Source organism: Aegilops tauschii, chromosome 6 (assembly GCF_002575655.3).
Source record: "Aegilops tauschii subsp. strangulata cultivar AL8/78 chromosome 6, Aet v6.0, whole genome shotgun sequence".
In the NCBI taxonomy this organism is placed as follows: Eukaryota; Viridiplantae; Streptophyta; class Magnoliopsida; order Poales; family Poaceae; genus Aegilops; species Aegilops tauschii.
Genome location: NC_053040.3, coordinates 464794747 through 464865579, shown reverse-complemented (window position 1 = coordinate 464865579; position 70833 = coordinate 464794747). Strand labels below are relative to the sequence as shown.

The window sequence follows — 70833 nt, the reverse complement described above, 5'->3', positions numbered from 1 at the left end:
CGTGATCACTTAGAGGATTAGAGGGATGTCTATCTAAGTGGGAGTTCTTAAGTAATATGATTAATTGAACTTGAATTTATCATGAACTTAGTACCTGATAGTATTTTGCTTGTCTATGTTAATTGTAGATAGATGGCCCGTGCTGTTGTTCCGTTGAATTTTAATGCGTTTCTTGAGAAAGCAAAGTTAAAAGATGATGGTAGCAATTACACGGACTGGGTCCGTAACTTGAGGATTATCCTCATTGCCGCACAGAAGAATTACGTCCTGGAAGCACCGCTGGGTGCCAGGCCTGCTGCAGGAGCAACACCAGATGTTATGAACATCTGGCAGAGCAAAGCTGATGACTACTCGATAGTTCAGTGTGCCATGCTTTACGGCTTAGAACCGGGTCTTCAACGACGTTTTGAACGTCATGGAGCATATGAGATGTTCCAGGAGTTGAAGTTAATATTTCAAGCAAATGCCCGAATTGAGAGATATGAAGTCTCCAATAAGTTCTTCAGCTGCAAGATGGAAGAGAATAGTTCTGTCAGTGAGCATATACTCAAAATGTCTGGGTATAACAATCACTTGATTCAACTGGGAGTTAATCTTCCGGATGATAGCGTTATTGACAGAATTCTTCAATCACTGCCACCAAGCTACAAGAGCTTCGTGATGAACTATAATATGCAAGGGATGAGTAAGACAATTCCCGAGCTCTTCGCAATGCTAAAGGCTGCGGAGGTAGAAATCAAAAAGGAGCATCAAGTGTTGATGGTCAATAAGACCACCAGTTTCAAGAAAAAGGGTAAAGGGAAGAAGAAAGGGAACTTCAAGAAAAACAGCAAACAAGTTGCTGCTCAGGAGAAGAAACCCAAGTCTGGACCTAAGCCTGAAACTGAGTGCTTCTACTGCAAGCAAACTGGTCACTGGAAGCGGAACTGCCCAAAGTATTTGGCGGATAAGAAGGATGGCAAGGTGAACAAAGGTATATGTGATATACATGTTATTGATGTGTACCTTACTAATGCTCGCATTAGCACCTGGGTATTTGCTACTGGTTCTGTTGCTAATATTTGCAACTCGAAACAGGGGCTACGGATTAAGCGAAGATTGGCTAAGGACGAGGTGACGATGCGCGTGGGAAATGGTTCCAAAGTCGATGTGATCGCGGTCGGCACGCTACCTCTACATCTACCTTCGGGATTAGTTTTAGACCTAAATAATTGTTATTTGGTGCCAGCATTGAGCATGAACATTATATCTGGATCTTGTTTGATGCGAGACGGTTATTCATTTAAATCAGAGAATAATGGTTGTTCTATTTATATGAGTAATATCTTTTATGGTCATGCACCCTTGAAGAGTGGTCTATTTTTGTTGAATCTCGATAGTAGTGATACACATATTCATAATATTGAAACCAAAAGATGCAGAGTTGATAATGATAGTGCAACTTATTTGTGGCACTGCCGTTTAGGTCATATCGGTGTAAAGCGCATGAAGAAACTCCATACTGATGGACTTTTGGAACCACTTGATTATGAATCACTTGGTACTTGCGAACCGTGCCTCATGGGCAAGATGACTAAAACACCGTTCTCCGGAACTATGGAGAGAGCAACAGATTTGTTGGAAATCATACATACAGATGTATGTGGTCCGATGAATGTTGAGGCTCGTGGCGGATATCGTTATTTTCTCACCTTCACAGATGATTTAAGCAGATATGGGTATATCTACTTAATGAAACATAAGTCTGAAATATTTGAAAAGTTCAAAGAATTTCAGAGTGAAGTTGAAAATCATCGTAACAAGAAAATAAAGTTTCTACGATCAGATCGTGGAGGAGAATATTTGAGTTGCGAGTTTGGTCTACATTTGAAACAATGCGGAATAGTTTCGCAACTCACGCCACCCGGAACACCACAGCATAATGGTGTGTCCGAACGTCATAATCGCACTTTACTAGATATGGTGCGAGTCTCTTACTGATTTACCGCTATCGTTTTGGGGTTATGCTTTAGAGACGGCTGCATTCACGTTAAATAGGGCACCATCAAAATCCGTTGAGACGACGCCTTATGAACTGTGGTTTGGCAAGAAACCAAAGTTGTCGTTTCTTAAAGTTTGGGGCTGCGATGCTTATGTGAAGAAACTTCAACCTGATAAGCTCGAACCCAAATCGGAGAAATGTGTCTTCATAGGATACCCAAAGGAGACTGTTGGGTATACCTTCTATCATAGATCCGAAGGCAAAACTTTTGTTGCTAAATTCGGAAATTTTCTAGAGAAGGAGTTTCTCTCGAAAGAAGTGAGTGGGAGGAAAGTAGAACTTGATGAGGTAACTATACCTGCTCCCTTATTGGAAAGTAGTTCATCACAGAAACCAGTTTCTGAGACACCTACACCAATTAGTGAGGAAGTTAATGATGATGATCATGAAACTTCAGATCAAGTTATTACTGAACCTCGTAGATCAACTAGAGTAAGATCCGCACCAGAGTGGTACGGTAATCCTGTTCTGGAAGTTATGTTACTAGACCATGACGAACCTACGAACTATGAAGAAGCGATGGTGAGCCCAGATTCCGCAAAATGGCTTGAGGCCATGAAATCTGAGATGGGATCCATGTATGAGAACAAAGTATGGACTTTGGTTGACTTGCCCAATGATCGGCAAGCCATTGAGAATAAATGGATCTTCAAGAAGAAGACTGACGCTGATGGTAATGTTACTGTCTATAAAGCTCGACTTGTTGCGAAAGGTTTTCGACAAGTTCAAGGGATTGACTACGATGAGACCTTCTCACCCGTAGCGATGCTTAAGTCTGTCTGAATCATGTTAGCAATTGCCGCATTTTATGATTATGAAATTTGGCAAATGGATGTCAAAACTGCATTCCTGAATGGATTTTTGGAAGAAGAGTTGTATATGATGCAACCAGAAGGTTTTGTCGATCCAAAGGGAGCTAACAAAGTGTGCAAGCTCCAGCGATCCATTTATGGACTGGTGCAAGCCTCTCGGAGTTGGAATAAACGCTTTGATAGTGTGATCAAAGCATTTGGTTTTATACAGACTTTTGGAGAAGCCTGTATTTACAAGAAAGTGAGTGGGAGCTCTGTAGCATTTCTGATATTATATGTGGATGACATATTACTGATTGGAAATGATATAGAATTTCTGGATAGCATAAAGGGATACTTGAATAAGAGTTTTTCAATGAAAGACCTCGGTGAAGCTGCGTATATATTGGGCATCAAGATCTATAGAGATAGATCAAGACGCTTAATTGGACTTTCACAAAGCACATACCTTGACAAAGTTTTGAAGAAGTTCAAAATGGATCAAGCAAAGAAAGGATTCTTGCCTGTGTTGCAAGGTGTGAAGTTGAGTAAGACTCAATGTCCGACCACTGCAGAAGATAGAGAGAAGATGAAAGATGTCCCCTATGCTTCAGCCATAGGCTCTATCATGTATGCAATGCTGTGTACCAGACCTGATGTATGCCTTGCTATAAGTCTAGCAGGAAGGTACCAAAGTAATCCAAGAGTGGATCACTAGACAGCGGTCAAGAACATCCTGAAATACCTGAAAAGGACTAAGGATATGTTTCTCGTATATGGAGGTGACAAAGAGCTCATCGTAAATGGTTACGTTGATGCAAGCTTTGACACTGATCCGGACGATTCTAAATCGCAAACCGGATACGTATTTACATTGAACGGTGGAGCTGTCAGTTGGTGCAGTTCTAAACAAAGCGTCGTGGCGGGATCTACATGTGAAGCGGAGTACATAGCTGCTTCGGAAGCAGCAAATGAAGGAGTCTGGATGAAGGAGTTCATATCCGATCTAGGTGTCATACCTAGTGCATCGGGTCCTATGAAAATCTTTTGTGACAATACTGGTGCAATTGCCTTGGCAAAGGAATCCAGATTTCACAAGAGAACCAAGCACATCAAAAGATGCTTCAATTCCATCCGGGATTTAGTCCAGGTGGGAGACATAGAAATTTGCAAGATACATACGGATCTGAATGTTGCAGACCCGTTGACTAAGCCTCTTCCACGAGCAAAACATGATCAGCACCAAGGCTCCATGGGTGTAAGAATCATTACTGTGTAATCTAGATTATTGACTCTAGTGCAACTGGGAGACTGAAGGAAATATGCCCTAGAGGAAATAATAAAGTATTATTTATTTCCTTGTATCATGATAAATGTTTATTATTCATGCTAGAATTGTATTAACCGGAAACATAATACATGTGTGAATATATAGACAAACAGAGTGTCACTAGTATGCCTCTACTTGACTAGCTCATTAATCAAAGATGGTTATGTTTCCTAGCCATAGACATAAGTTGTCATTTGATTAACGAGATCACCTCATTAGGAGAATAACGTGATTGACTTGACCCATTCCGTTAGCTTAGCACTCGATCGTTTAGTATGTTGCTATTGCTTTCTTCATGACTTATACATGTTCCTATGACTATGAGATTATGCAACTCCCGTTTACCGGAGGAACACTTTGTGTGCTACCAAACGTCACAACGTAAATGGGTGATTATAAAGGTGCTCTACAGGTGTCTCCAAAGGTACTTGTTGGGTTGGCGTATTTCGAGATTAGGATTTGTCACTCCAATTGTCGGAGAGGTATCTCTGGGCCCACTCGGTAATGCACATCACTATAAGCCTTGCAAGCATTGTGACTAATGAGTTAGTTGCGGGATGATGTGTTACGGAACGAGTAAAGAGACTTGCTGGTAACGAGATTGAACTAGGTATCGAGATACCGACGATCAAATCTCGGGCAAGTAACATACCGGTGACAAAGGGAACAACGTATGTTGTTATGCGGTCTGACCGATAAAGATCTTCGTAGAATATGTGGGAGCCAATATGGGCATCCAGGTCCCGCTATTGGTTATTGACCGGAGACGTGTCTCGGTCATGTCTACATAGTTCTCGAACCCGTAGGGTCCGCACGCTTAACGTTACGATGACAGTTTTATTGAGTTTTGATGTACCGAAGGAGTTTGGAGTCCCGGATGAGATCGGGGATATGACGAGGAGTCTCGAAATGGTCGAGACGTAAAAATCGATATATTGGATGACTATATTCGGACTTCGGAAAGGTTCCGAGTGATTCGGGTATTTTTCGGAGTACCGGAGAGTTACGGGAATTCGTATTGGGCCTTAATGGGCCATACGGGAAAGGAGAGAAAGGCCTCAAAAGGTGGCCGCACCCCTCCCCATGGTCTGGTCCGAATTGGACTAGGGAAGGGGGGCGCACCCTTCCTTCTTTCTCCTTCCCCCTTCCCTGGAGTAGGACTCCCCCCTATGGCGCGCCTCTCCCCTTGGTCGGCTGCCTCCCCCTTGCTCCTTTATATACGGGGGCAGGGGGCACCCCAGAGACACAACAATTGATCCTTGAGATCTCTTAGCCGTGTGCGGTGCCCCCCTCCATCATATTACACCTCGATAATACCGTTGCGGAGCTTAGGCGAAGCCCTGCGTCGGTGGAACATCATCATCGTCACCCACGCCGTCGTGCTGACGAAACTCTCCCTCAACACTCGGCTGGATCGGAGTTCGAGGGACGTCATCGAGCTAAACGTGTGTAGAACTCGGAGGTGCCGTGCGTTCGGTACTTGATCGGTCGGATCGTGAAGACGTACGACTACATCATCCGTATTGTGATAACGCTTCTGCTGTCGGTCTACGAGGGTACGTGGACAACACTCTCCCCTCTCGTTGCTATGCATCACCATGATCTTGCGTGTGCGTAGGAAAAATTTTGAAATTACTACGTTCCCCAACAATCACATCACAACATGCCCTGCAAAAACAAGTTAGACGTCCTCTACTTTGTTGTTGCAAGTTTTATGTGGCTGCTATGGGCTGAGCAAGAACCGTTCTTACCTACGCATCAAAACCACAACGATTTTTCGTCAAGTGTGCTGTTTTAAACTTCAACAAGGACCGGGCATAGTCACACTCAATTCAAGTAAAGTTGGAGAAACAGACACCCGCGAGCCACCTGTGTGCGAAACACGTCGGTAGAACCAGTCTCGCGTAAGCGTACGCGTGATGTCGGTTCGGGCCGCTTCATCCAACAATACCGCCGAATCAAAGTATGACATGCTGGTAAGCAGTATGACTATTATCGCCCACAACTCTTTGTGTTCTACTCGTGCATATAACATCTACGCATAGACCTGGCACACACAAGATCCATCTAGGTGAACGCAGTAATTTAAAAATATTCCTACGCACACACAAGATTCATCTAGGTGATGCATAGCAACGAGACGGGAGAGTGTTGTCCACGTACCCTCGTAGACCGTAAGCGGAAGCGTTATGACAACGCGGTTGATGGAGTCGTACGTCTTCACGATCCAACCGATCCTAGCACCGAAGATGCGGCACCTCCGCGATCTGCACACGTTCAGCTCGGTGACGTCCCATGAACTCTAGATCCAGCTGAGGTCGAGGGAGAGTTGCGTCAGCACGACGGCGTGGTGACAGTAATGATGAAGCTACCGACGCAGGGCTTCGCCTAAGCACTGCAACGATATGACCGAGGTGGAAATCTGTGGAGGGGGGCACCGCACACGGCTAAACAATCAACTTGTGTGCCTATGGGGTGCCCCCCTCCCCCGTATATAAAGGAGTGGAGGAGGGGGAGGGCCGGCCCTCTCATGGCGCGCCCAAGGGGGGAGTCTTACTCCCGGTGGGAGTAGGATTCCCCCTTCCCTAGTTGGAGTAGGAGAGGAAGGAAGGAGGAGAGAGGGAGAAGGAAAGGGGGCCGGGCCCCCACCCCAATTCGGATTGGGCTTTGGGGGGCGCGCCCCCACCTTGGACGCCTCCTCCTCTCCCCCACTAAGGCCCAATATGTTGGAAATATGCCCTAGAGGCAATAATAAAATGGTTATTATTGTATTTCCTTGTTCATGATAATTGTCTATTGTTCATGCTATAATTGTATTAACTGGAAACCATAATACATGTGTGAATACATAGACCACAACATATCCCTAGTAAGCCTCTAGATGACTAGCTCGTTGATCAATAGATGGTTATGGTTTCCTGACCATGGACATTGGATGTCATTGATAACGGGATCACATCATTAGGAGAATGATGTGATGGACAAGACCCAATCCTAAGCATAGCACAAGATCGTGTAGTTCGTTTGCTAAGAGCTTTTCTAATGTCAAGTATCATTTCCTTAGACCATGAGATTGTGCAACTCCCGGATACCGTAGGAATGCTTTGGGTGTACCAAACGTCACAACGTAACTGGGTGGCTATAAAGGTGCACTACAGGTATCTCCGAAAGTGTCTGTTGGGTTGGCACGAATCGAGACTGGGATTTGTCACTCCGTATGACGGAGAGGTATCTCTGGGCCCACTCGGTAATGCATCATCATAATGAGCTCAATGTGACTAAGGAGTTAGCCACGGGATCATGCGTTACGGAACGAGTAAAGAGACTTGCCAGTAACGAGATTGAACGAGGTATTGGGATACCGACGATCGAATCTCGGGCAAGTAACATATCGATAGACAAAGGGAATTGTATACGGGATTGATTGAATCCCCGACATCGTGGTTCATCCGATGAGATCATCGTGGAACATGTGGGAGCCAATATGGGTATCCAGATCCCGCTATTGGTTATTGGCCGGAGAGGTGTCTCGGTCATGTCTGCATGGTTCCCGAACCCGTAGGGTCTACACACTTAAGGTTCGGTGACGCTAGAGTTGTTATGGGAAATAGTATGTGGTTACCGAAGGTTGTTCGGAGTCCCGGATGAGATCCCGGACATCACGAGGAGTTCTGGAATGGTCCGGCGGTGAAGATCGATATATTGGACAAAGGGTATTGGAGTCCGGAAGTGTTCCGGGGGTACCAGGCTATGGCCAGCATGACCGAAAGGTGTTTCGGGAGCCCCGGCAAGTGTTGGAGGGCCTCATGGGCCAAAGGGGAAGGGGCAAACCAGCACACTAAGGGGTGGTGCGCCCCCACACCCTTTCCCACGTTACTTGGGGAGGTGGGGCGCCTCCACCTGGCTTGGGAGGCAAGCCTCCACCTGCTTGGCTTGGGGGGCAAGTCTCCCTAGGATTTTCCCTAGGGAGATCCAATCTGCTTGGCCGCCGCCCCCTAGGGGAAACCCTAGGGCGCCTCCCCTCTCCCCTTGCCACTATATATAGTGGAGGGGTGGGAGGGCAGTTGCACCTCTTCCCTGGCGCAGCCCTCCCTCCTCATACACCTCCTCCTCCTCCGTAGTGCTTAGCAAAGCTCTGCCGGAGAACCACGAGCTCCATTGCCACCACGCCGTCGTGCTGCTGGAGTTCTCCCTCAACTTTTCCTTTCCCCTTGCTGGATCAAGAAGGAGGAGATGTCCCCGGGCTGTACGTGTGTTGAACGCGGAGGCGCCGTCCGTTCGGCGCTAGATCGGATCTTCCGCGATTTGAATCGCTGCGAGTACGACTCCATCAACCGCGTTCTTGTAACGCTTCCGCTTAGCGATCTTCAAGGGTATGAAGATGCACTCCCTCTCTCTCGTTGCTAGCATCTCCTAGATTGATCTTGGTAACACATAGGAAAATTTTGAATTATTGCTACGTTCCCCAACACAATAAGGCCCATAGACTCCCCGGGGGTTCCGGTAACCCCCCCCCCCCTCCCGGTACTCCGGTAAATGCCCGAACTCACCCGGAACCATTCCGATGTCCAAACATAGGCTTCCAATATATCGAGCTTTATGTCTCGACCATTTCCAGACTCCTCGTCATGTCCGTGATCACATCCGGGACTCCGAACAACCTTCGGTACATCAAAACACATAAACTCAGAATACCAATCGTCATCGAACGTTAAGCGTGCGGACCCTACGGGTTCGAGAATTATGTAGACATGACCGAGACTCATCTTCGGTCAATAACCAATAGCGGAACCTGGATGCTCATATTGGTTCCTACATATTCTACGAAGATCTTTATCGGTCAAACCGTATAAAAACATACGTTGTTCCCTTTGTCATCGGTATGTTACTTGCCCGAGATTCGATCGTCGGTACCTCAATACCTAGTTCAATCTCGTTACCGACAAGTCTCTTTACTCGTTCTGTAATGCATCATCCCGTAACTAACTCATTAGTCACATTGCTTGCAAGGCTTATAGTGATGTGCATTACCGAGAGGGCCCAGAGATACCTCTCCGACAATCAGAGTGACAAATCCTAATCTCGATCTATGCCAACTCAACAAACACCATCGGAGACACCTGTAGAGCATCTTTATAATCACCTAGTTATGTTGTGACGTTTGATAGCACACTAAGTGTTCCTCCGGTATTCGGGAGTTGCATAATCTCATAGTCATAGGAACATGTATAAGTTATGAAGAAAGCAATAGCAATAAACTAAACGATCATAGTGCTAAGCTAACGGATGGGTCAAGTCAATCACATCATTCTCTAATGATGTGATCCCGTTCATCAAATGAAAACTCTTTGTCCATAACTAGGAAACTTAACCATCTTTGATTAACGAGGTAGGCAAGTAGAGGCATACTGGTAATACTCTGTTTGTCTATGTATTCATACATGTACTAAGTTTCCGGTTAATACAATTCTAGCATGAATAATAAACATTTATCATGATATAAGGAAATATAAATAACAACTTTATTATTGCCTCTAGGGCGTATTTCCTTCACCGTCCTCCCACCTTGGTCCATAGCGGTGCCCAGCCATCAATCGTGATGCGCTTGGCGTCTAATGGCAGACCAAGGTAAGTAAACGAAAGCTTGCCAACTTTGCAGTTGAGCAAGTCTGCGATACACCTGCCATCTTCCTCTTCTAAGCCCATGGGCAGCACTTCACATTTGTGGAAGTTAATTTTGAGCCCTGTCATGAGCTCGAAGCTAAGAAGAAGGGTTTTGACCGTGGCCACGCTGTGGAGATCTGGCTGGAACAGCAGTAGCGTGTCGTCCGCGTACTGCAGGTGGGATATCCCCCCTGGGATAGTGTCGTTCCGCTCGCTGGTCATGTGACTTGTTTTGACGTAGGCCCTAAACTTGGGGACCTCCTGTTTGACGCATTTTGCGTCGAACAGGAGCTTGACGCACAAGCGCGAAGAAAACTGGGCCGCCCCGCTCTGGCACCGCATCCAGTATTAGTGTGGACGAAAAAATCACCCAAAAAAATATGTGTGCTCAACTGGACTCTATCTCGAGACCCGGTCCCCAAGGCCGTTGAGCGTACCTTCATAGCCACCGTACTAGATGAGTTCTGATTGCACATTTGCAGCGCAAACATATAACAACTAATAGTAGCAGCAGAGCTAAAGACATTGTCTACGAATAGCAAATAATATTTCAAGATTTGATTTTTTTTTTAAGATTACGTACAATTTTTGTCAAACACGAACAATTTTAAACTTTTGAACAAATTGTGAAATTCTCAACAAAATTTGAAGTTCGCGAACTATTATCAAAAACCAGACTTTTTTCTGATTTGTAAATAAAAATGGGAAATATGTTTTTTTATTGCAAAATATAAATGTTTTTTGAAAGTTGGAACATTTTTAGAAATGCGAAATATATTTTTGAAAATGGGAACATTTTTGTAATGCCAAGCATATTTTTAAAGGAAAAACATTTTTTGAAAAAATCACGAACATTTTTTGAATTTGTGAACAAGTTTTGAAAAACAGGAACATTTTTTGGAATTCCAAAAAAATAAAAAGTCACTTTCGGAATTTGTGATTTTTTTTAAAAAATGTAACATTTTGAAACATGAAATAATTTATTTATTTTATAATTTTGAACTAATATTCGAAATTGCCAAAGAATTTTTTTAAAGAAAAAGCAAAAAAGAAAAAGTAAACAGAGACGAAAAGACAAGAAAAGAAAGAAAACCCGAAACCTTTAAATAATATGAAAACAGTAAAGCAGAAAAACAACAACAAAAAAACAACTAAGAAGCACCAAGAACCAGAAAAAAAACAGGCAAAAACCTTCCCAAAACCAATAATTCTTGTACACTCGAAACTACATGCGAAACAACGACAACTTGCCGCAACGCGCGGCAAATACGGAATTCCCCAAACTTGTCGTGCACCTTCCGATTGTTTCCGCCAGAGCACGCATAGCTCAAGATACATTATGGGCGTGTTTGGTTATATCGCCAATCGAGCCTCACCCGACGAGCCTGGCTTTAGTGAGTCGGTTTGAGAGGATACAGGCAAAAAGACCCAGATGCACATAGTTTGGTTGCCTGCATGTACCTTGGTTGCATGAGACAACCATTTTTGACCCGGCGTTTGGTTGTCCGCATTGCATTAGGCGCACATATGACATGGTGTTTGGTTGCAACCTGCATAAGGTGTTGTCACCACTTCTAACTAGTGGTGAGCTTACCATACATAATCTAAACATGTAGTGCCAGCTAGTTAAACAAATGACAGTTCATCCTAAGTATTATCAAATGACGGTTCAAATTATTAAGAGTCATTGGCTAAATAGGTGATAGTTCATCGGTGTTGCTGCTACCAGATCTTCCTCTTCCTCTTCTTCTGCTTCTGCTTCTGCTTCTGCGGCTGCGGCTGCTTCTTCTTCTTCCTCCTCCTCTTCTTCAAATCCTGCACTGACCTCTGTTAAGCCACATTGCCTCTGCCCGCTCCAACCTTTTGTTCTTCCAAGCGTCATTGTCAAATGCCTTCACACCATGGCCGGAGCTAACAACATCGTCAGGCTCGACCTCTTCCTCCTCAGGCACGTGTTCATCAAAGCCCCACTGGAGGATCCAGTTATGCAGAATGCAACAAGTAAGAACAAGCTTAACCTGAGTGGAGTATGAGTGGAATGGCTTCTGATCCAGGATCTTAAACCTATTCTTCAGAGCTCCAAATGCCCTCTCAACAATTACTCTAAGGCTGGAGTGTCTGAGATTAAACAACTCCTATGCAGTCCTAGGATAGTTCCTACCAGAGAACTCGTTGAAATGGTACCTGGTTTTTCTGAAGGGTGGAAAAATACCCGCCGACATGCATAGCCAGCATCTTCAAGGTAGAACTTGCCGTCGGGGATGTTGATCACATCAGGTCGACTCATGCTGTCACTGAGAATGTTAGCATCATGCGCTAACCCCTCCCAGCCAGCCAGCACATATGTGAACTTCAGATCAAACTCAACAGCAGCAAGCACATTCTGGCTTGTGTAGTGCTTCCTCCCCCTGTATGCTACAGACTGTGACCTAGGAACTCTGACAGTGACATGAGTACCATCTATTGCCCCAATGCAATCCTGAAAATGGCATCACAAGCCTGTCTTAGTGCTAAACTTGAACAATACAAGCATATCAAGTCATGAAAAGTGTATATTGTCAATGCTCACCTTGAAGTATGGATACCATGTTGGGCTTCCGCGAATCTTGGGTGGAGTCTGGCCAGATGGTCTCCTGATCATCTCTCCTCTAAGCTCCCCAACAGCAAAAAGCACCCGCTTGAAGTACCTAGAGATGGTCTCCATTGATCTACTGAACGTGTTGTGAATGACCCTGAACCTCTGGTTATGGCCAACAACATGGAGAAACATGGCCACTTGCTCTTCCACACTGGTGTTTGATGTTATCTTGTAGCAATCTCCTGCTCCTGAAGGTCTCGACAAGCCCAGCAAATCGTGCTCTTTTCATTCGAAGAATCCACAGAGCCTCGACGTCATTGCAGTTGTAGATGTAGTTCAGATTTTGGATCCTCTCCTGTTCCCGAATAAACAATGGACCATAGCGGATCAAAGGTCTCCCAGCACCACGAACAGCTCTCTGGTGCATGAACATGACCCATGCCTGATTCACACTAATCAGTGCTGCTGCCTGAATTATCAGCCCCATCCGTGCGTCCATAACCTAGTCGACATCGACGGTTCGTTCAGTGAGAAATCGATCCTACACCTTACCTAACGGCCTAACCACCGACCTAACAAAGGGGGGAGGAGGGTGCTGCTTACCGGCATCGGAGACGAGGACAGCGTAGGGGGAGCCATGGCATAGACAAGGTCGACCAGACGGTGGCCAACGGCAAGGGGAGCACTCGCAGATCTGAAATCACAGCCGCTGCCGATGGTGAGGCAGTAGGGAAGAAAGGGAGTAGTAGCTATGGGTGAGCGAGTGAAAGGGGGGTGAGGCTAGATTTGGCGCCGGGACGGCGCCGCCGGATTTCCATCTCCCGCCATCCCCCTCGCCCTCGCGTCGCACCTTTTCCCGTGCGACCTCACGCCGCACTCAGCCTGCCTCGTGAGAAACTGTCGATCCGAGCGTTTTGAGAAGTGTGTGATGCAGGCCCAACAGTGAAACCAGGCAACCAAACATGCCTCTTCCTTCCCGCGCGGGCCTGGGGGATAGATTCCATCCGGCCAAAACGCACACGCATACGTACACCTGATGGACAATGCTAGCTCCTGATCAATTCGTTCCGGGCATAAGGCACGCATATATAGCGCAACAGCAGCCAGTGCAAAACCAACTCGGCAACTGATTCATGTCCAAGCCGATATCAGGTGACGCGATCTCCACCACAAGCAGATCGAGCGAGGAGCGACGCTCCCTCCGTCCCCAAGTGTCTCAAATTTTATACTAACTCGTAAAAAAAGCAGCGCTGGACAAAGGCCAGGAGCGACTTACAAAATGTTGGATTTGTTGCTCGATCTGATCACTGATCACTCAGAAAACGAACAATATGCTTCGAATATCTGTCACGGATCTTACATAACACACGAAGGATGGAGGGAAAGCACTGGAGCGAAATCAGAGAACAACTAGTGTAACGTACACCGAGGAGGGAAGCAAAACAAAAATAAATGAAAAACGATCACTGCAAAACTGGGTGATAGATACAACAACATCGTCTGCTGCTCCGATTTGTCATATCCTGCGAGGCTGGTTTCCCCATCTGGGCTGGTCAGATCTCGGTCTCTTCCTCGGCCGTGCTCTGACATCGGCCGCCTCTTGGAACGGGTTCGGTCCATTCGACTCCTCCCGTGGCTTCCTCGCCTTCTTCCTTTTCCCGCGGTCATAGTCCTCGTCCCTGGGAACAAACATGAGATGAGTGACCCTCTAAGGTAAAGAACCTGGCATCACAAAGAAATCAACAGTTGTTTGCAAACTTACCATTCATCTAGCACATAACCAATATTCTCGGTCCTTCTCGGATATTGAAACTCTGACTTTCTACCTGACATGTCAATGTCATCCCACAGTGGAACTGTGAAACGAAATCAATGAGGCTGTAAATATTTAGTGCTGATGGCAGCGAACAAAAATGAGAAACACATTTCTGCGAGGTTGCGCATATGCTAGCAACGGAGGAGAGTTATATGTGCTTACCGGTAATTTCACTCAAACCCCTCGTGAGCAGATCGAAATGCGAGGGGACTCTCTCGTTTGCATCTGCGCTTCTTGAATCAGTCTGGTCCACAACAGAGCTTACGCATGCACCTGGTAGCTCGGCACTAGCAAGTGTTGCATACTTGTCGTCTTTCTTGTCCACGGGAAGGTCAGCAGCATTGCTGGGGCAATCAACGAGATGTGGTTTCTTAGTGGATATCTCAACACCATTATCAGAACTTGCAGAGGCGCGGGAGCGTTTGCGTCTTCTGTGGGATTTACATGATATCTCCTTGGTAAAAACAGTTTCTGATGTTGATGTCTGCTGATCATCAGCGATGACTCCATTGTCAATGGACTGCCTTTTAGCTCTTTTGTGTTTCCTTTTCTTGCGCAGTTTTAGTGCAGCAAGTAAAGGTTGCTTGGACACAAAAAGCAAGTGCACAGTTGAATAATCCTTATGCTTCTTGGACTTCAAATCCTTCATTGTATGTAAATTACCATGGCATGGATCCTTGTCCAACACTTGTGCAGGGTCTTCAGGGCAGATCACCTGGGCAGAAGCTTCAGGGCAGACCGCCTGTGCGGACACTTCAGGGCAGACCGCCTGTGCAGACACTTCAGGGCAGACCGCCTGTGCGGACACCTCAGGGCAGACCGCCTGTGGAGAAACTTCAGGGCAGACCGCCTGTGCAGAAACTTCAGGGCAGACCGCCTGTGAAGAAACTTCAGGGCAGATCACCTGTGAAGAAACTTCAGGGCAGATCACCTGTACAGAAACTTCAGGGCAGATCATCTGTGCAGAAACTTCAGGGCAGATCGCATGTGCAGAAACTTCAGGGCAGGTCGCCCGTGGAGAAACTTCAGCGCAAATCGCCTGTGGACAAACTTCAGGACAGATCGCCTGTGCGGAAACTTCAGAATAGAAGTGTGTCTCAGGGTGAGCCTGCCCAGCTACCAGATCATTGTTCTGCATAGAAGCCTGCATTTGGAAAATCAAGTTACATCCAAATAGAGCCAAGACACGCTATGGCCAGTGTTATATTAATGGGCCATGATCTGCATCATCATAATGTAATCCAAACGGAGAGGGGGGGGGGGGGGGGGGGTACCTGCTCCTGTGCATTTGCAATACAGTCGGCGTCCTTCACAGAAAGCTCCTCCACCGTAGCCTGGCCAACCTCTGCTGTGTTAGTCTGGACTGAAGCCTGCAGAAACAATGTTTCACAAATTAAATCTACATGCATAGGTATGATTGTTACTTCTATTCATGCATGCAGGAGGGGGGGGGGGGGTGTGAGGGAATGGACAGGTGATTGATTGGATACCTGCTCCACTGCATTTGTTATAGCACCTGTGTTCTCCACAGAAAACTCCTCCATAGCTATTTCATCAGCTTGCTTCCCAGACTCTGCTGACTCTTTAGCTTCATTACAGCAGGTTAAACCTTCACTACTGGGCATTGTTCCATTAGAATCAGAAAGCATCATATCCTGCCATGTTGGGAACAGAAAGCAATAGTGTTAACACTGAGTATTAAATTATAGTAATGCAAAGACCAACGGCAAGCATCATATGATTACCTTGGTTTTCTTTATTTCTGCACTTTCCGTTGGCTTAATAGTACTGAGAGTTTGTTCACCACATGGATCTGTTCGAGGTTCAGAAGCCTGGTGATTTTCTTCCAACATCATATCACCACCATTGCATATGGGCAAGGCAGCAGTACTGCCTTTACCTGAATCAATAAATGCACCATCAGACTCAGGTTGCTGTTCTTGCAATGGCTTCTCATACGCCTTCGGGTCACAGCTTGAATTATGAGGAACAATAACATCAGGCTGTGCTGACGAAGCTATCTCTCTTTCACTATCTGAAGTTGTCTTGGTTGTGTTGATAGACAAGTTAGCAGCAGCTGTCGGTACTGAAACCATACCATTGTTTTGGACAGCTGCGGCTTCAATAACTTCAGTACTGCTAGAATATTTTGAACACTGGCCTCGTGAGCTGCTGCCAAAAATGCTAGGACGATCATCATTTGGGTTCTGCTTCTGCGACTTAACATCTCCATTGGTAAATGAGGGAACATTCAATTTTGCTTCCATGAAACCGTTTCGAATTGTGCCATTCATATAAGCGGCCTTCTCAGAAATAGCATTCTTAACTAACGAGCCAGCGGCATCATTATTTTTAAACATCACTGAGCTCCTCACCCTGTCACGCACATAGAATAACATATAGGCTTTCTGCCTCAATACATCTGCCTCACGAACTTGGCAAACCTGGAAGTATCCACAAATAATGAACATCAGAATAATAAAGACAGTACAAGACATGGTAAGTGCAGGTATACAAAGACAGTACGAAAAGCTTGCACCAAAGTTTAGCAGAAGTTTACATGAGTGCAAATTCATTGCAAAACAAAAATTCTACCTCGTTATCATCAAGATTGTGCCAAATCCCACTAGAAGTCCGAACAAAGCAATAATAGTGACCTGATTGTGTATTCCAGCCAGCATGAACCAACACACCATAAAGACTGTATCTGAAATCCATGCCCTTCAGATATGAACATAACCACAGTAAGTTGTAAGGAGAGGTTCACTAGAAACAAATACAAAACTAGAATCGAAAGATTAACACTTTCGTCAACTAGTTACTCACTTCTGAATTACTGACAAATGGCTTCAAGTTCAAAGTTGGATGAAAATCCACTTTTTTGTTGATCTTTTGACCAGGGTTGAAAGGACTAAAACGCTTCAGATGAATTGTCAATACATCAGGAGCCTTATCAATTGTAAATCTTTTCTTGGCCACAACTTTTTTCTTGCAGCTCTGGCAGTTGTACTGCTTCTCCCCACCATCTAAAGCCTCTTCTTCAGTAAAATTTTGAAGTGCTTTCACCAACGTAGCAGCATTACCAATTTCCAGACTGAGATCCAGGAAAGGATCGAGTTTGCTGGAACAGTGGGAGCAACTTGCACATCTCACCTGTAATGCCCATAAATATAGCCACACAGTGAAGAAAATCAGGAATATATTTGCCGTCGATATTACTCATATAATGGTAATTGACCAATTAACAGAACTTACCTGACTTCTTAAGCGGCCACCAAATATTCTGTGAACTAGACTCTTCTCATAAGCACTCGGAGACTGACTTGGTATACCCGAAGGTAAACAGCATTTGTGCATGGACTCAAGTAAGTTAACCATTAGCTCGTGTGCATCTTCCTGCCTATAGTACCGAAAACTACGAGAAATGCCTGTCTAGCAGTTAAAGATAGCATAATTCAATGATGAATTTGGAAAAATGTAGATAGTTATCGTGTTTCAATATTTAAATTCAAAAGAAAGATATACTGTCAAGTTAAGCTATAGCACATGAAAGGATACATTTTAAGTTCTTCACAAACTGCACCGGTGTCAATATCTTCCCAGTTGACTGTAGGGCACATCTAACATGGTTCTGGAGAGCACATAGTGCACAGAATCCAGCTGCTCGGCCTTAACAAATAATATTTAAATTAGTATTGGTACTGTCAGAAAAGCAGCAACTGCCAATGAGAAAGAATATTTTTCCATACTTCTTTGATAAATGATAACAGATGCTCTGCTACTATAGAACTGGTGATGAGATATACCACATATAATTACTCCCTTCGTCACCAAATAGATGGTGTACAAATCAGTCAAAACATCAACCATTTATAAGTTTGACTAAATATATAGAAGAAAATATCAACACCTGCAATATTGAATAAATACATTATGAAAACATAGCTAATGGTGGATATTGATATTGAGTTGGTTTTGTTTATCTTCATATTTTCCACATATAACTGGTCAAACTTGAAAGCATTGACTTTTTTACTCAGTTTATACTCCATCTATTTGGGGCAGGAGGGAGTAAATGAAATTGGAATATTCTGCCAAAGAGGTTAAACTAAAATTCTTTTCAATCAAGTGAAATGTCTCAAGAAGCAATAATTGCCGTGCAACCGCAACATACTAACAGGCAGTGGTGTATCAACCAATGTACACCTAAAGATCCCACCAGGGGGCTGAAAACTGCTGCCCCAATCATGTTGCAGACAAACCATTTTACTGGCAAATGCGTCATCCGCAACCAGCAACAAAATGCTGTTTCGCTGCTAGGAACACTGTCTCAAAAAGCAATAATTGGGATGCAACTGCAAGGCACTGACAGGCAGTTTTGTACATCAACCAATGCGCTTTTTTGGTCGTAGACTAAACATTTTACTAGAAAATGTGTGAGTGTTCAAATACAGCAATAAAGGCTGTTTCACTGGCTGGGACTTACACGGTCAACACCATCATACTACCCCATGCGGGGAATTGATATGTTTGGTTGTCAAGTGGCATCAAACTTACATGACGACGACGTGTGCTTGCCGCTCTGCAAGTAAGCCACGAAGGGCTCCGTGTACGTCAGGCATTGCAGGACCGAGTTGAGGTAGCACGTATTGCCGAGATTCCGCAAGCCAGCCCCCTGCGTTACACACAAGAGGGCGCCTCAGTGAATTGAATTCAGTTAACACACAAGAGGGCGCCTCGGTGAATTCAGTTAACAAACAAGAGGGCGCCTCAGTGAATTCAGTTAACTTGTATGACAAGTATAGCATCATGTTTCAGACTTTCAGGCGCATCGGCAAATTCCCTAGGTAAAAGTCAGATACCAGGGCACCTCAGTGGATTCACTTCACTGGTATTACCGTATAACATCATGTTTCAGTCGCATCGGTCAGACACCAGGGCACCTCAGCGAATTCACTTCGCTGGTATTATTTTGCAGCCTCATGTTTCAGGCGCACCGGCATAACCCTCAGGTAAAATCACGCCAGGCACCTCAGTGAATTCACTTCGTTGGTATCATCGTGCAGCCTCATGTTTTTTAGGTGCATCCGCAAGTTCCCGAGATAAAAATCAAATGGTGATGATAACACAACTAGCCAAATTCCGAAGAAAACAGAGTGGGTTCAACAATTTTTCATCAGAACCGACCCCAAAAACAGAGCCATCATTTCCAACCCCAAAATCCCGTCAGTGAACCCCCAGAAAAACACTCGCCAAAGTGCAGAACTGCGAAATTCAGCCCACCACGAGCGAACATCAGGAATTCGTGCGAGTACTAAAAACCCAACAGACTGCGGTTCCAGTGCCGCACCGCACTTGACCAATTTGAAAACTCCCAAATCCAAACAAAAAAAAATCCCGAAAAAAATCTGCGGGCATGCGCGCACTCACGATTCTGCGCAGGTAGACCCTGGCGGCGGCGAGCTCCCGATCGAGCCCGCCCGCGCCCGCGCCCGCCTCCCCCTTCTTCTCCCTTGCCGCCGCCGCCACGGCCAAGCGCCTGTCGGGGTTCGGGTACGGCCTCTGCATCGGGGCCCCTCCGGCCGCCCCCGGCCCCGCCGACGCGTGGAACTGGATCCTCCGGTGCGCGGCCGCCGCCGCCGCCGCCTCGCCCATTCGTCTAGGGTTCCGCGCAGCGGGCCAGCTGGGCGGATCGGAGGGGCCGATTAGCCTGCTTGATTGCGGGTCAATTCGCTCGGGGTTTAAAACGTGCGGCCCCGATCGATCGGCTTGGGGGCGGGTCTGGTGCGAGCCACGGGGGTGGGGTTTGTAACCGACGTAACCCTTGGCTGGTGGACGGCTGGGATTGGTCCGCTGGGGGTGGCGCGCGCATCCGGAGCGTCGGTTAGCCGGGCCCATGGTTGCAGAGGAGACGGCGCGGCGGGCGGGCGGTCGGGTCCGGTCGGCGGAAGCGACGAGGCCGAGCTGATGATGATTGAGCCGAAAGTTCGGAACGAGCTGGCGCTGCTGGCTGCGGTTCGGGTGCGTGTCCGTTCGGTGGAGGCAGAGGCTGGCGTGGACGCGTGGTGGTTGCGTGCCGTCCGGTATTTTATTCCGGTGGGTGCACTCCGCGGGAGGACGGGCGGGGCCGTGCACGTCGGGCCAGGAGCCGGTGCGGGACGCCGAGGGCCTGGTGGCCGTCGTCGTGGAGCCGCCGGCGAGGTTATCCGACGACGCGGTGCGCGAGCTCCTTGGCGATCGGAGCCGGTGAGTTGGATCGCCCGTGGTGAACCCATGTGCTGCACCCCCAACCAAGGTCTGGATGTGTTTTATCGGAGGGGAAATGGTTTGCCTCGTGCTTGGCAGTAGCAGTAGCAGAGGGAATGAGAGTTTAATGCCTGGTTTTTATATATTAGCAAAAGGAAGGTGGAAGCCAGCTTACGGGAGAAGCCAGAGAGGGTGGGTCGTACTAAAGAAGCCACAACCTCTGATTGAATGGTTAGAGGGATAGTGGTATCCTAGCCATCAGGGTTCAAGTCCTCGTGCTTGCATTATTTCTAGAATTATTTCAGGATTTCCGGCGATGCGTTTCAATGGGAGGAGACGTTCCCATCGACGACGAGGCGCCTACGGTGACTTCGTAAATTTCAAGATTGAATGTCGGCTCAGTCTCTCGGAGGTGCTCATAGGGGCAGGGTGTGCGTGTGTGTGTTCATAGGGGTGAGTGTATGCACGCATGTATGAGCGCTTGCGTCTGTACTGTGTTTAAAAAAAAAAGAGAACCAGACGATGCCCCCGCATGTTGCCATGAAATTGGACGTATATAGTTTCTAAATATTGCGTAGAATATTATTCTAGCTCTTACGATTTTTTAGCTATGTGAGGAATTTCTGTGTAAGCGAAGCGAAATCTTGGCATGAAAATTGTGCATGTCACAGTTAAATGCAATGTGATTTAAAACGCATTTATAATGCACTAATGCATTTTGCATAGGACCATTTCATGTTTGAGGACTGCCGATTGTGTATATTGTTTTTTTAGGTAAAGAGCTGCCTTATTATTACTTAGTCTATGGCTCCATCAGCCACAATAGCATCACAGATACGAGAAGGAAAAATATTAAACCAGGTCTTGCATAAATTAAACTTAAAAGGCAACACTTCCTAGCTAGTATATGAGCAACTTTGTTGGCTTCTCGTCGTGTCCAGATCACTCAAAACTCGCCGACGCCAACCATCATTTTCTTTATCTCATGGATAACAGGTCCAAACCTGGACCGGTCAAGTTGTTCCAGGAAGCGAGCACGAGCGACTCCTTGGTTATCTGTTTCAAGCACATCCCTTGTGATGCCAAGTTCAGCCGCCATTTGCACTCCCCTTCGGCAAGCTAGTAGCTTCACATGCTCGGCACAATAGATGTTGTTAAAAGCATGACATGCAGCAGCCTTGCATGTGTTTCTATGGTCTCGCGGAACCACTCCAGCCCCGCCTCCCGACCCATCTTTCTTCAGCGATCCATCGACATTTATTTAGTCCAACTCTTCTCAAGTGGCACCCATCGGGCATCCTCTTGCACAGCCTCGGCAGTCCCCTTTGGTGCATGGACATCGAGCCACTCGCCCAGGAGTCTGAAGACACACCCAACCAGTTCCTCTGTGTTGTCGAAGGTCCCATTTTTTGTGTAAATTGTTTATTGAGGATTATTCGTTGTTAGCACTTGTGCAATTTATTGAATTGCAGGTTTATGTAGTGGTCATGTGTTCTTGGAAAACCTATTCCATTTACTAAAATACTAGCAAGGAGAAGCGTGACACCATGTCGTGCCCGCACTTAAGCCCCTCGTTGCTCGATGTGTAACTTCATATGTTGTTGCTCATGTCTACTACCAATAGTCTATTGTGTTTTTGTGCAATTTTCTGGTGAGCAGCCTAGCAGGTATATGTTGCGTGTATGAACAGAGAAACACAACAGAGTGGACACCGGATTATGAGAATACACTGCGTAGCTAGATGACATACATGAGCGAATAAAGAGGATAATTCAATGAAGCTATCGTTTAGTTGTCTTGGGATACTAACACACCGTCGAAAACTCACTAATAAAGAGTGGAAATGCACTGAGAACAAAAGAAGCTTAGTTGTTGGAAACATAAACTAATGTCATATGGCGGTCAGTTGATCCTTGTGAATTTATTGCTCACGAGACTTCCTATGTTCATGTTATCTTTTTTTGTGGTTCTGATAGGTGTGTGAAAAAGACTTTATTTTTACTGCTCTGAATTTTTCTGGAAGAGGATGAACATAAGACTAAATATCGGCTGGCGAGGTGGGATTTATTATGGGGTCTCGGCATTGAAAACCTCGGGTTAAAAACATATGCCTCCTTAGCAAGTATATTCATTCCAAGACTTTGTCCCAAGTCACGTCGCAAATGTATGACTCACCCTTGGAAGGGCTTGATGCGGACTAATGTGGCACTCTTTAATAAAGGTGCCTTTAAGGTGGAAGATGGTTGTACCACGCGTTTTTTGAAGGATACTTGGATAGAAGATGCGCCCATGGCCTACAATACATGTTTCTCTATAATACGATGCAACAAAAAGAGGTGTTCGTCGACACAATAGTAAGGATTGTTCCCTTGAATATCTAGTTGAGGCGAGCTCTGATTGGAGATAAATTACGAGCTTGGCTACATCTTGTATGTAGGTTGATGGTGGTCAACTTAACTGATGGGCCATATTCTTTCTATTGGCGTTTGACATCGTCCGGAGTTTCTCACTTACATATATGTACTCAGACCATATTAACACAAGGCCTGTATTTCGTTCGAACATATATGGAAAAAAAGAGTCACTTAAGATTAAACTTTCTATGTGGTTTGTTCACAGAGGGTTACTCTCTTTTTTTTTCTGCGGGGACAGAGGGTTACTCTCACAAAGGATAATTTGGGAAAACGAAGATGATGAGGATAATAATTAATTAAACTATCCATCAAGTTTGTATATACGCCCCTTCCCTCCCGCGCCGCTCCCGCGCGGCGACCTGGAGGGCAAACCCTAGCGCCGCTAGGCCAGCTCCCCCTTCCCCTGCCCTCTCCTCGCCGCCGCGGGGCAAAGCCCGGTTGGCGTCGGCGGTCATCTCCTCCCCATGCGCAGTGTTGGCAGGCGCGGGCGTCTGCATCGGGCGGTGGCGGCGCACTGGGGCGGAGCGTGTTGGCGCGGTGGCGGGCGGCGCGGGGGTGAGCGGCACGGCCTGCTGCTCCCGCTGGCGCCTGGCCAAGGCGTGGTTGCGTGGGGCCGCCGGGCTGGCTCGGTCTGGCTCGGCCAGATCTGGCCGCCTGGGCTACGCGGGCACCGTCGGGGCTGCCGTCGGCGGGTGATCCGGTGCTGGTACACTGGGGCGGCGGCCCCAGGATGAGGCAGATTCGCTCTCTTCTCCCCGGATCGGAGGCGCGTCGAGGTGGCTGGTCGGGAGTTGCGGCGGAGGTGCTGCGGCGTCCCGGCAGAGGTGCTGATGTCCCTGGCCGTGAGGGCGGCGGGGATGTGGCGGGTGGAGGCAGGTGCTGGTCTCCCTCGACCAGGGGCTGCGGTGGACGCACCTACTAGCTAGGCGGCGTGGTGGTCTGCGGACGATGGCGCGGCGACATTCAGTTCCCCTTTTCGCGGTGATGGCCCAAGGTGGCAGCTTTGCCCCCCACTTCCAGTTTTGCTGTGCTCCGGAGATGATGGGCGTGGCCAAGGAGAAATCCAGCGCGGCTACGGCTGCGGGCAACGGCGACGCTCGTGGGCGGCGTCTCCTCCCTGGAGGCGTTGTCATGGCCATGTCCATCCGCTCTACTGACACCGGAGGAAACTCGAGGCTCGGTTCACCGGGCCAGGCAGCGGCGGCGTATCGGCGCCCTCCCCTTCTTGGAGGCGTTGCCTAGGTGCTTGGGGTGCCGTCCGGGACGCGGCTGGTGGGTTGCCTCGCTCGCCTCGGCGGTGTGGCTTGGGGTGCAGGGCTGACATGTGCGGGATGTTGCTGTGGACATGAGCATCCGGGGCGCTATGTACTCCATCATCGACGCCTCATCGGCGACGTCTTCTTCGAGTCAGGCTAGCTCCCGCTGTCCACTGGCCGATCTTCCAGGCACCATCGGTGGAGAGTGCGTTGATCTAGTTTGGTTAGGTGGTTTGTCGTGCTGTGAGGTGTTTGATGCCGGGGAAGCGGCTTGTGTGCTCTGTGTCCGTACTTTTCGCCATTGTTTGGCTTGAGTTTGGGCAAGGGTGTTAGTTGCCGATGTTGTCACTGTAATTGTGGGTGTTAACCTCTCGGGGTGGCACATTGCCGAAAGGCGTTGTATTAGCCGTCTTGGCTCTTCTTCTATGAATATATGATACGCATGCTTGTGCGTATTCGAGAAAAAGAAGAAGAAGATGGCAAGGCGGTAGACGATGTTGTTTTTGTGATCAGGATGAAACAATTCATCATTTGTTTATTTCCTGTTTATTTCACACGTGTTTATTTCTTGTCTGTTTCACACTTTGCTATGATGTACGATTCATGTGACTTTTAACCTGCTTCCACCTACTAGTATAAGCAAATTTATTTGGAAACTGGTTGGAAGTTAAGCCACATATCCATGACGGAGTTTGTGCTTCGCTTTGAGCTTTATGAAATTGCTGGAATGACTGTGTTTTGCCAGAGTGAAAATACAAACTGTTTTGCAAGTCATTTCAAGGCTACAACATGGATCCATACATGGCCCTTACTACATTCGGCGGGACATGAGCTTATGGCTACTGGGTGCAACCGGTGAGAGATGATCGCACGGGTTACTTACAACCGGTTTGAATGGTGGCTCAATAGTAGGCATGTGTGTAGGCATATATTCCTATTTTCGCTGGTTGTGGCTTTTTCTTTTTATACGGATGTTTGTGTACCAAACCTTGATATTCACCGTTTAATAACTATCTTGTATGTGTCACAATGATGCAAGAGGCCATCCATAAGACTATATAGGATTTCCTAAAGAATTTTTACCTTTAAGGCAGCCAATCATATCAAATTTGGACTAGTTACAGTTACAGGTCCACCGGGTATCATCATAAAACACCATCGTGCGACGGTGCCTGTCATGAGAAGAGAGCATACTCAGCTAGTTACTGATCACCAGGTATGTCATCTGCGTCTGGCGCCGTGCTGCCTTGTTGGGCAGTACCATCGTCTTCTTGGTTAGGGGAGCTAACTTTTAGCATATATGACTCCGCAAACCCTAACATTTCTCCAACTTCCTTCTTTAACTGCAAGATTTCAAAACATAATTACCACAACCTTAAAAGTTAAATGGATTAATTACCACATGCAGAGACTAAAGACAAAGAATACTCAGGTAATATTTGCATCTTGATATGCAAGTCTATAGCATCCAAACAACCAGAGATATCTGTATTTATAATGTCCAAATTAATCTGATCATATCCAGATTGCAGCTTATCTGGAACCGGGAGTTAGTGCCTTGATTATTTTGATCGCTTAAATGTGTGAAATTGATTGCACGTAATTTCACTATCGATCGTAAAATCTCACTAGCATATTACTAAGTTTGTGGACAAGTTGGATTAAATTCACATTCACAGATCATCATCAAACAGAGGCCAACAGTAGATAAATTCATACCTCGTCCACAGCACCGCTCTTTATCTTAGACTGCATTATGCACCATTTCTTGAAATGTGCACCTGAAAGGACAGAGTGCCCACCGCGTCCATCAAATTACAAATTTCCATTTGCAGTTTTGCACTGAGAACAGACATCATAAGATAAAAGGAAATAAGAGAACACAAGCTACACATGGAGATCAGAAGAAAAACACCAACCAGCACTAATGTCAACACTGCACGAACTAGAATCGATGGTTTTCACAGACCATCTACAGTGTATCTGAAAAGTGGAACATCAGTTAACTATATTACCAAATCATAGTTGAACACAGTTGTATTTCTAACAGGGCAACCTAAAAATAAGCATTTGTAACACTATAAAGTAAAAGAATTTTGGAATCAGAATGGAAGTAGCTTGCTCAAAATTGGAACAGCATTGTACTACCTCCGTTCCTAAATATTTGTCTTTCTAGAGATTTTAACAAGTGACTACATACAGAGCAAAATGAGTGAATCTACGCTCTAAAATATGTCTACATGCATTCGTTTGTGGTAGTCCATTTGAAATCTCTAAAAAGACAAATATTTAGGAACGGAGGGAGTAGATTGCAATAAAATGGATATGTAAATGTATCTTTCACGGAAACCAACTCGGCTAGAAGTACCTCAAAATAGGAACCAAACGGAACATCATGTACTTGTTGTACAGTCTCGAATACCTAAAAGATAGAAAATGATAAATCAGATTTATTTATGATCTGTAGTAGTAGTATATACTGTAATACTGTATATAACATAATGTAACATATCTGTAATACTATGACTCAAGAAATGTTAGCCGTCGTAATGGGATGTTCAGTTCTGCATTAAAAACATACCAGATCGGTTTTGTTAGCTGAAAGAACCGCATGCTGCCACTCTGTTATTGCTGAATATGGAGGGCACATCGGGCTGTGGCACATGGATCTACACTTAAGTTCTCTCACCTGACCATCATACTCGTCAGCAAGATGCCACTGGCCCAGCTGCATACAGAAATATTTCTAGTCAGCAATAATTCATGACTCAGAGACCTGGCACCGTGCTGGATACTTACGTTGATATCTTTATCCTGACGAGCTGTCCGATATTCTGTTGTGTAAGTTGAGTCATCATTTATAAGATTATTGAAAAACTGGTCTGCGGTACACGGAAATGCTCCCTGAGATGAGACGAGATTGAAGATCAGTTTTACTATCGATTGCAGAATCATGGAAGATACGGTTAGTTATCATTACATCAAATACAGAGACTAGAACATCTTCTTTGACAAACGGTTGTAGTAGCCCTGTTAAATCAGCACATTCTTCTGGAACATCTACCTCCATGCTATTGTTTCTTGAGCCACTGAGTGCACGTAATGCAGATCGAGCATGTTCCTATAATCCAAAGTCCAAATGTATTAAAAGCCATTATCGATTTTGATAAGCAAATTATGGAGAACGCAATCATGTAAATCAGTGCCAATCATAAACAGCAAAGCATGCAGAAAGCTTTGCTTCAAAACTACTAGTAGTGCACTAACAGTAAGACTGCAGATATGCAACAGCAACGTGCATCCTATATTAAAATTCTTAATTAAAATATATGTGGAGAAAAGGCTGCTCGAGATGTCACTACCTGTTTCTCAGCCTCTATCATGGTATGGAAGTTCTTCACAGCTTGTTCCAATGCTCTAACTGTGCGGTTTCTGTTCCAAAACGATGCAAATATATATCTAACTCTTCCTGCAAAAATAATATAAAAAGGTGACATAAAGCAATTGACATATATCTAAGCAGTCCTTTTGCCAGCCTCTAGAAAATGTGTGAATATTGTAGTATAAAATTTGGTCAACAATGCCCTTTTAGTCTGTTTTCTAGCATGAATGCATGATCACTAGCTTCCTCCGCACTTCTTAAGCTTGCAACCAATTTCACATCAAATAAACCTGTATCTCAAGTCATGGTGGAATGCAACCTACACTCACGGAACGGAAATCTACACCAAGTCATCGACTAATAAGCAGTAAAACCAAACATCTCAACATGGTTCCTTTTGGGCTTTTCTGTGCTGTGGCCCCAGCGAGCTGGATGTATCGGGTGTTTGCTTTATATATAAAGCGGGGGGAAACCCTTTATCGGATATTGCAGTCCTTCAGATCTCTCTTAACGGACTCCTCCCGTGTCAAGTTTGGTCTACCCCGACCTCTCTTGATATTATCAGCACGCTTTATCCATTCGCCATGCATTGACGCATCTGGAGACCTTAGTTCTATATGCCCTAACCATCTTAGACAATCTTGGACAAGCTTCTCTTCGATCGGTGCTACCCAACTCTCTCACATATATCATCATTCCGGATCCGATCCTTTCTTGTGTGGCCACATATCCATCTCAACATGCGCATCTCTACTCCACCTAAGGGTTGGACATGTCGCCTCTTAGTTGGCCAATATCCCGCGCCATACAACATCGCAAGTCGGATCGCCGTCCTATAGAACCTGTCTTTTAGCTTTTGTTGCGCTCTCTTGTCATAGGACGCCAGAATTGGGGCCACTTCATCCATCCGGCTTTGATTTCATGACTCGTATCTTCATTTATATCACTATCCTTTTGCAGCATTGACCCCAAATATCGGAAGGTGCCCTTCTGAGGTACTTCATGTGCATCAAGGCTAACCTCCTCCTCCTTGTGCCTAGTAGTACTAAAATCGCATCTGATGTACTCAGTTTTAGTTCTACTAAAACTAAAACCCTTTCGATTCCAGAGTCTATCTACACAGCTCTAACTTTGTATTAACCCCCACGTGGCTACCATTGACTAGCACCACATCATACGCAAAGAGCATACACCATGGTATATCTTCTTAGATATCCCTTGTGACCTCATCCATCACCAAAGCAAAGAGATAAGGGCTCAAAGTTGACCCTTAATACAGTCCTATTTTAATTGGAAAGTCATCGGTGTCGCCATCACTTGTTCAGAACTTGTCACAACATTATCTTACATGTCTTTGATGAGGGTAATGTATTTTGTTTGGACTTTGTGTTTCTCCAAGGTCCACCACATGATATTCCACGGTATCTTATCGTAGGCCTTCTCAATGAACACCGTATGCACTTCCTTCTTTTGTTCTCTGTATCTCTCCATGAGTTGTCATGCCAACAAAATCGCTTCCATGGTTGACCTACCAGTCATGAAGCCAAACTGATTTTTTACCACGCTTGTCATTCTTCTTAAGCGGTGCTCAATGACTCTCTCCCATAGCTCTATCAACTTAATTCAACGGTAATTAGTAACTTTGAACATCCCCCTTGTTCTTGAAGATTGGTACTAATATACATCGCTTCCATTCTTCGGGCATCTTGTTTGACTGAAAATGTGGTTGAAAAGCTAAATTAGCCATACTATCACTATGTCTCCAAGGCCTCTCCACACCTCAATGGTGATACAATAAGGGGCCATTGCCTTGCCTCTTTTCATCCTTCTTAAAGCTTACTAACCTCAGACTCTGGATCCGCCGCACAAAAATGTTTGTTGGTATCATCAAAGGAGTCGTCCAACCCAATGGTAGAGCTCTCATTCTCTCCATTGAACACTTTGTAAAAAGTACTCTCGCCATCTATGCTTGATCTCCTCGTCCTTCACCAGAAGCCAATCTGCTCTGTCCTTGATGCATTTGACATGGTTGACATCCCTCGTCTTCCTCTCCTGGATCTTAGCCATCTTATAAATGTCCCTTTCGCCATCCTTTGAGTTTAAACGTTGGTGGAGGTCCTCATATGCCCGACCCCTTGGTTCACTCACAGCTCGCTTTGCGATCTTCTTTGCCAACTTGTAGTTTTGTATGTTGTCTGCACTCCTATCAAGATGCAGGCGTCTGAAACCGTCCTTCTTCTCCTTAATAGCCTTCAGGACATCATCATTTCACCACCAAGTATCTTTAGCCTCACCTCTACTTCCCTTGGTCACCCCAAACTCATTTGAAGCCACCTTCCGAATGTAGGTCACCATCTTCATCCACATATTGTTTGCATTGCCTCCGTCCTCCCAAGAGCCCTCCTTAATAACCATCTCCTTGAAAACCTGGCCTGCCTCCCCCTTGACCTTCCACCACTTCGTTCTAGTGACTTTGGCGTGCTTATCCCGCTGGACACGAATCCGGAAGCAAAAGTCAGCCACCACAAGCTTATGTTGAGGGACAACACTCTCTTAGGTATCACCTTACAATCTAAGCAAACACGCATGTCTTCTCTTATAGAGAGGACACAATCAATCTGGCTATAGTGTTGACCACTACAGAAAGTCGCTAGATGGGATTCTTTCTCAAGAGGGTGTTAGCTACGATCATGTCGTGGGCTTGCTAAAGCAAAGCCTAAGACATCCTCTCTCCTTCTTGATTCATGATGACATAGCCAAAGCCCGCATGCACCCCTTCAAAATTTGTGTTAGATATACCCACGTGGCCCTTGAGGTCTCCTCCTACGAAGAGCTTCTCGCCAATAGGTACACTCCTAACCAAGTCCCCCGAGCCTTCCCATAACTCCCTTTTGGTGCTCTCATTGTGGCCTACTTGTGGGTAGACATGATGATAACATTGAGAACTAAGTCCCCAACGACCAACTTGACTAGGATAATCCGGTCCCCTTACCTCTTGACGTCTACAACTCCATACATGAGGCTCTTGTTGATCAAGATGCCTACTCCATTTATGTTTGTAGTTGTCCCCGTGTACCACAGCTTGAAGCCAATGTCCTCCACCTCGTCAGCCTATGTCCCTTCCATTTGGTCTCTTGGACGCACAGGGTATCAACACGTCTCCTCACTGCTGCATCAACTAACTCCCGTAACTTACCCGTTAGGGACCCTACCTTCCAGCTACCTAAGCGAATCCTACTTGGCTTGGCTAGCTTCCTTACCCTTCGAACTCGTCGAGTCAAATGCAAAGACCTTTGCTCATTTTTCACTACACCCGGGCGTTGAGGTAGCGCACCATTTAGGATGCGGCGACCCGATCCTTGCTCACTTATTACCGTATCCATATCAAGATACGGCGCACCACCGTGGGGGCGACGGCCCGGCACTTGCCCATTTAACACCGCACCCGGGTTCCGATATGGCATGTCGGTAAGTGGGTAATTCCCCAACGAGGTTCTTCTTGGTTTTATCTCCATAAGAGTGGCTGAGTTTTGATGTTGGGTCGCCAAGCCTATCACAACCCTCCTCCTTTATCCAGGCTTGGGACCGGCCATGCTAAGACTTGACAACTAAGTATTATAAAATCAATGAAAGGGATTTAAGTTTGCAGTATCCAAAAAAGGTTGTTATGCCTACGCAAGATTGCGAGTTTTATATCATACCATCTGGGCATGCTAAGGACGGAACTCCATGTCCTCCAGCACCCGTTCGAAGAAATATCGTAATTGCAGGATTAATAACTGCAAGTTGGCTTTTTGTTATCTACATGTAAAAAAAGGACAGAAGTGATCAGTAACACTTTTAGCAAGGAAATGATGTAGGAGAGTAAGGCAAGGTTCACCTCATCAATATCTCTCAAAGGGAGCACAACCTTCATATATAAGAAAAACATGTTTTCAGTCTCACAATGTATCAAAACCAATGTAAGAAATTGGATATATTTCTAAGACAAGCTTTCTAGCTAGCTTTAACAATGTAAAATTTTCCACAGCACATAGGATACAAAAGTTATCCAACCCAATCTACATGGCATCGGAATATATAGAGAAAAAATGCTCTTGTTGACCAGGATTGGTAGCTTTAGTGATTCATGTGATCTTCGAAATATCACTAAATGTGTTAATATCGTGTGATCATCGAAGTGTCTCTTTGAAGTTTAGACGCACAATGAAATCAACAGAACACGAAAAATGAATATTTTCTGACAAGCACGAAAAAAATTAAGCAAACATAACGAACCAAGTAAATCCACCAATCAAAGTGTGCAATTGAAAAATATTGTATGTGAGCCAACCTTAATCTGCTTAGAGAAGATGTTGGAATAGAAGCAAATGTGCCATAAAGACACATAAATGCGGCCGTGATATAGAAATGACCTCTCAAGTGCACATGAATAACTGTGTTCAACAACCTGGATGATAAACAAAGCAATGAAACAATAACTCTTGCAAGTTGGAAACAATGGTAATAGACCTATGCATGAATCTGTTTAATTAGCAGTAGTAGCAGTAGGTACTTGCCTCATCTGGAGGTAGCCCAAAAATTGTCTGTAAATGACCTGGCTTTTGGTGAACGACAGTAGGGCCTTCTTTGTCTAAGGAGATCCTTTTACGAGCATCAGCCTCAGCAGAGTTGTTTAGAGCCCTAAAACACAAAAAATGATGTCAGAAAATTAGTGACAAGGACATGTTGTAGGTTTTCTTATGTTGTCCAAATGGACAGAGTATAATAGTGAAGCAAGTGACATTTTGACAGTAAATAAAAAGTGAAGCAAGTGACTGCAACATGCCAAAGCTGTTCAAAAATGCAAAAGAATTCACATCTAACATAATTACAAAAATCAGAGCAAACCTGGAGGAACTCTCATTAACCCTGATTGCCTTGATATGGAGACAAACCTAACAATACAGAAAAATTGATAAGATAACAACTGAAAACAAATGATTCTGAGAAACCAAGTTGTTTTGTAGAAACCAGTTACCCGTCCTGATGAGCCGTCAAGCGTATACCAAACTGGTCCACTCTGCTTCTCAGACTCAACTGAAACAGTAACAGAACCAAGTGTTGTGCTCCTCCATACTATGTCCCAATCATATATTTCCACCTTTATCTACAATGTGTGTCAAAGTAGTGCATGGATTGTGATTGTCATGTTGACTTGTAAGTTGTAACAGGCTAACAGCTATGAACTGACGCTGGGTGTTTTAGGAGAAATTCAAAATTAGGTACGGAGTAGAAGAGGAAGTGGTGGTAATAATAACCTTTACAGGAAGGCAGTCAACAGCAAAATTGAATTCCTCTCCCCACATTGGGTTTCTTGAGCCAGGAACCATGGAGCTGTAATTAAGGTACGTATAAGACAGTCAGAGATACTAGAATAAAGGGGGAAAGTAGACTACTGGTACTACAAAACCGGCTGCTTTCCTCCCTAATTCTATCAAGCAGAATAATATTATTTTGCATCGGAAGGATTTTTACATTTGTATAACTGTTTCTATCGACCCCTGCCACAGTCGTTTTCCCCACAGAAATATTTCCAGGTTGTAATGTGGATCAGTTACATCAGACCTTCTCAAGCCCCCAATCATGTAGTATATGACCGTGTGGTGCTCATATTCAGAGGAGAAATGCACCCACCTGAAACGCTTGTCTTGGCCGCAGGTGGTGCTCATATTCAGAGGAGAAATGCACCCACCTGAAACGCTTGTCTTGGCCGCAGGTGATGAGTGCATAGGGGTCGGAAGTCCCGTTCAAGTTGGCCGCGATCAGATCCTTGGCGGCGAGCAGCTGCAGCTGGACAGTCAGAAAGACACGCGCCCACCCAAGTCAGCAAGCCACACGACGAACCAGAGAGCCGTCAGAGTGGCTGATGAACAACAACGGCGAGCCACACTCACGTTGACCGCGTACGCCGACGGCGCTCCCTCGTGGCACTGAGCGGCAATTCCGGCGCGCAAAGCAGAGCAGAGCAGGCGAATGCCAAAACAAAAACGGTCGCGACGTTAGAACATGCGACCCGCTCGTCGCCGCGCCCAAATTTCTGTTCTGGAGGCACTGAAGAGGCAGCAGTTGCTTTGCTTACCTTGTCGACGAGCTGGAGGCCGTCGGCGGCCGCGGGAGCGCGGCGCGGGCGGAGGAGCGCGTAGAGCGCGACGGGGACGAGGACGAGGGCGAGGGCCGTCGCGGCGGCGCAGGTGAACTCGATCTCCCAGCGTGTCGGGACATGGAGCCCGAGCGCCGCCGGCGCAGCCTGCGGCGTCATGTGGGGGTTGGGCTCTCTTTCTCGGAGATGGGGAGGGGCGAGCACGCGATGCCCATGAGAGATTGAGAGTTGAGAGGGACGGGAAGGAAAGCGGAGGATGGTGGTTATGACTGGGAGTGGACAGTGGAGGCGACGGCCGACGGGGCGGGGAAGGCCGGAGCTGTCGGGGTCGCGTGGCCCACCAGTCGGCTGGTGCTGCTCGGTGACGCTGGTCGGCCCTGGTTTTGTCTTCTTGCGTCGACGTGAAGCGCCCATTGAGGGTGCGTTTCCTTCGGGGGCCACGCGTCCATTATTTTCGTTGTCCCACCCGAAAATAACATGCATCTATCTATTTGTGCATGAGGAACATGCATGCACGGGTCTCGATGGTTTTGCGTGATATGATGTGTTGATGCTGCAAGTTGTCAGTTTTCTCTGAACCGGTGCGGCTCTGATTGGCCGGGCGTCATGAAAATTCTGTGTTGGAATTGACGTGGTTTGGCCAGCACTGCGGTAGTGATATCACTTATGGATGTCCAGAAGCAGTGGGGGCCGAATGTGTTCTTCCTGTCTGAGACACATCTGAACAAAGTGAAAGTAGAAAGGGTTTGAAAGAAAATAAGCATGGATCATATGGAGGTAGTTGATAGGGTTGGAGCGAGTGGTGGACTAATCCTTTTCTAGAGAGACCCGGTGCAAATCCTAATGAAGAATAAATCTAAAAGCTTTATTGATGTTGTTATTGGAGGCCCGGGTGATGAAACATGGAGGTTCTCGGAGTTCTATGGTGAGCCGAGATGGGAGGGCAAGCATCTATCATGGGGATATATACGAGGGTTGTACCAAGAGGAGTGCCTCCCGTGCGTGATAGGAGGTGACTTCAACGAGATTTTGTACTCACATGAAAAGGAAGGTGGTGCACCACGACCAATAAGTATGATGCAAAATTTTAGGGATGCTCTGGTGGCATGCGAGTTGGAGGACATGGGATACATCGGTGATCAATCCACTTGGCAGAGGCGAAGGTTGCGAGAACGATTAGATAGAGTGGTTTGTAATGGGCAATTCCATGGTTTGTTTCCCTTTCTTGATACAGAGGGTGATGTGGTGGGCGACCAGTTTCGTACAAGGATTAAACAGTTTGAAGCACGCTGGTTAAAAAAAGAGGAGGTAACACAGATAGTGCCAGAAGCATGGGAAAGGACCGATCCCCGAGCTTCTTTGGTGGATCGGACAGCGGCTATGCATGCCAAGATGCACGATTGGGATCGTGAGATCCTTAAGGCACTTCATAAACGCCTAAAGGAGCTTAATGATGAGTTGGAAAGTTTGCGGTTGGGCCCTCTCACTGACGAGTCGGCGGACCGGCAGTGTGCTTCGCTTATTGAAATTGAAGAAAATTTGGAGAAGGAGGAGATATATTGGGTCAAGCGGAGGCGCGCAAACGGACCGAGTCATGTACATGTTTTTTCCGGGTTTGGACAGGATTTGTAAAGGTTCTTTGTTTTATTTCCTTTTTACTGAGTTTTCTCTAGCGTTTTTACTGATTTACTTTTTTTCTTTTTTTGTTTATTTTTTGTCATTATATTTATTTACTTAATATATTTTTAAACAATTTATGCTTTTTTAATTTGATAATTTAAAAAATATATATGAATTAGTTGCATGTCCGTCAATAGATGTGCAAGTGCAATACTGCCCTCAAGTGCAACTACACGCCCTCAACATGCCTGCAAATAAGGGGTGGTCGAGTGGAGGTCTTGGAGAAGCAAGGTTGATGGGAGGGGGGGGGGGGTATTAGTTGCATGTTTGCCACCAAATATGTGGGGGTTATGAATGTGGCATTTGGATGGGCAATTGTATATCTATCACTAGATACTCAACTGTAAGTGTTGGCTGCGACTGCAACTGCACACTTTCAACACGATTGCAACCGGGGGGGGGGGGGGGGGGGCGACATTGTCGTGCAGGGGAGGGGAGCATGTGCAACATGGTTGCAACTACGTGTGGAGGAGGGCGGATATTGCGGTGTGGTATGCCACGGTATAGATTTTCTTTCAAAGAGCATGCAGAATACCCGCAAAAAAAAGAGCATGCAGAAAAGGAAAAGTTAGTTTCCTCTTTTTGTCGGGCCATTTTTTGCGTCACCAGGGACTATGCTTTTTGCGTGTGTTAGTTGTTATATGGTGTTGGGGAACGGATAGGCTACGCTAGTATAAATAAATAAAAATACTGTGTTCGTCCCAGGAACTCCTACAAGTCACCGATGGTGAAGCCATAAATTACCTCTCTACACGAAAGACTGTCGATATCGTGCACTGATGTTGATGTAGTCACACCACTCCTCTTGATCCCACATACAACTCCCCACGGATCCCATGAACGATTCATCCGCCGCATGTGCAATGCCTGTAAGGTATCGACGACTTGAACATCATGTGTTGGGGTGCACGATCTTGGTGTTCTACAAGCTCCCTCCCTCCTCGTATTTTCCTCTTCAGGGCGGTGATCTCAGACCGTGGCCGTCGTCGTCTTCTGGTTTACATCGACGACTTTCCGACCGCTGCTTTCATAAGCTAAAATTGGGTTTCAACAAGTTTACATCACTAGGACTAAGGCTCAAAGGCAGCAACGAGCTTTGCTCACGCGCGATGCCGATGGATGTAGGGGTAAGAAATCTTCAACGCGACACCCCCACAAACTTGGGTGTATTTTGCAGTTTTTGCAAGGCTCTTTTGCTAATGATCCATGATACAATACTTGGGAGTATGTAGCATTTGGCCTTTCCGGAAAAGAAAAAAAAGGAGAGGGCCGAACTCCCTTGCAGACACTTGACGTGCTCCCGACCCCTTCGGGCGCGGCACAAGCTTGTGGAGTCGGGCACCTTTTGAAACGAGACAGAGCGCATGAGCCAGCTTCGGATAACCAACCGGTTAACCACCATCATAATCAACCAACCAACTACTGCTACAATGCCAAGCTACCGCCCACATGCGTCCGGAAAGGAATCTGTAAGCGTTTCCTTTCCCAGCTTATACTACTGTTACTACTCTGACTGCTTCGTTTTAACGTCGTCGTTAATAACGTCTCGCGCCACCCCACCTCCTGACGGCCCGGACCGCTGAAGCGCGCGCAAGCGTACACGCACGCACGCACGCACGCACGCAGCTCTCAGTTGGCGGCAAACGCCAACTACCAACCGCGCGCCGAATCGCCCACCACTCGCTCCTCATCATTCCCTCTGTTTTACTCCTGATGATTTTTAAATCCTCCTGTCACCGCTTTGATCTGGCGTACAAATTAGAGCACTCAAAAAAGATTTGCCGGAAACAGAAAAAATAGTAGCAAGTTAACTTTAACTATTGTGTGTGAAAGCTACCACTGACGGCTCCTCCTCCTCCATGGTAAGTAAACCGACACATTGTGTTCTTAACGCAACATCAACGAAAAAAAAAACTAAAACAGCCGCAAATACTACCCTTTTTATTTTTTTAAAAAAACTACCCTTTTACTACTAGTTCCGATTTTCTTTGTTGCCTAGCATTTCTGGACCATTTTGACTAACTGATCCATTCATTAAAAGACAGCTCTTGCGCATGCACACGGGGCTTAATTGCAAATGATTACATGAAGTTGACCTATTACACAATTTTTTTTCTGTTAAAAATAATCAGTTTTATTAAAATAAACAGATTTCAAGAGAGAAATGCAAAAAAGTGGAAAACTCTCAAAAGCGAGGGGGTGGTACGAAAGAAACATATAAAACTGAGGAGAGATTAACAGCTGCGCCGGAAAACAATTAATCATCAATCAATTTAGTCAAACGCCCATCGCTTCTGGTCGTCTTCCTGCCTCCCTCTCCCTCTCCTCCTCCTCCTCGCCGACCTTCTCCTCTCGCCATTTCCTCCCCGAATCACCGCCGCCCAAATCCACCTCAGCAAACCCCTCTCCCCCTCGCTCCTCGAGCAATCCGGAGCTCTCCGCACGAAGATTCCGCCGAGCAGGCCGCTGTCTCCTCCCACGTCTGCGGTTCTCCCGCCGTATCGCCGCGGCCAGCGGCGGCCCGAATCTCGAGGCCGACCAGCCCGCGGCGTGGACAGCGCCCCCCTCTACCGCTCCGCTAGTCGCTGGACCGAATCCGCTGCTGGAGGGAGCCCGGCGGCTGCTGGAGCTCGCGCTTCCGGATAAGATCGGTCCGGGGATTGGTGGGGCTCGCTGGGTAGGGCCCGGCCATGGCGCTGTTCCGCAAGTTCTTCTTCAAGAAGCCGCCCGACGGGGTGCTCCTCATCACGGACAACATCTACGGTAAATGGGGATGGAGCTGTTTCCTCCGCGTTGCCGTTCGCCTGGTCTGGTTGCGTGCAGCTTACGACTGCATTTTTACACCCTAGCCGTTTTAGCACAAGAAATAGGTTTCAGTTTGGTTGATCTGTTGCTGATCCCAACTCCCAAGTAGTTTACGCAACTGAGCCTAGTTCAAATGCTGATTGGAGCTGTGGTGAGCAAGGAGTAGGTGGTTTACAGAAGGAAATTAACCGGAAAATTTCCTCCAGTTTAGCTTATTAGTTACCACGTTCCAAATGAGAAAATCCAGTCAGATTTCTGTCGCCTTTCAGAACATGCCTAGCTTTGTTTTCAGTGGCTAAATAGCCATTTCAATGCAGAACTGAGTTTGAGCATTAGCATACCTGACACATGTCACTTGTATTTGTTTCAGTTTTCGATCATTGCTTCTCCTTGAATGCACCGGAAGAGGACCAGTTCGAGGCACACACCAGAGGCATCGCAGCGCATCTTCTAGAGGATTTTCATGATCACTCATTCATGGTGGCAAACTTCGGGACTCGGGCAGAGGAAAGCCGCTTATACCACATTTTATCCGAGTATGGCATGACTGTTTTGGACTACCCGGGCCACTACGAGGGGTGTCCACTTCTCACCATCGAAATGGTGCACTGCATCTTGAAGTCCAGCGAAAGCTGGCTCTCTCTGGGCCAGCATAACTTACTCATAATGCACTGCGAGCAAGGGTGCTGGCCTATCCTGGCTTTCATGCTAGCTGCTCTCTTGTTGTACCTGGGGCAGTATTCAGATGAGCAGAAAACACTCGATATGCTCTACAAACAATCATCTTCGGAGTTCTTGGAGATGTTCTCACCTCTAAACCCCATGCCATCTCAAATTAGGTACTTGCGGTATATTTCGATGAGGAATGTCATGCCTGAGTGGCCGCCCGCTGATAGAGCCCTCACACTGGATTGTCTGACTTTGAGGATGCTTCCTGATTTCCAAAGTCAAGGTGGTTTTTGTCCAATATTCAGGATATATGGTCCAGATCCACTCATGCCCCATGATCAGACTCCCAAAGTTCTTTTTTCAACCCCCAAAACTAGTAATCTTGTCCGTTTTAATTCACAGGTAATTGTTCATTTTCTGATAATCTATTTGAAGTGAATCTGCATGTCCTTAATTGTTAATGGCTTAGTGCTGGACTAAGAATTTAAATAGCTACCTATAACTGCATTTACTAGCGTCTAGCGGGATAGCTTCAATTACCTCCGCTCGATAGCTCCGCTACTCCATATAGATACATTTATCATAATCTATTACGGTAATTTTTAATACGACTTCACTAAAAGGCAAAAACATCACTTATAAGGTTAAGCTGAAAGAAAAATATCAACTTCAACTATGCCTTTTTCAATACTCCAACATCCATATATTTCTTAGTCAAAAAGTACTTGATGTGATGCATTTTTTGTTATGGTTATTCAATTCGACATCTATTAATGCATTTTATTATTTATACTGTGTATTAAAATTCTATTGTTGATAGCTTTCAATAGCTTTTTAGGGACCTTGCAGCTAAGCTGTGAAAGTTGCGTAAAACCTTGTTACTGCTCTGTCACATTAATAGGCTATCATGTTGATGACCTTCTGAAGTATATATAGTTTTTAATACTCTTAAACTGACCATTAATGTACTTAGGCAGATGAACGGGTGAACATAAACCTTCAATGTCATGTCCAAGGTGACGTTGTCATAGAGTGTAGCAACTTGTATGATGATCTAGATCGCGAGGAGATGGTGTTCCGGATCATGTTCAACACCGCTTTCATCAGGTCAAACATCTTGATGCTCAGCCGCGATGAAATAGACATGTTATGGAATGCAAAAGATCAATTCCCTAAAGATTTTCGTGCTGAGGCAAGTGTTTAAATTAACTTGAGAACTAGCCTACTTTTTATACATGATTTTTTACTTGCAACTTGTGTTGATGCTAGGTTATCTTTTCTGACATGGATGCAACTACTTCGCTTGTTACGACAGAGCCTTTGAGTCATCAAGATAAACAAGGACTTGGTGTTGAAGAGTTTGCTAAAGTGCTAGATATCTTCAACCATTTGGACTGGTTGGATGGGGATACGGATACTGCACTGGACACACCCCAGAAAAGGTTCCAGGTTACTTCCCAAGGAAATATTAATGCGTCTCCTCCTGATGAGCCTGAAACCTTTTTTGATACTCAAGAAGAACTTGGCTTTGATAATTTCTCTGGTGAAATCAACTCTTCTGCTCATGTGCTGAAGCTTCAAAATCACTTTGGTATGCTTGGCAGCACTGAACTTAAACAAGGCCCCCCACATTCAAGTCCAACGGAAGTTCCATCCAAACCACATAGAATAGATTTGGATCCTTCACGAACAGAGCCTCCTTCGGTGTTGTTTTCACCATCAGAGGTTACAAAGCCAAAGGCTAGTGCTTCATCAGTAGCACCATCTTCAGTTACAGTTACACCCCAGCCTGTATTTTCACCAGTTCAACCGCAGCCACTGCCATCTGATTCTGCTGTGCAAATTTCATCAGAGGCATCAGCGACAAAATCTGCAGGGAAGCCTGGTTCACAAACTCCAATACAGCATGAACCTTCGCCTCTTATGGTAACTAAATCAGGATCATCAACATCTTGGATACCATCATGTGCACCTCCTCCGCTTCCTCCCCGACCGGCCACTGTTTCATTAGCCCCTGTTTCCCCTACCTTACCCATAAATACTAGTACAAGTCTGATCAGTGTTTCCCTTAAATCAACCATGCCCTCCCCTTCACCTCCTCCAGAGCCATCAGCCTTTGCACAAGCTTTTGCAACTGAACAACTGGTTAAATCACAAGAATCTTCTTACGAGATTCTCAAGTCACTGTCTGATAGTTCTACAGCTTCAGCTTATTCAGTTTGTATAGTAAAGGAATCTAGTACCCCTAAAGCATCTTCACCGGTGACGTTGCCTGCAATTCCTCTGACTTCAGACTCAGGGCCCTTAGTAACTCCAGTCACAAGATCAGATCCTAACCCAGCATCGCCGCTCCCACCACCACCACCTCCCCCTCCTCCTATAAAAGCAGCCACTGTGTATGAACAGGAGACAAGCAGGAAAGAAAAGGTTGCACCACCTCAGCCTCCACCCCCGCCACCTCCACCAGCACTGCCACGAGCACCTTTTGAAAATGCTACACAGTCGTTTACTACGTATGAAATTTCTTCCCCACCAGTTCGATCTTCACCACCACCCCCGCCCCCGCCACCACCTCCCTCAGTGGTAAGCAGAAAAGAAACGGTTACACCACCTCAGCCTCCTCCGCCACCTCCACCAGCACTGCCACGAGCACCTTTTGCAAATTCTACACAGTCGTTTACTGCATATGAAATTTCTTCCCCGCCAAAGAAAGTTCGATCTTCACCACCACCACCACCGCCACCACCACCCTCATTGGCAAAATCATCATTTTCTCCTCCACGTGCACCGCCACCACCACCCCCACCTCCTCCACTACCTAATAACCATTTAGTTTCATCATCTCATCTGCAGTTTGCTGACAAAAAGGTCAGTTCAGCATCAAAATATGCGGTTCCATCACCTTTGAGCCCCAACTTTTCACAAACAGTTCCAAGGCTGCAAGCACCAACCATTCCACCACCACCTCCTCCTCCACCTCGAAGTAGCTCGTTGGTTTGTTCATCTCCATCCACAAGTGGTAGACATTTCATGGCTGCCCCTCATCCTCCCCCACCTCCCCCACGATTGCATACCCTGGCATCTCATGTATCGGCGCCACCTGCACCCCCGTTACTCGTTGCTGCCCCTCATCCTCCCCCACCTCCCCCGCCATTGCATACCATGTCATCTCGTGGGTCAGCACCACCTGTACCCCCATTGCCTCCTCCGAAGCTAGCTGGGGCCAGCAATGCTTCACAAAAACCATCAGTAACCCGACCACCGCCACCTCCACCAGGCCCACCTCCTAAGAATTCCTCAAACTCTTTGCCAAGCAAAGGAACCGTTGTCAGTGCTGCCCCTCCCCCGCCTCCTACATTATCATTTGGTGCAAAGGGCCGCAGCGCAGTCCGGTCAAAAAGCCCTAGAGGTTTGCGTGCCAACCAGCCATCCAAGAGGACACCTCTGAAGCCATTACACTGGGTAAAAGTGTCAAGAGCAACACAGGGAAGCTTATGGGCAGATACACAGAAGTCTGATGAAGCATCTAGGTATCAAAATATTTTGTTGCGACATTCTTTGTTAGTTAAAATAGCAATGGGCCGGGCACTTTGATATGTTAGTCCACACATATGTTTAACAGGACTCCGGAGATTGATCTGTCTGAGCTTGAAAGTCTTTTCTCAGTATCCATGCCAAGTACGGATGCAAAACGGACACGCCAACGTCCTCCTGTTGCATCAAAACAAGAAAAAGTTCACTTGGTACTTATATCCCCAAGCAACTCTTCACTATTAAACAATGAGATGAAAACTCGAATGTTGAATAAATAATGTTGCACTTTTCTTCTGCAGATTGACCTCCAGCGTTCAAAGAATTGTGAAATTATGCTGCGGAACATTAAGATGCCATTGCCTGATTTGATGGTAACTAACTTCATGTTTAATTGAAGATGTTGTCTCAACATAGAAACTTTGTGAGAGTTATCAGGAGTTCTTGACAAGTAGAAGAATGTTGGCATTGTTGATGGTCTCGCTGAAAGAACAGAATAACTTACAAGTCATTTGACAAATCTGGTTAGGGGTGTATTGTCACATCTTAAAACGTATAGCCATAAATTTTACTGGAGATAAAGTCTTACTGTCTTCAATGGTGTTTGACAATTTAAGTACGTAATGGTTATGCTGATCATAATTTTTTTTCCAGGCTTCAGTGCTTACCCTTGATGATTCCATCGTTGATGGTGATCAAGTAGATTATCTGATAAAGTTCTGCCCAACTAAGGAAGAAATGGAACTGCTCAAAGTACAGCTCTACTAACTGTATTTCTGTTGGAAATGTCATTAGGCACTCATTATTCATGTTGTCAGAATTTCTTTCCATCGGTTCTCTATAGTGACTGAGCTTTTCTCCCACCTTTTCAGAGTTATACAGGCAGCAAAGAGAATCTAGGAAAATGTGAGCAGGTCAGTGTTTTGCTGTGCTATTTTATTTTATTTTATTTCCTTTGGTGACGAATTCTGTTTGGTAAGCATTTAAAAACTGAACTGCATACTTCACTTCAGGGGAGATCTGCATGATCTTAGTGGGAGGTAGGTCATAGAGCTAGCTGTTTCACATTTAGGTGATATGCCAGGTTGCACCATGCATTGTCAAAAATTAAGATGCACGCACCATTAAGATGCATATCTCTGCTGGCTGTTTCTTGGGAAATTGCATGCTGAAACAGTCATTTCTGCAATCTCTTTGCCATTGTCAAATATAGCTAATGTACTAACAGGCCTAGTTTCAACATTTTTTTTTGGAAAATGAAAGCTTTATTACCCCCGGCCTCTGCATCATAGATGCATAAAGCCTCTGTTACTGCACCACTTATTACAACTCACCAACAGGTAGCCTAATCAAATTGTGAGATAGACCACAGATAACACCATCACAGGCCTAACAAAAAAGTGTGACATGTCACACTTGACCATATCCTCAGTAGAGACTAAGAAGCCTATCACTGACAGGTTATCCAAACCGTGACATAAACTCCCTGGTAAATCACTCAAGCTTCTTTGTGCCAAGTTCCATCAGGTATTTGTGCCGCACCTTCTGTAACCACCCCCAGGACCGCAGCCGACTGCATACTAGATTGACCTTTTTTTTTTGTCAAACACAGCATAATTTCTACATAGCCAAATGGAGCAAAAAACCACTGCAGCCCCGACCCCAAAACATGTGAAATACTGAGGGCTGGTTTAATATTGAATGCTAAATTGACAGCACATCATGCTATGCTTGCTAACCCACAATCAAAACATAGATGTTGGTTGGTTTCCTGCTGAAAGCAAAAACTGCATCGTGTGTCCCCTGCCATTCTGTTTAATTAAGTTGTGCTCCCTGTCACCTGGGATGTACACTAGCATCTGTTCGATGATTGTAAACCACCTGTTAGGAGGAATGTAACTTTAAACTCTCTCTTTTCAAGAAATGAAATGCAAGGGTCCTCTGCGTTTTCTCGAAAAAGAAATTTGTCTTTTGCAAGGATATTTCCCTGGCATAGAAACCAGAGGAATACCTTGATTTTAATAGTAAGCTGAGTCGCCATAACCGTTCTTCGACCTGAAACGTACACACATTTCTCTTGAAGCTGAATACATGGACTGCACAGAAAAAACTCCGGTGGTATGCAAATCCCACCTAAATGAGTCCTATTCTTGAGATAGTTGCACCTCTGCCACCTTCAGGACAAGGGCACAACGGGAGCTACGTGGTAGCAAACCAATGCTATGGCCCGCCCAAGCCCAGTGAAAACCAGCGAGGAGTGAAAGTAAAATTGACCTGGAAACAACATTCTTGGGACTTCTTTAGAGTGGCCCGTCCAGCTCTTAAATTGTAGCTCTGCCACTGGACAAGGGCATTCTGCTCAGCCAAAATGCTGACCAATGAGTGCCCGACGGAAGTCCACAAGTGTGTTTCCTACCCCAAGAACAGAGGCAACTGTGGCATCCTTATGACACACGATGTTGAATAGCCAGGGGGTACATAGTAGAAAAAGAAGTATGCCCTGGCCATTTATCTTCCTCAAATCTCACTGATCATGAGCCAAATTAAAGAAAGGCTTCTTTAACCCTCCTGAGGCCCTTCTAGAAGTGGGAGTCCATTGGTCTAGCTTTCACCAATGAAAGTATTTTCCCCCAAATATTATGAACTCCAAAAGCGGATGCCAAACCCCGTCATCTGTTATTTTTAGTATCTAAATCTTGAATACCGAGACCACTTTGGTCCTTCTGGGTACATAAAATTCCTCACCTCACTAATCGGTATTTTCTCCTGTGCTGATCCAGTTGCCAGAAAAAGTGAGACTGGTAAAAGTCAAGTCTCTTTTGGACCCCTTTAGGGATCTCTAATAAGGACATCATAAAGACCGGTAGACTACACAGCATGGAATTAATAAGGACCAGGTGGCCTCCATAGGGTAAGTTTTTAGACTGCCAACCACTAAGGCACTTTTCAGGACGGTCTGCGGTAACTTTCCAATCTTGGTTACGAAGTTTGTGATGAATGGATGGGAATGCCAAGGCACTTAAAGGGCAATGAGCCCAAACCACAGCCAAAAAGCTGCGCGTAAGCTCGTTCTCCTTAGCCTTCCCGAAACGGTAAAAGGTTCGCTCTTATGGAAATTTGTCTTCAAACCCGATAATTGTTCAAACACACTCAAAATTAGCTTCATATTGACAGCTTTGTCCAAATCGTGGTCCATATAAGGGATCATGTCGTCACCATACTTCCAAAATAGATGGTCCTATTACAGTATATGTGGATTGCACTAGCCCTTTCCATCAGTTCGGACTTTTGGTTGCGTTGGCTAGTGCATGAAGCTCAACATGGTATCAGGGTCCAAGGTCTTGAGTTCAAGTCCTGGCTTTCGCAATTTATTCAAAAATTGCTCGTAGCCCTCCTTTGTGTCCACGTATAGGCCTCTTGAGTCATACGTGAGTTTCGCGCGCCGTCGCTCTCTTCCGGTTGCACGTGTTGACTTGTCTTCTCCGTCACACGTGAGAGGGGGGGGGGGGGGGGGGGTTACAGTATATGTGGATTGCACTAGCCCTTTCCATCAGTTCGGACTTTTGGTTGCGTTGGCTAGTGCATGAAGCTTAACAGGTCCATCATCAATTAATCGTGGAATGAGACATTGTTCGTTTTGAAAACACTAAAGCAATAACTTCATTGTTGACTTTCTTCTGTGTTTCTAGTTCTTCTTGGAAATGATGAAAGTGCCAAGGGTGGAGTCAAAACTGAGAATCTTATCCTTTAAGATAAAGTTTCTTACACAGGTCAGAATAACATCACATCCTTGTAAAGTCCTTATCTCTATGGACTATCCTGACTGTTCTATTTAAGCCATTGCTGAATCCATATATATGTTGTTTCAGGTTGCAGACGTGAAAAATAACCTGAATACCATTAATGATGTTGCTGAAGAGGTACATAGCAGTCTGTTTATCTGGAGTCTTTGACTCTTCTTCTTTGACATGTTATGTATACATTGTTCATGCATGTTGTTACTTGGCCAGGTTAGGAACTCTGACAAGCTTAAGCGAGTGATGCAAACAATTCTTTCCTTGGGGAATGCATTAAACCAAGGAACTGCAAGGGGTGAGTCAGCAAACCCAGTGTAAGATTGTTATATTTACCATATGATTTTCCAAATGAATGACCTAAGATGGATACATCTAGTGCACATGTTTTTTTTATGTCAATCGATGTCTTATTTGAATTTTATCTACATAGCATGCCAGAAGAAAATGTCATTTAAAATAATTTTGGATCATTTACTGGTGGAAATATAGCTAGGGGTTAAGAACTGGAACAATATTGCACTACACAACTGCAACTATGACATACTGATTTCCAAATAAGATAGCCAACTTTACTATAGCTACTATATGTTGCTCTGCCATCTTACTAAACTCAACTCATTTGGAGAAAAAAAGCCAGAAAATCCGGAATATCATGCGACAGAAATCAGTCCAACTGAAATTTTTGTTACCATTTGGGACAAGACTTTAAGTTGTATTCAGGCGTTAACTGGATAGTCAACAGTAGTGTAAAGCCGAAAAGGCACAATCTTGAGAATTTGTTTATGAGGAAGCTTGTAAAACAGGTCAAAAAAAAAGGAAGCTCGTAAAATCAGTAGTGAACTGTTGATCCATGATCCTGTTTTTCAGTATTTTTCTTCTAACAAGTGTGCCTTTTCAGGTTCAGCCGTTGGATTTAGATTAGATAGTCTTCTTAAGCTCATTGATATACGGGCACGAAACAATAAGATGACTCTCATGCATTATTTGTGCAAGGTATGGTACTTAATTTCAGCTATTTTCTCCTTTATCATGTTCTCTTATCATAAGATTCAAAGTTTTGGATACCGTCTCTTCTTTTTATTTGCTCTTTCTGTTTGGGAGGCGAATTGGTGCATAGTACTACAAATTTCGCACACGTGCATGTCTGTATTCCCAAGATTTGAGCCCTTATAGATCCGGTCTACCAATGTTGTGCTTACTGCTTAGTGATGTCATTCCAATCACATTATGAGTTGTTGATCATTTTTTAAGGAAGAGAAAGGGTAGCTAATATTAAAGTCCTCTTCCTCAGAAGCAGTATTTTGATCAACTGCATTCATTAGTGGGATGATCAGTTCTTTATTTGCAACGACTGTGTGCTCTAGTTGATCAGTGTTCAGGGACTTTTTGCTGCTTCTCCTACAGCAGTGACAAAGACTGCTGTTTGTAGTTTCTCAAAAGAAAAAGACTGCTGTTTCTCCTACAGCAATGACAATCTGTTGATCAACTGCACTGATTAGTGGGCTGGACAGTTCTGCCCCTATAAGGTGTTCCACCTATTGTGGGCCCCTTCCAATAAAAGACAGACATCAATCCATGCTCGATGGCGTGGGGTGGTGTTTTTCTTTTCTTTCGGTTGTAACCATGGTCTTTCTTGGGCTTTTGCTTATTCGATAAAAAAAAGTACATCTGTTTCTTCAAAAGAAAGTGTGGACAGATTGCCTTGCTTTCAGTATGTCCATGTGAAGTTCTTACCATGAAACTGATACCGTTGTGCTAGCCTCTGAGAATGTGCACTTTATCAATGAACTTTCATCGAGATTTGTTGCTTCCACAGGTTCTTGCAGGCAAGCTTCCTGAAGTTCTTGATTTTGTTAAGGATCTTGCGCATTTAGAACCCGCCACAAAGGTAGCTCATATCTTAATGCTAGATCCATTCTAGTAATTTATGTCTTCTTTCTTACCACATCGTGGACAAACAGATCCAATTGAAAGACTTGGCGGAGGAAATGCAAGCGATAACTAAGGGACTGGAAAAGGTCGAGCAGGAACTGGCAACATCTGAAAAAGATGGTCCAGTGTCTGAGACGTTTTACAAGGTCAGTGCGCCATTCATCCCTACATAGGCCGGAGTTTAGATATATTTGTTCATTGTTCGCTAATCGTATAATAATGCGTATTGGAAAAGCATGGAGACACCCTTACTAACTACGGCACCAACTATCCATTCAGTTAACTACCATTAACATATCAATTGCACTACTCAACAAGAGTTTTTGTTTCAGAAACTGAAGGAATTTCTGGCTGATGCCCAAGCTGAAGGGAGGTCATTAGCTTCGCTTTACAGTACAGCGGTATGCCTGGGCTGGCAAGCTGTCAATATCCTGCTGCATGCATCATGCTGTATTTCGTGCTAATTTTTATTTATTTTGCTTTTAGGGGAAAAGCGCGGACTCTCTAGCACATTATTTTGGTGAAGATCCTGTGCGGTGCCCGTTTGAGCAAGGTATTTCCTTTCAAGCTGAACGGCTTGTTTATCATGAAAATGTACAAAGCATATCTTAATGGGTCCGAACAAAAGGAAGATAAGAACTGTTCATTTATATGCAAGACATGTGAGAAAAAGTTCCATGTGGCATGGGCTTCAAAAGTTATTCCCATTGCACTCATCATGTTTCAACTAAGACGCACTTTATTCCCAAACAATTTATTACTTGTCGCAGTTTGAATCCCTCCGTTCCATAATTATTGTCATGGTTTTAATTTCAAATTTGAACTAAAACCACGACAATAATTATGGACCGGAGGTAGTATTAATCACCCGTCCCTGGTTGTGTGAATCTCACCAAACTCATTTACACTTGTAAAAGTCTGGTTTGACAGAAAATCATCATGAGTTCCTGCAGTCCTTAGTCTGGTCCAGCCTTGAGAACCACTTTTGGCTGAGACTGTAATAATTGCATCAACCAAATCATTGGACCAACACTGGTCGACATTAAATGTCCCTAACAGCTTATGCTGTTTCCCCCTTTTATGGAAAAAAAAAAGATAAATACTGTAGTAGAATTATCGTCTCCACCAATCTTCAGACCAATACAATACTGGTTGAATTATTCACAGCAGCATGGTTTCCCCCTTTTTTTGTGGACAGTTGTCTCTACTCTGCTAAGCTTCGTGAAAACCTTCGAGCGGGCCCATGCCGAGAACCTCAGGCAGGTGGAGGCGGAGAAGAAGAAAGCCCAGATGGAAGCCGAACGAGAGAAGGCGAAGGCAGCCGCCGCTCACAAGAAGGCGGGGTCGCCGGAGCCAGGAGTTTCCGACCGATGACTGACCCGTCGTCGAAGCTAGACACGACATATTTCCACTAATTTCTTACCGTGTGAAAGTGGAGGCCAGGAAGACAAAGCTCCGTGTAAAAAGAAAAGTCACAGGCAGTAGTGCATACCAATGTGGCAAATGTGATTGATAGGTAGACTTGATATAGCGACGCATTTAGCACATAGACGTATAGCGCACTGCTGCTCACTGTCCATAGATAAAGTTTTGTACCGCTGCTCACTGTCCATAGGGAAAGAAGTTCGTACATACATATGTTGTATATTTTGGGGTTTTTCCCCCCCTGGCGACAAACAAATTTTGTAAATGGTTCCTTCCGTACGTTTACAACTATGTACATTTTCCATGTGTCGCTGTTGTACGATGTGATGTAACATTGTTAGTGCTACTAAACTAAGCAGTCAGAAACAGTCCATATTTACATGATTTTCATTACATCCCCTGCACAACTTTTTTTTGTTGCGAAAATACTTTCGATCCATTCATCTTCAATCATAGCAGTATAATGAACACCCTGATCCGTAAACCACCTAGCGACGACTAAAAGCACCGAAGCGGCCAAATCTTCCTAAATCTGTCGGACCAGCCTAGTAGGAGTACTTCTGTTCCTTCATCATGCACATTTTCTTTCGTAGGAGCATCTACTCTCTTCGCTCTTCCATGTTCAGGTTTAAGCAACCCCTCTCAGCTCTTTCGTGGTATATGTCAATCTTGGCAAACTTTGACCAAGATGATCATAGAGAAAAATATCTACATCCAGAATACCAGACACACACCATTAGATACATCATTAAGCATATTTTCATATTGCGTATGTCTGGTACTGTGGATGCATATAATTTCCTCTCTAAACTTGGTCAAATTTGCAAAGATTGACTTTCATAAATATTTATGCAGGCTGTTTTTAAAATGCGCTCATAGTTTTTTTTGTATAGAAATGGAGAGAGCGAGAGTCACACGGTACTCTCACTTACGCCAGGTCTAAAAATAATCTGCTACGTGGGCGAAAACAAACGATTTCGATATCGTGGTCCACGGATCGCTCGCTCTTTCCCGTAAAACAAAAAAGAACGGAGCCAATGAAAAGACGCTCCATCCATTCCAGACTCCTCGACCTCCACGCTATCCATCCTTAGCGCTAGTCCGGCGACAAACAACGCTGCCCGCCCTCTCAACCCAGCCCGCACGCAAGCAACACGTCTCACCGACCAGTGGCCCCGCACCACCATGACCCCACCTGCCAGCCTCAGTTAGACGGCTGCACGGGTAGACCTTCGCGTGCGCGTAGCGGGCTGCAGGAGCCGTCCCGGGGGAGGATGACGCACGCTACAAGGGAGGGGGGCGGACACTGGAGACCGACCCGACCCGATCGGACGGCTGGCAACGCGACCGCGCCCGATATATACCTCGCCCCGCGCCCCACTCCAATGGCGTCCGCCGCATCCACCTCCGCCTCCGCCGCCGTCGCCGTCGCCTCCCGCCTGCTCCTGCGCCGCGCGCCGCACCTGCTGCGCCGCCTCCCCCGCGCGCGCCCCGCGGCCTCGTCGTCTCATCCGTCGTCGTCGTCGTCGTTCGGCGCCGCCGCCGCTCTCCGCCGCCCGCTCGGGCACCGCGCCAGGATGGGCCACACCTCCGCCGCGGCGTCCGCCGTCCCCGCGCTCGGGCTCACCAAGGCCAACGCCGTCGAGCTCCCCCAGGTCCGTGCGTGCGTGCTGCGTCCCTGTTTTCGTGCGAGCGAGTTTGATCAGGACGCTTGCTTCAGTGGACAGTAGTAGGACTGTAGAGGTAGTCCTTTCAGTTGCCGCGAGTCGATTGATCTGGTCTAGACTTTGGCTAGTACGAACGCTGACGAGCTGCTAGATCGAGATCGAGTTAGTGTGCCCCCATGGAAAATCACTTGGACGCTGTTATACGCTAACATCAGTAGTAGTAGGAGTAGTCATTACAGTTGTCGCGAATCCGTTGATCTTAACTTCTTTTTTTAGTCGAATAAACGCTGATGAACTGCTAGATCGGGATCAGCTTAGTGTTCTCCCATGGAAAATAACGTCCCCGTTCAGATTTGAGTATCTGCTCTGGCGATGCAGAGTTACTGTTTTCACTGCCAGTGAGCTCAATGTGTATCTTCCATGTCCTGTAGATTGCTTTCACTGGTAAGGACATCGAATTCTCCGACTGGAAGGGCGACATCCTCGCCGTCGCGGTCACGGAGAAGGATCTGTCCAAAGGATCAGACTCCAAATTCGAGAATGCTGTGCTAAAGAAGCTCGACGCTCAGCTCAGCGGTCTGCTCTCTGAGGCCTCAGCCGAGGAGGATTTCACCGGGAAGGCCGGGCAGTCGGTGGTTCTCCGCCTCTCCGGGCAGGGCTTCAAGAGGGTGGCCCTGGTTGGCCTCGGCCAGAGCGCCCCATCCACCGCCGCGGCTTGCCGGGGTATTGGTGAATCTGTTGCATCGGTTGCCAAGTCTGCTCAGGCTAGCAGCGTTGCTGTTGTCCTTGCCTCCCCTACTGGGGTCCAGGAAGGGTTCAAGCTCAACGCTGCAGCGGCAATCGCTTCTGGTACTACACTATACTCATTGGGCTTATATTCTTTTCTTTCGATACCATAGTTATGGAAGGCATTGACTTGATGCTGGATTGTCTTCTGTTTATTTGAATTGCAGGAACCGTGCTTGGCTTGCATGAGGACAGCAGATTCAAGGCTGAGTCGAAGAAGGTGCATCTTAAACAAGTAGATCTTATTGGACTGGGTTCTGGTTCAGAGCTGGACCAGAAGCTTAAGTATGTGAATGATCTTTCCTCGGGCGTGATTTTCGGGAAAGAGCTTGTCAACGCACCTGCAAATGTCCTTACCCCTGGTCAGTAGCTCTTTAGTCAATCACAGAGTTCATAGATACCATAATTTATCATTGCAATCCTGACATAGATACCGTTAAGATGTTTAATTTATCATTGCAATCCTGACATGCTGTCCTTTCAGCTGTGCTTGCGGAGGAGGCATCAAAGATTGCTTCTGAACACAGTGATGTATTCACTGCCACAATATTAGATGTAGAGAAATGCCAGGAGCTAAAGATGGGCTCCTACTTGGGAGTTGCCGCAGCTTCTGCAAATCCTCCTCACTTCATCCACTTGTGCTACAAACCCGTTGGTGGCAATGTCAAGAGAAAGCTGGCTATTGTTGGGAAGGGTCTAACTTTTGACAGGTTTGTACAGCTGTGCATATTTTGTGAGTTATTACAGTACTGCGTAGATATTTCATCTTCAATATGCCTTGTCATGCTGGTAGAATGCAGTGATATTAATAATTGATGACTGCTAAACTTAACGCTCGATTCACCAATTTCTCTGCAGTGGAGGCTACAACATTAAGACTGGACCAGGTTGCAGTATTGAACTGATGAAGTTTGACATGGGAGGCTCCGCAGCAGTATTTGGTGCAGCAAAAGCTTTGGCCCAAATCAAACCTCCTGGAGTAGAGGTACTTCAGTTTTCAGTTACTTACACGAGCAACCTCTCAGTTTTAGTGTATTTGCTAATGATTTTCTTTCTCACAGGTTCACTTTATTGTTGCCGCCTGTGAGAATATGATTAGTGGCACAGGAATGAGACCTGGTGACATTTTGACTGCTTCTAACGGGAAGACAATTGAGGTATGTTTCTTGTAATCATCCTAAAATACAAGAATATGCATGATGCCTATCCTTGTTTTCATGGTCCAGTTTGCCCACTGGTTTGCATACAACACATTATTCATTTGCACATTATTATGTTCCTGTAGGTAAATAACACTGACGCTGAAGGGAGGCTTACACTTGCTGATGCTTTGGTCTATGCTTGTAATCAAGGTGTTGACAAGGTAATGAATTGCTTCTTTAGACATCATATTCTGTTCATAGAATTTTGCTGCATTGACAATTGCTGTAGAAAACTTTAAGCGGAATATCAATCAGATCTTGTTATTGTAGTTGTAGTGCTGATATGATGCTGTAGTGCTGGTAAAATTCACATCCTTGTTTAGCATCATGGATATTACTTTATTTGCTCGGTCTACTTAGAGAAGCATGATTTATCTTATTCCATTTTAGCTTGCCATATATAAAGATTCATGCATTGCACTACATGACATAAACAAAATCAATTATGCTTATCATATCTGTTGAAAGATAATTTAGAATAGAGAAGTGATGTTCATTAGTTTGCTTTGAACTTTTTACTCATTGGCCTTATGACTTGCTATAATTATGACTTGCAGATTATTGATCTGGCAACACTAACTGGTGCCTGCGTTGTTGCACTTGGGCCTAGCATTGCTGGTAAGCTCAAACAAATATTCTCTTCTCAGCCAACTTCCAAGATGGAAATAGTGGAGTATTCTGTAGTCTTGCATACTAATGGACATGTCTCTTCAGGAATCTTCACACCAAGTGATGAACTAGCCCAGGAAGTCGCCGCTGCATCTGAGTTATCGGGGGAGAAGTTCTGGAGATTGCCCATGGAGGAAAGCTACTGGGAGCAGATGAAGTCTGGTGTGGCCGACATGGTCAACACCGGTGGTCGACAGGGAGGCTCCATCACCGCTGCCCTGTTCCTTAAACAGGTACTCCCTCCGTTTTTATTCATTGTTGAATGTACTTCCACATCATATAGATTTGTTATGGTAAATATTTATATTCTGTTCTATAAACTTGGTCAAACTTTAGGAAGTTTGACTTCAGTCAACTCTAATATGCGGAGTAAATAAAAACAGAGGGAATATATAGCATCTCTTTGGCATTCTCAGTCCCTTAAAAACTGTCGAGCTCACAAGTACTAATAAACAAAAGCATCCACATTTGTGCATTGAAAAAGAGAGTTGCATGGTACTTCTACTAGGTCCAGTCTTCCTCTGGCAGATCTGACAGAACTCTAATATGCTTGCCTTGCAGTTTGTCGACGAGAAGGTTCAGTGGATGCACATCGACATGGCGGGGCCGGTGTGGAACGACAAGAAGCGTGCCGCCACCGGATTCGGCGTGTCCACCCTGGTGGAGTGGGTGCTCAAGAACTCATCATCCTGAATGGACATCCCCCCTGATTTCCATTGGTTCTGATAACAACGCCAGAGAAGGAAGAAAAACAGAGTGCTGTTCATTCATGATTGTACCAGGGAAAATGAATGGATTTTATTTGCTTTTGGCTGGCGTATGGACTATGGAGGGGAGCGATAGAATAAGGAAGGGTTTCATGGAGGAAAATAAAACAGAATCAGAATGTCGTTGAACACTTCCCTTGTCAGATTAAATGGTGTTTCATCGTTTTCATGTTGTGCCTGTGACTGGCTCGTGTTGTCGAATTATGTCGTGTCGTTTTGGCTCGTGACTGGCTCGTGTTGAATATGCTATGCGATTGGTGCTTTTAAGCACCACTGAGAAGAACCAGAGTAGATTTAGATTTGTTGGACCAGTAGTTTTGATGCTCGGTTCAGTTGGTAGTTGGTAGTATCGTCTGCACAAGCGTTTAGATTCTGTTCCGAATGGTTAGGGATCCACATGTGGAAAATTGGAGATGGAGTTAAAACCCTGTTTTGGAAAGACGGATGGATCAATATGGATGTGGAGTATTTGCATCCGAGCTCAAACGCTCTTGGTGAACGGTAAAATCGGGAAAAACAGTAAAAAAAAAATCAAAATTGTTTTTGTGGTAACCTTTGACAAATGTTCTATGTGCTTGCAAACATTTATCATGAACGGACATTCCTGAGTCCTGGTAGAAAAAACAAAATCGATACTCCAAAAATGCTATTTTTGAAAGCATTTTGTAGTATTGATTTTTTTTTTCGCCATGACTTACACAAATGTCATTTCGTGATGAAAATCTTGAAGCGTAGAAAACATTTGTCAAAGGTTAGCACAAAAAAGCTCACAATTGATGGTTGACTTTAAATGGGTTGCTGCAAGACTTCACTTTCGATCCATCTACGGCTGATGTCTAGAAGTGGCCGAATAATTCTGGTATTTACACCTCGAAGAATATACCAAAAAATCTAGAATTTTGTAAGGAAAAAACTCTTTGGGCCTATTTTTTAAGAAAAATATACCACAAATTCTTTGCACATTAGGTGAGTATTTACTTTGATCTTGATCTAATGGTTTAAACGTGAATGGAATTTTGCAGTACTTTAGCCTTTACATGAATATACAACCAAGACTTTTATATGATTGAGATGAGATGAAACATGTAATTCCCTGGAAAAGAAGAAACATAAAATTGACTAATAAATATTAATCCGGCCCAAAGTAAAAGAAAAAATAGGGACACTTATGTCGGGTATGGGGGTCGGTCGGCGGATCTTCTAAAAGATCCGCCGCCTCGCAAGCCGTGGGATCAGACACAATCAAGTGGCCGAACATCTTACTTTACTTTGAAACAAATATCTTGTTGTGGAAACATTTACAACTGAGGTTATGTCGGAATTTATTTTGCAACATAGGTTGTGTTGCGGGACTTTTTTTTGCAACATAGGGCATGTTGCAGATTTTTTTCGGTCATCACTTTTTTTTGCAACAACGGTGATGTGGTGGGAGAACTTTTGCAACATAGGTAATGTTGCAGAAAAAATAAAACTGAAAAATGTGCAGAAACACCGGTGCCGTTGCCTGCGCCGAGCGCGTTGCTGCTGGCCTCAATAGAGCAATAGCGTCGCCGCTCCCGCTGTTTCAGAAGCATGCCGCGGAGCACCACCACCGCCGGCGGCGACTACCAACGCCACCGCCTACCACTTACGTCGGCCTGCAGGAACAAGGGAAAATGATCTCTGGATCCATATTTAGGCCGGCCACTGCCGGCGGAGCGGAGATCCCTATTCAACTCTCATGCTATAACTCATAAATTTGAGGTTCGGTATTATGTCACTCCGGCTTCCCGTACTAAACTTAGGGGGTGTTTGGTTCAGGGACCTTTTAGTCCCAGAGACTAGAAAAAGTCCCTAAAAAGTCCCTAGGAACCAAACGGGAGGGACTTTTTTTACAGGAACTAGAAAAAGACTCTACTAGAGAGTCTTTTTTATTAGTCCCTGGGACTAGAAAAAGTCCTAGGACTTCTGAACCAAACACCCCCTTATTATAACACAATGCTTACTAATACCTCCTTTTCGGTTTATTAGGCTAAGTGTATCCCTAGGTTGACAAATAAACCAACATAATACAAGTTATATATCACAAATAAATATATCATTAGAAACTTCAAATCGTCTCCTTTCTTATGATATAATTTTTAGACTATACAACTCATCTAATGTTGGTTAAATTATGGATTTAGGGATACGCGCAAGTCGTGTAAACCGGAAAGGAGGTAGTATAACTCTCGTACAAAGGAACATGTAGTTGACGTGCCCACATCAATGATAAACCTCAAACTTCGTTATACGCATGCCACTTTTATACAATTATTGCATCATTTTGGCCCAATTTTGTATTGATTTATTAGACTACCCCATTAATAGAGTGCTCAATGTTAGTTGCTATTTTCCGTATGTTTTGCAATTAACAAAAAATATATTTTCTAGAGACAACAAAATCAGAAAAAAAATACGTCGTAAGGTTTCAAGTCAGGACGGAGCTAGAGGGCACATTGGTCAGTGGAGGGCGTCCTGAGGGCCCCATGTAGCCCAAGCCTATACCACATGGGTGGCATCACGAGGACGCCTCAGCAATGCCTCTTGGTCCCGACACCTTTATATTTGTCCAAAACCCATTTTTATCGAGGAATTTTTCCCTGCCGCCACCATGCGTTCAATGGCGATCCAATTTGAAGGCCTTATTTTGGTGTTCTTTTGGTTTCACTGACGGAGCTATATACATCAACATTTCTGTCACCATATTACCATATTCATGTGTGAGTAGTCCTCTCTGGACTATGGGTCCATAACAATAGCAAGATGACGGCCTCTATCCCTTACTTCTCAATACAAATATCACATCAGCCGCCCTACATGATCATGATCCATCTGATGTAATTGTCGGTTTGATTGTTATGGCATGATGAATTGTTAGTTCATGATCAGATTATCTATGAATTTCTTTTGGATTCTTGAGTTTCTTTGCTGTATGATTTAAATGCATATATGTTCTCCAATCTATTCGTATTTCACTGACCATATTTAGAGTGATGATCTACAAACGGGAGTTGTGTGTGTTAGTTGGGTTCAATATTGCAAGAAATCTATCCAAGTGATAGATAAGGAAAAATGTTCGTATTGTGTTATTGCCACTAAGGATAAAAAGGTAGTCGATTGGTTGTCTTGGTTATGGATTTGATGTAAGCATAATATACTAATGACATTATGTCACTTTGCTTAATGCACTGCTTTGTTTTTTTACTTAATACTTAGAGATACATGCTCATAGCGGTCTCGAGTGGAGTATTAGCTATAGAAGCAGTTGGATAATGGTTTATAGATACAAGGACGTTGTGCATATATGCAATCATGACATATATGATCACATCACAAACATTGCAATTTAATTGATGCGTAATTATAATTTGTTCACCATAGCTATGCTACGTTTTTTGGAGAGATGCCACTAGTTGATGGTGTCCCGGATTAGGGGTCACTCACCACATCATCTCCTGGCCAGGTAGGCCGTATGGAGGACCCGCATGTCGGTTCACCCGCCGGCCACGTCAAGGCGGCCCATGGGCGCGTGGAAGGAATACTCCTGAAGACTTGCGCATACTCTAAAGCTTAGAGGTTGCCTACAATACGACTACCTTCTATCGTAGCCGACCTAATTGTAACTCTTAAGACTAGAGGGTAGGGCTCATAGACAACAACGATCTCACGGTAGATCAACATGTACTTTGTACTCCATGCCAAATCAATACAACACAAACATGACGTAGGGTTTTATCTCCTCGGAGAGCCCGAACCCGTGTAAAATCCCTTGTCTCTTTTACCACCGCATCTAGGCTACTAGCTTAGGACACCCTACCCAAGATCTGTCAAAATCGACTTCGTCACTAGTGAAATTATGGATCCCGGTCCTTTATATTCCTCATAATCACAACCTTGTTCAACTTGTTTTTCGTCCTACAATCTAAACCATTACATTCACTTGCCTACAATCACCAATTCAAACAACACGGTTCGTTAATCTTTGTAAGTAGTAAATCTAGTGAGATTGACAACCTCTAGAAGTGTTGGGGATGAATAATAAGTTCTCAATTGTGTGCAGGTATTGATCATTGGCTGTATGAGATCCCCATGGATTGATATCTTGGTTCTCAACTGAGGAAAAACTTGTTACATACTGCAAACCCTTGCTCTGTAGCGCTCAACGTGTGATGTTTACTAGGCATAAAAAACTAGTTGGGGATATGAGTAGCAATCACCAATAGGGAATTAGACCACAACATATAATCAAATATCAAATCTTTACTGTAAATTAATATGACCACCAACAAAGGTTTTTCTTGCATATCCTAAATGATGTTATAGACTACTTCTAAGAAATCATAATGAACATAATGAGTAGATATAAATATGATGAAAAAAATATGAACATATAAATCTTTCACCAATAAAACACAAAACATCAACAACTAGATATCAATTAACATCAAGAAGTGATCACGGTAACCGATCTATAACAATTCCCCATGCATATGAGGTGATGGAGATGAATATCGAGTTGGTGTTGTAGATGGGGATGGTGATGATGGAGCGGATGCAGATGATCACAATGAGTGGCGATGCCTTTGAATTTCCCTGGTTAGAGGCGCGAGATCCAGCGGGGTCATACCCTTTGGGAGAGAATCTAGGGTGCTCTAGAGGCCACCACCGCATAGTAAAATCATGGAAAAATATGGCGTCCCAAGGCACCCTGGTGGGCCCTAGGCAGTTACTTCAAGTGCCCATGGGGTGCCTAGCCTGGTCGTCTGGCTCCCTCGGCCTCCCATAGATGCGGCCTTCTTGTTAATAGCTCATTTTTACCTGCATTTCTTTGTAGTATTTTTTTTGGATTTTTTAGTCTATTTGAAAATGTCCTTTTCATTGAATCTTCTCCTAATTCTAGCAGGTTTTTAGCTTCCCCTCTGGTAATCTATAAATATAGGGAAGAGTTAATTACACCTAGGGTACATAAACTTTCGCGGCGGTAACAGATCCATACACAAACAAAAAAAACCATAAAAGTCATACATTAACTTTGATGCGCATTCGTTTAGCTACAAAATGCATGCAAAGTGGACAGATGGGCTGCCACGCACGCAATGGGGTCGGCCGTGTATGCATTTGTATCTTTACAGTTACCCCCCTCAGTTTACCGAGATTTAACCCGTGGCCGTTCTCTCTGTATCCCAATCCCCTTCTTCAAATCCCTAGCTGCGAAGGCGACGCGGCCGGCCGGCCGTCGTGCACCATGGAGAGACGACGCGGTCGTGCGCCATGGAGAGGCGTTGGGAATAGCGGCTTCAACCAAGCCGGCGGCTCTGTCAACGGCAGCTTCGACCAAACCGACGGCGGCTCTGTCAACCAAGGCGGCGGCGGCTCTGGCACCGAATGCGACATGGATGGCGAGTGGAGAGTCACATCAGAGCTTAGTTTTGGCTCCAAAAAAGCGATGAAGGTATGTTCTTTCCTCGATTTTCTTGCTGTATTTCTTGTTTTTGATTCCACTTTGGAATTTTAGGGGTCATGCGGAATTAGGGTTTCCAATGAAGGATTTGATGCGGCTGAATGTGGGTGCAAATTGACGCCAGTTATTAGGGTTTGCAATGAAGACATGATGCAGGCCGGCGATTGAATATGTATGATTAAAGAGCAAATTATCTTACAAAATATGCACACACCATTTGCAATGAGAGAAAAGCCCGTATTAACCTCATAAAGTTGTTGACATCCTCTTACCTTCTAAGACATAATAGCGGATACTAGCAATTAGATTGCCGAAAACAAGTAGGTCACATTATTTGGGAGTAGCACCTTAAAACTTCTTTCACAAGAAACTCATAGCTTTATTCAACCATATGAATTAGGAGTTGTTTATACATCATTTTTTTGAAAGTAAATACACACATACATATATGGCAACAATTCATCAGCCTTATTATCAGTAAGTAATAATATGCTTGATTACTTGAGAACGAATCAACGAGAGTCGTCGTGGTTGGGCATGTAGTAACGGTTGGTGAACCACACGGTGTCGGCGGGGACCTTGGCACCATCGGCGTTGCGGTACCAGGCGTAGTAGGCGTGCGTGCGGTTCTTGATGTCCAGCACGGCATGCCCAAAGCTGGCCTCCCGGAACGCCGAGTAGCTCGGTTGTGGCTCCGTCATGCTGTCGGCAAGCCCCTCGATGTTGCCGCCGTCGCCGATGGTCATGTACACAGGCGCGCGGCGGTCCCGCACCGGCTTGCACCTCCCGTCTGTGATGTTGTACTTGATGTTGGACACCCGGTGGCTGCGCTCATACGCGTGCACGTGCCCGGCGAAGACGAGGTCGACCCTGGCGTCGACGGCCCACTGCTCGAACTGCACACGCATCGGCTCGCCCTCCATGTAGTGGAAGTTGTAGCTGTTGTACCACGGCGAGTGCGACGCCAGGATCAGCCATGGCGTCTCGCTCCGGTTCACGCGCTTCAGCTCCGCCTCCAGCCACTTGTACTGCGGCGTGTACTTGCCGAACGCGGAGTAGGAGGACAGTATGATGATGTGCGCGGACGCGAGCTTCACCGAGTACCAATAGGGCTCCGGCGAGCCGCTCGACCGGTGCGGCGTCGGGTACCGATGGGTGAATGGCTTGAACGGCGTCGTCTCACCCTTCAACCATGCATGCAAACAATGATCATGTCATCACTGAGTGAATAATCCGCATATCAACAAGAAAGGTACAGATGATCGATCGAACTGAATCAATGGATTAACTTACGAGCTCCGGGGCGTAGTCGACCTCGTGGTTGCCGGTGACCCAGATCCATGGCTGGTAGGCGACACTGCGCTCAGAGAAGCGGCCCCACGTGTCCCAACGATTGTTGTCGTGGAGGGGGTGCTTGTCGGCGTAGGAGAGGTCGCCCATGAAGAGCACGGCGTCGCCGCCGGTAGCCTCGTAGTGCGTCAGTGTGCTGTTGGAATCGGACGTCTGGCCCAGGTCGCCGATGAGGCCCAGCCGGAAGGGTACGTCCGGGCCGGGCTTGGGAGGGGTGGTGAACCAGAAGGTACGCACTGTGTGGCCGAAGCCCATGGCGTAGTAGTACTTGGTGCCATGCTGCAAATTAATTAACGCAAGTTTCTATAAAAAAAACTCGTAAAGGCCACTTGAATTCTATATATCTAATAGAGTCACCCCACTGACTTACTTATCTCAATATGCAAACATGTAACGAAAACCCAATTCGATGCTCAGGCTTATCTGCACCCGGTCAGAAAAAATTCAAAAAAAATCTAATTTTTTTGTGTGATAGAAAATTTTGTGCGTGAGGTTCGCTCCAAATTTCAACTTATTTGGACAGCTGAGCAGCTCTCAGAAAAAAAAACAAATCGGGTCAGAACAGTATGTGAACAGTAAATTTTTTTACAGACCCTGAATTTGTCTTTTTTGCTGAGAGTTGCTCAGATGTCCAAATGAGTTGAAACCTGGAGCGCACCTCACGCATAAACTTATCTACCACACACAAAAAAATGGATTTTTTTTTATTTTTTAGTATCTATTTTGATTTTTTTCGTCAGAGGGGGTGCAGATGAGCTCGGGAGCAGAAATGCCACACTTAACATGTAACCTCTTCATACAACTATGAAAGAGATAAAGCACACCTTAACAAGCAATTATATATGAAAAAAATACCCACCACAACATTCAACCATGCTCCCCACAAAAAAAAACATTGAACCACGCACGAAAAAATATTTTCATTCAATTATTCTACTTATATTCAGTAATTAACATTATCGCAATTATAAATAATTAAACATAATAAGTTATACATATTTTTATTCTGGTTTTCATGTTATCAACCCAAAATTTCATCAACCAATCCTACGCTCGAGGTATCCTCTATCATGTGTAAAAAAGGTTATTTTATTTAAGCGCAATTCAGCTGTGACTAGTGAGTTGCAGTGTGTATGTCTGTGAGTGAATTCACCTCGAGGCTGGTGAGCGTGCAGTGGTGGATGAACCCGGAGGTATAGTTGTGGTACTTGTAGCGCGTGTGCGTGCCCTCGGCCGCCATGTCGAGCCTGCCCATGGCGCGGCCGTACATGACGGTGCTGTTGCCGACCTCGTCGACCGTCACCCACGACACCGTCATGGCCGTGCCGGCCTGGTCGCCCAGCGTGACGTGCACCTGCTGGGGCGCGTTGTGCCCGGGCGGCACGGCGAAGACATCGGCGTCCAGCGGCATGTCCTCCGCCGCCTCCAGCCTCCGCCGGTACGCGCTCGTCACCCCGCGCGCCTCGGCCTGGACGAGGAGTAGCCCGGCGAGCACGAATGCGGCAATGAGGCACTGGTGACGCCGAAGAGCACCCATGGCCAGAGGTCGACGAGAGCACGCACGTTGTGGCACTGTGTTGTCTGCTGCACAGAAATCGCCTCCTCCCGGGCCCATTATATCATGGTGAACAATGCAGCACGTGCTGGGTTAACGATTTGCAATGATGGCATGACGACGACGGGGATGGATCGAGCTTGCGATTCCAGCCTCAGATGTCAATCTCACGCCCGGCATCTCTCTTTGATGGGTACCCATTTCTCGTGCAAATTTAAATTTGTCACGCCGAGAAACGGTAAGAAAGATAGATGGAGGCCAACTTTGAGAGCGAATGGAGCATGTTGGAATACCCGTCACACCATCGTACCGTGCCCAGAAGTCTGAGGCTCATTTATCCCAAAAATGCTAGATTTTCTTACAGAGTTAATCTACAGGCTGATATGTCCTATTTTTATTGGTCCTTGATTGAAAACCGGCCATGGGGTGCCCCACGTCACCTCCGTAGATTTTAATCTGTAAAAAAATATATTGTATATGTAGCATTATTGCATTTATACTGGCGAGTGGATAACAACAGATATCGTATATGTAGAAAATCTATCCATGTTGTAGCACTTATCGGATAACAACACTAGGAGGTCGACGTGGATGGAGAGAGTGAGTGATTTTAACCAGCTGATTTCCCCCCCTATATTTTGTCACGTGGGGAAATTGAATATGAAACACATACAGATGAATCCTAGATAGCCTAACAACAGCTCTAAAGCTATCTATCTACACTAGTAGGAAAAGGGGCTTTTACCCCGGTTCATAAGGGCCTTTAGTCCCGGTTCTGGAACCGGGACTAAAGGGTCGTTACTAATGCCCTAGCCCTTTAGTCCCGGTTCTTACACGAACCGGGACTAAAGGCCGTCCACGTGGCCGGTGCGGGGAGCCCAGGCAGGAGGGCCTTTGGTCCCGGTTGGTGCCACCAACCGGGACCAATAGGCATCCACGCGTCAGCACCTGGCAGGAGCTGAGATTTTTTTTTTGGAAAGGGGGTGGTTTAGGGGTTTTGGGGGGTTAATTTAGGTGTTTCATATATTGTGTTAGCTAGCTAATTAATAGAGAGAAGTGTCCTCTCTTATCTCCGTGCTTTGTCGACGCTACGTACTATATACGCATGGAGAGGAGTAGACACGCTAGCTAGTAATCAAATGAAGAAAACAGAAGATCGTCATGAACATATATATATATATATATATATATATATATATATATATATATATATATATATATATATGCATACAGAGAGAAGTGATATCGACCACCTCTCCTTCTCCGAGATATTGGTCGAACAACAAGTTCTCGTATATCTATCCGACACTACCGGCTACATATATACAATAATTATCTCTTACAATACAATCTCCTAATTATATTGTAGGAACACAGGGTCCACATAGTATTCTCCGTTTTCAGCGATCACGTGGTCAAGGAAGAATGCCGCCAATTCCTCTTGAATTCCTCGCATACGATCTGGTGCTAGGAGTTCATCCCGCTTCCGAAAAATCTAATTTGAAGAAGGGGGTCAATACATATATATATATGAATAAATGAAACTCAACACAAATGATGGTAATAAAATAAAATTGTGAATATTATTGCTTACGCACTTCATATTGTTCTTCAGTGTAGCCCCGCTCACAGGTATGGTAGTGGATGGACTCGCAAATGTAGTATCCACAGTAATTATTCCCGGGTTGCTGCCACAACCACTTTACAAGAAATAGAGGTCAATGAAACTGATAAGCAAGCATGCTAAATGGTATTGATCAAACTAGCGCTTGAATCACTAGGAGATGCGCGGAACATGCTACTATAGTACTTACTTTTGGGTGTCTAAATTGCAGCTGGTTCGGCAGTCCCGGGGCTTTTGAGGTGAATTTTCTCCAAACCCTGCCAGACAAAGAAAACAATTACTTGATATCAGGAAATGAACAAAGTTGCTGATATGGTGGATAAAGATCAATTTAACTTACTTCTGGAGCATTTGAGTCATGTTCGCATAGTCCTAGGGATCTTTTCGTCTCGAGTCTAAGACGATTACTACTCCCGGCTCAAGCTTAATCTCTAGGAGAATATAGTGGAAGCTGCGCATGCATGCATAAGTCATCAATTACATTACCATAACCTGGACTAATAAAGGGAAACCGAATATGCAGAAGACAGTAACACTCACTTGAAGTTGTAAGGAAAGAGTATTATATCTTTGTTTTGATTTATTACCAACGATTGTAGCAAGTTGGCCTCGGCTTCTTTGGCATGAAATTTAACCTGATAATCATCTATGAGATTTGTGTTAATGAACCCAATATCACCGATTTGTCTTTTCTTCAATTCGGCGATCTTCAATCTGCATAATATAGTGAGGATAAGTATAAATACATGCAATGAAAGAGCTGACCTATATAGAGAGACTTAATGACAGAAGTAGTACTACTTACAGACAATAGCAAGTGATCGTTGTTTTATCGAGGGACATTAGATTGTAAAACTGGAAGAAATCCTCAAATGGAACATTCAGCAGTTCAATTCCAACGAGGTCATGCTCCGGTTTAACTCTCAGCGTTAAAGTACTCATCCCATCAGACTCTCTGCAGGTTTTCATGTACCAATCATGTAGTCTTCGCATCATCGTGCTTAGAGATTTGACATCTTTGACGAGAGGCTTCCCGTAATGGTATTTGTGTTCGTCCACCTCCATGATTTCATAATGTACATCGTCGGGCAGGTAATCTCCAAGATCGGTATAACCGGGCACCATACCCGGATCATTAGCGACGATGTCTTTTGACACCTTGAGCGGGGGGCACGATTGGTTCTCTTGTTCGCCGAGCTGGGCAATTTTTTTCCCAGCTCGTCGTTCTTTCATCCTTTTATCACTGATAGTACTTCCCGACCGCTCCGCTTCGGCATATGCCTTTGCAAGAACGCGCTCATAGTTGCCTTTTGGCGGAGACTTTGGTGGTTTTGTCAGGGCAGCCAGAGTGCGCTTTGCTTTCACCGGATCTACCTTCTCCTCCGGAGGTGGATGTTTCTTTGCTTTGACCCCTTCAAAGAAGTTCTTCACTTCGGCTCGCACGATCTTCGCGTTCTCCTCCTCGGTCCTCTCATATGGTAACTTCTCTGGAGTCTTCAGAGAAGGACCGAATCTATATTGCCTCCGAGGCGGCGCGCGCGAGCAGGGGAGCACGAGGCGGGGCGGCGCGTGGGGGCAGGGCGACGGCGACGAGCACCGGGCGGCGACCCGTCGAGGCAAGGGCGCGGGGCGACGGCGATGAGGAGCGGGCGGCGACGGCGAGCACGGGCAGCCTGGCGGCGTCGGGGGCAACTGGCGAGGTATGTCGAAAATTTCCTAAGTGTGGACTTATATAGCAAATCCTTTAGTCCCGGTTCGTGGCACCAACCGGGACTAGAGGTAGGCATTAGTCCCGGTTGGTGCCACCAACCGGGACCAAAGACCTCTTTTCAGCAGCCCAAAGGGCGGGAAGCGGCGGCCTTTGGTCCCGGTTGGTGGCACCAACCGGGACTAAAGGGGGGGCCATTGGTCCCGGTTGGTGCCACCAACCGGGACCAAAGGCCTCTTGCTGCCCGCGTCGCAGCCAAAAGTTTAGTCCCACCTCGCTAGTTGAGAGGGGCTCGGAGTGGTTTATAAGCCCCGCTGCAGCTGCCCTCTCGAGCTCCTCTCAAATGCAGGCTTACGGGCCTAATCTCACACTATGCTGTCTGTTGGCCTATTGGGCCTTCTGCGGGCCTGAATCCTGGCCCAGGTTGGGTTTCTAGTCGTATTCAGGCCGTGGTGGCCCAATAGGTGGCAGTTTTTTAAATTTTTTGCATTATTTATTTTCTTTTGTTTTTTGCTTTATTTTTTAATTCTTTTTGCTTTTAGGTCAGCAAAATTATAAACTGTCTGTTAGTGCCATTAGTTTTAGAAAACATATAAACTTTCTATTAGTGCCATTAGTTCTTTATGAAAATTCTTTTTGCTGTATTTAGTTTTTTTATTTTCTTTTTTGCTATATTTATTTTGTTTTATTTCTACTTACAACAAAAAACTTATTTATTTTATTTTATTTTGTTTCTAATTACTTATTTATTTTACTTTCTATTAGTGCCATTAGTTCTTTATGAAAATTCTTTTTGCTGTATTTAGTTTTTTTATTTTCTTTTTTGCTATATTTATTTTGTTTTATTTCTACTTACAACAAAAAACTTATTTATTTTATTTTATTTTGTTTCTAATTACTTATTTATTTTACTTTATCATAATTCTTTCTGCTATTAAAGTTTCTATCAAAAAAAGTTCTTTATGAAAATTCTTTTTGCTTTTAATGATTAAAAATAAAAAAGAGGCGCAATGCGCGTTGATTTGCTTCAAGCCTTTCGGAATAGTGTAGACTGCACTGCACATAGCTCGATGCAGTCTACCTTATTCCTCAAGGCTTGAAGCTAAGCAACGTGAGCATTGCGCCTCTTCTTCATCGTCTCTGCACTCAGGGCTTATAAACCGCTCCTAGTGCCTCTCAGCTAGCGAGGTGGGACTAAAAAACTGCTTAGCTAGTAAGAAACTCTAGTACCGGTTCGTGCCACGAACAGGTACTAAAGGTGCTCATGGGGCCACAGCCTCATTAGTACCGGTTCGTGGCACCAACAGGGACCAAAGGGTGGAATTGGTCCCGGTTCGTGCCACCAACCGGGACCAATGGCCTTGCACAGCGGCGTGGTGGTGAGTTTAGTCCCACCTCGCTAGCTAAGAGAGAGCCGCACCTGTTTATAAGGTGCGGTGCGCCTGAGCTGTCGAGCTCCTCTCTAAAGCAGGCTTACGGGCCTAACCTCTCTGCACTCAGGGCTTATAAAGCATTTCAAATGAACTCTGAAAAGGTTGAAAGTTGGCATGGTATCATCATTTCATCCACATAGCATGTGCAAGAAAGTTGAGAGGGTTACGGCAAAAACTAGATGCACTTCTTGTACAAAATGGACAATGGTATCATACTCGTCTATTACAAAGTTGGCATGCTATCATCATAATAGTTGCGGGAGAAAGTCTTCACTTTTTCTTCGCTTGTGTCATTTGCTTATTGCGCCGTAACCATGGATAATCTTCATCGTTTATCAGGATGCTTGGGTCAGCCTTGACTTTGAAGGGAGGAATTTCATGAAACTTTTCATAATCTTCAGACATGTCTGTCTTGCCCTCCACTCCCACAATGTCCCTTTTTCCTGAAAGAACTATGTGCCGCTTTGGCTCATCGTATGATGTATTCGCTTCCTTATCTTTTCTTTTCCTCGGTCTGGTAGACATGTCCTTCACATAGATAACCTGTGCCACATCATTGGCTAGGACGAACGGTTCGTCAGTGTACCCAAGATTGTTCAGATCCACTGTTGTCATTCCGTACTGTGGGTCTACCTGTACCCCGCCTCCTGACAGATTGACCCATTTACACTTAAACAAAGGGACCTTAAAATCATGTCCGTAGTCAAGTTCCCATATGTCCATTATGTAACCATAATATGTGTCCTTTCCCCTCTCGGTTGCTGCATCAAAGCGGACACCGCTGTTTTGGTTGGTGCTCTTTTGATCTTGGGCGATCGTGTAAAATGTATTCCCATTTATCTCGTATCCTTTGTAAGTCAAGACAGTCGAAGATGGTCCCCTGGACAACGAGTACAACTCATCACAAACAGTGGTGTCACCTCTGAGACGTGTTTCCAACCAACTGCTGAAAGTCCTGATGTGTTCACATGTAATCCAGTCGTCACACTGCTCCGGGTGTTTGGAGCGCAGACTGTTCTTGTGTTCATCGACATACGGGGTCACCAAGGTAGAGTTCTGTAGAACTGTGTAGTGTGCTTCAGACCAAGAATATCCGTCCCTGCATATTATTGAGTTCCCCCTCCAAGCGTGCCTTTTCCAGTCAGTCTCCCCTCATACCGCGATTTAGGGAGACCTATCTTCTCAAGGCCAGGAATGAAGTCAACACAAAACCCAATGACATCCTCTGTTTGATGGCCCATGGAGATGCTTCCTTCTGGCCTAGCGCGGTTACGGACATATTTTTTTAGGACTCCCATGAACCTCTCAAAGGGGAACATATTGTGTAGAAATACGGGCCCCAGAATGACAATCTTGTCGACTAGATGTACTAGGACGTGCGTCATGATAATGAAGAAGGATGGTGGGAACACCAGCTCGAAACTGACAAGACATTGCGCCACATCACTCCTTAGCCTTGGTATGATTTCTGGATCGATCACCTTCTGAGAGATTGCATTGAGGAATGCACATAGCTTCACAATGGCTAATCGGACGTTTTCCGGTAGAAGCCCCCTCAATGCAACCGGAAGCAGTTGCGTCATAATCACGTGGCAGTCATGAGACTTTAGGTTCTGGAACTTTTTCTCTGGCATATTTATTATTCCCTTTATATTCGACGAGAAGCCAGTCGGGACTTTCATACTGAGCAGGCATTCAAAGAAGATTTCTTTCTCTTTTTTCGTAAGAGCGTAGCTGGCAGGACCTTCATACTGCTTCGGAGGCATGCCGTCTTTTTCGTTCAAACGTTGCAGGTCCTCCTGTGCCCCAGGTGTATCTTTTGTCTTCCCATACACGCCCAAGAAGCCTAGCAGGTTCACGCAAAGGTTCTTCGTCACGTGCATCACGTCGATTGAAGAGCGGACCTCTAGCTCTTTCCAGTATGGTAGGTCCCAAAATATAGATTTCTTCTTCCACATGGGTGCGTGTCCCTCAACGTCATTCGGAACAACTAGTCCGCCGGGACCCTTTCCAAAGATTACGTGTAAATCATTGACCATAGCAAGTACGTGATCACCGGTACGCATGGCGGGCTTCTTCCGGTGATCTGCCTCGCCTTTGAAATGCTTGCCTTTCTTTCGACATTGATGGTTGGTCGGAAGAAATCGACGATGGCCCAGGTACACATTCTTCCTGCTTTTGTCCAGGTATATACTTTCAGTGTCATCTAAACAGTGCATGCATGCGTGGTATCCCTTGTTTGTCTGTCCTGAAAGGTTACTGAGAGCGGGCCAATCGTTGATGGTTACAAACAGCAACGCGTGCAGGTTAAATTCCTCCTGTTTGTGCTCATCCCACGTACGTACACCGTTTCCAGTCCACAGCTGTAAAAGTTCTTCAACTAATGGCCTTAGGTACACATCAATGTCGTTGCCGGGTTGCTTAGGGCCTTGGATGAGAACTGGCATCATAATGAACTTCCGCTTCATGCACATCCAAGGAGGAAGGTTATACATACATAGAGTCACGGGCCAGGTGCTGTGATTGCTGCTCTGCTCCCCGAAAGGATTAATGCCATCCGCGCTTAAACCAAACCATACGTTCCTTGGGTCAGCTGCAAACTCAGCCCAGTACTTTCTCTCAATTTTTCTCCACTGCGACCCGTCAGCGGGTGCTCTCAACTTCCCGTCTTTCTTACGGTCCTCACTGTGCCATCGCATCAACTTGGCATGCTCTTCGTTTCTGAACAGACGTTTCAACCGTGGTATTATAGGAGCATACCACATCACCTTCGCAGGAACCCTCTTCCTGGGGGGCTCGCCGTCAACATCACCAGGGTCATCTCGTCTGATCTTATACCGCAATGCACCGCATACCGGGCATGCGTTCAGATCCTTGTACGCACCGCGATAGAGGATGTAGTCATTAGGGCATGCATGTATCTTCTGCACCTCCAATCCTAGAGGGCATACGACCTTCTTTGCTGCGTATGTACTGTCGGGCAATTCGTTATCCTTTGGAAGCTTCTTCTTCAATATTTTCAATAGCTTCTCAAATCCTTTGTCAGGCACAGCATTCTCTTCCTTCCACTGCAGCAATTCCAGTACGGTAC

General features: G+C 45.4%; 4 protein-coding genes across 10 annotated transcripts; 1 reads left to right on the top strand and 3 right to left on the bottom strand.

Moving 5' to 3' along the window:
- Positions 1-13676: 13676 nt before the first annotated feature.
- LOC109783144 (uncharacterized) lies at positions 13677-20003 on the bottom strand. Of its 3 annotated transcripts, XM_073502503.1 has the most exons (13): positions 19651-19936; positions 18778-18895; positions 17779-17889; positions 17476-17648; positions 17047-17373; positions 16816-16941; positions 15966-16664; positions 15711-15875; positions 15495-15590; positions 15287-15364; positions 14383-15178; positions 14167-14260; positions 13677-14083 (listed from the first exon to the last, which is right to left on the bottom strand). In XM_073502503.1, exons 1-13 carry the CDS (start codon positions 19873-19875, stop codon positions 13921-13923), a joined length of 3171 nt encoding a protein of 1056 aa, XP_073358604.1. In that variant the 5' UTR covers positions 19876-19936; the 3' UTR covers positions 13677-13920. The 3 variants fall into 3 exon arrangements, with proteins under 3 accessions (XP_073358604.1, XP_045086051.1, XP_073358605.1); XM_045230116.2 differs by having other exon boundaries at positions 14383-15364; positions 19651-20003; XM_073502504.1 differs by lacking the exons at positions 18778-18895; positions 19651-19936 and adding an exon at positions 17970-18310 and having other exon boundaries at positions 14383-15364.
- A 5107-nt stretch (positions 20004-25110) lies between these two features.
- Positions 25111-33933, bottom strand: LOC109783145 (BAG-associated GRAM protein 1). 5 transcript variants are annotated; one of them, XM_020341745.3, is made up of 18 exons: positions 33640-33933; positions 33455-33490; positions 33253-33350; positions 32819-32894; positions 32539-32667; positions 32409-32455; positions 32078-32201; positions 31852-31968; positions 31399-31428; positions 31220-31319; positions 27499-27605; positions 27117-27257; positions 26936-27040; positions 26718-26864; positions 26505-26558; positions 26056-26119; positions 25856-25917; positions 25111-25479 (listed from the first exon to the last, which is right to left on the bottom strand). In XM_020341745.3, exons 1-18 carry the CDS (start codon positions 33817-33819, stop codon positions 25339-25341), a joined length of 1758 nt encoding a protein of 585 aa, XP_020197334.1. In that variant the 5' UTR covers positions 33820-33933; the 3' UTR covers positions 25111-25338. The 5 variants fall into 5 exon arrangements, with proteins under 5 accessions (XP_020197334.1, XP_020197335.1, XP_020197336.1 ...); XM_020341746.4 differs by having other exon boundaries at positions 33253-33344; XM_020341747.3 differs by having other exon boundaries at positions 33195-33350; positions 33640-33899.
- Positions 33934-37585: 3652 nt separating this feature from the next.
- Positions 37586-54757, top strand: LOC109783147 (formin-like protein 7). Its single transcript, XM_073502501.1, is given in 29 exon segments — positions 37586-38103; positions 38516-39216; positions 39788-40006; positions 40084-41367; positions 41370-41397; positions 41528-41571; positions 41668-42344; positions 42437-42557; positions 42648-42719; positions 43000-43098; positions 43218-43259; positions 46035-46115; positions 46215-46265; positions 46356-46437; positions 47041-47135; positions 47959-48030; positions 48104-48220; positions 48407-48475; positions 48561-48627; positions 50126-50277; positions 51598-52015; positions 52120-52314; positions 52437-52662; positions 52811-52937; positions 53014-53109; positions 53238-53315; positions 53712-53772; positions 53869-54056; positions 54385-54757. Coding segments are annotated over 29 exon segments (5667 nt in total). The 5' UTR covers positions 37586-38030; the 3' UTR covers positions 54517-54757.
- A 5673-nt stretch (positions 54758-60430) lies between these two features.
- Positions 60431-63006, bottom strand: LOC109783149 (purple acid phosphatase 2). Its single transcript, XM_020341753.3, has 3 exons — positions 62576-63006; positions 61366-61701; positions 60431-61256 (listed from the first exon to the last, which is right to left on the bottom strand). The coding sequence occupies exons 1-3, from the start codon at positions 62957-62959 to the stop codon at positions 60585-60587; spliced, it is 1392 nt and encodes a 463-aa protein (XP_020197342.1). The 5' UTR covers positions 62960-63006; the 3' UTR covers positions 60431-60584.
- Between the last annotated feature and the right edge of the window lie 7827 nt (positions 63007-70833).

Bases quoted from the DNA above. Each gene is read 5' to 3' on its own strand.
- LOC109783144 (XM_045230116.2), bottom strand. From the start codon at position 19,875: ATGGGCGAGGCGGCGGCGGCGGCGGCCGCGCACCGGAGGATCCAGTTC. The intron at 17,649-17,778 runs GTATCCTTTCAT...ACTGCTAGACAG, and splicing joins GTTTGTGAAGAACTTAAAAT to GCATTTCTCGTAGTTTTCGG. The intron at 15,365-15,494 runs GTACCCCCCCCC...TTCCAAATGCAG, and splicing joins TTGCAAATGCACAGGAGCAG to GCTTCTATGCAGAACAATGA.
- LOC109783145 (XM_020341745.3), bottom strand. From the start codon at position 33,819: ATGACGCCGCAGGCTGCGCCGGCGGCGCTCGGGCTCCATGTCCCGACA. The intron at 31,969-32,077 runs GCAAGTACCTAC...TTTATCATCCAG, and splicing joins TTGGGCTACCTCCAGATGAG to GTTGTTGAACACAGTTATTC. The intron at 26,865-26,935 runs GTAAGTATCCAG...TTCTGTATGCAG, and splicing joins GTCAGGATAAAGATATCAAC to CTGGGCCAGTGGCATCTTGC.
- LOC109783149 (XM_020341753.3), bottom strand. From the start codon at position 62,959: ATGGGTGCTCTTCGGCGTCACCAGTGCCTCATTGCCGCATTCGTGCTC. The intron at 61,702-62,575 runs GTGAATTCACTC...ATTAATTTGCAG, and splicing joins GCACGCTCACCAGCCTCGAG to CATGGCACCAAGTACTACTA. The intron at 61,257-61,365 runs GTAAGTTAATCC...GCATGGTTGAAG, and splicing joins TCGACTACGCCCCGGAGCTC to GGTGAGACGACGCCGTTCAA.